The 72,089-nt window shown below is 38.5% G+C and overlaps 2 protein-coding genes across 5 annotated transcripts; both read left to right on the top strand.

Annotated features, from left to right (window-relative positions):
* The first annotated feature begins 14,421 nt into the window (after nt 1-14,421).
* Nucleotides 14,422-18,763, top strand: FABP7 (fatty acid binding protein 7). Its single transcript, XM_029223985.1, has 4 exons — nt 14,422-14,585; nt 15,046-15,218; nt 16,451-16,552; nt 18,392-18,763. Exons 1-4 carry the CDS (start codon nt 14,513-14,515, stop codon nt 18,440-18,442), a joined length of 399 nt encoding a protein of 132 aa, XP_029079818.1. The 5' UTR covers nt 14,422-14,512; the 3' UTR covers nt 18,443-18,763.
* Nucleotides 18,764-22,956: 4,193 nt separating this feature from the next.
* Nucleotides 22,957-41,835, top strand: SMPDL3A (sphingomyelin phosphodiesterase acid like 3A). Of its 4 annotated transcripts, none has more exons than XM_029224362.1 (8): nt 22,957-23,109; nt 27,960-28,173; nt 29,077-29,221; nt 33,742-33,838; nt 34,610-34,779; nt 35,237-35,417; nt 37,194-37,318; nt 39,773-40,402. In XM_029224362.1, the coding sequence occupies exons 1-8, from the start codon at nt 22,998-23,000 to the stop codon at nt 40,088-40,090; spliced, it is 1,362 nt and encodes a 453-aa protein (XP_029080195.1). In that variant the 5' UTR covers nt 22,957-22,997; the 3' UTR covers nt 40,091-40,402. The 4 variants fall into 4 exon arrangements, with proteins under 4 accessions (XP_029080195.1, XP_029080196.1, XP_029080197.1 ...); XM_029224363.1 differs by having other exon boundaries at nt 22,971-23,109; nt 27,965-28,173; XM_029224364.1 differs by lacking the exon at nt 27,960-28,173 and having other exon boundaries at nt 22,972-23,186; nt 39,773-41,835.
* Nucleotides 41,836-72,089: the final 30,254 nt, after the last annotated feature.

Here is a 72,089-nt window from a genome sequence, read left to right on the forward strand (position 1 = left end):
TGTTTGTTTTTTTTCTGTACGCGGGCCTCTCACTGATGTGGCCTCTCCCGTTGAGGAGCAACAGTCTCCGGACGCGCAGGCTCAGCGGCCATGGCTCACGGGGCCAGCCGCTCCGCGGCATGTGGTATCTTCCCGGACCGGGGCACGAACCCGTGTCCCCTGCATCGGCAGGCGGACTCTCAACCACTGCGCCACCAGGGAAGCCCCATAATAGACATCTTAAGCTTATCATTTCCAAATGAAAAATGATTTATCCCTCCAAAACCAGTTTTTCTCTAGGTTTTTTAAATGCTCTGAATGGAATTACAGTTCAATAAGTTGCTCCTGCCAAAATCTTGGAATCTTTCTTGACGCTGCCCTTTCTCTCACGTGGGACAGGAAACCTCAGCATTGTATACACTGCAGGGTGAGCGCGGCCAATGTCCAAAGAAGATGACTGAGGACTAGATATTGTGATGCCACCACAACAAGCACTTCCTTCATGGCCCCTGGCCCCTGGCCCCTTGCCCTTTCATCTCATTCCCTGTCTTTAGACCTTAGATGCAACCTCATGGAGAAGGAGGAGGGAATCCTTGAATCGACTTGGGGAAAACCTAAAATGTCTCAATAATCACAAATTTTACTAAATGTGCAAAAAAGTGACCATATAAAGTTTTCTGCTTTTAGGTAAAAATGGGAAGTGAAGTTAGTAATCAAGTTCAATTACAGAAGAACAAAGATATGTGTTATTATATATAGGCTCTGGGCTGCAAATTCATACCCACTGTCCTTGGGGTTTCTCTCCTCTTTATGTGGCTTGTGGGCCTTCTTTCCTGACGGGCTGCTCAAGGAGGCTACAGGAATCCCTGTGAGTCAGCAAGATGATCTATTAAGAAGCCAGAAGAAAATATTAATGCCCTCATTCATATTTAATTTTATATAAGATTAGATCTAAATCTTTGCTAAGATATATATATATATTGACATTGGTCCTTCACTTGGGCACACATCAGTCACTTGTCCTGCAGGATCCTGAGGGAAGAGTGTATGACAGTCAGTGAGTCCCTCATTTTTCATCCTATTTCAACCCTGAGTGTATTTTGGCCTCGAAATAGTAGTTAACAGTAATATGAAGCCATCTACAATTAGCAAAATAATATATAAAAATTTATGTATTTTGTCTTCATCTCATTCTCTTCAATTTATATTTTATATGTTATAATATGCATACTGTGTTCATTTATATGTATATAAGTTATGAATAAATAAATACACAAATATGAGGTAGATAAATATATTTTATTGATGGGATGCAAAATAAAAAATATTTAGAGATCATTGCTCATTAGGACAGCAATTAGCAAGGCTACTTCTAAATCTTAGAGTGGAAATAGTAGAGCTACACGGTACTTTAAAAAGTTTCTTAAAGAAACAAGTTCCTTTAGGACCAGCATCATATTTTGTTCTCTTCTTGGGTTTTTCTTTTGTGAAGTTATAAAGCAGGGCCACTAGTGTCACAAACTCAGAATGAGTCCCACAACGCCCCATTCATTAATTTATTCAAATATGCTTATTAAGTATCTCCTATGTGTAAAGTGCGACAGGATAGAGCCCAGAGGTTCCTCCTAAGAGTTTCCAAATCAAGTAACAAGAGTTCTTGGCAACAATTCTGAACTGTATTTGGCTGCTGTCTTTCCCCATAGGGTGTGTGCCAGCTATGCAAATCAATTACAGAAAGACCTTTGTCATTGCTCAAGCTGAAAATCTAGACATGCAAGCTAATTCTAGTTAATTGCACATGTATTACTGTATCAATTTTAAGTGAAAGTTTTTGCCAGTGATTAGTATACAGTTCCTCATTAAGTAAATAATCAAAATTTTAATAAAAGTCATGTTGAAGAGAATTTTGTGATATTTCCAGTTAAATTTAGCTTTATTTACTTGGGAAACTCAAACATAGCTATTTAGTTCTTTCTCTTTTCCCCAATTCCATCTTCCTAAAGAGATTACTTTTTTTTTTAATCTCAAAATTTTACATCAATAGAATTGTTTTGTTTGCCTTGATTTAGAATCTTGAGTGCATTTGGGTGATTGTTAAATGCTGAGTGCATCTGGATGAGTGCAGGAAGAATGAAGTATGAGGCTCCTACAAGGTGACTGTTAACATAAATAGGTCAAAGTTCTCTTAACTTCTCTGCCAGAGTTTCCATGAAGTTAAATTTGAAAATGGACCAACATAATGTAAAAGTATGGAAGAATCCTGGGACATTAGAGAAAGAAGAAGACTAATTGATGATCCAAAACAACATCATCATTTCCAGACAATGATACAAATGATAAAGCGTTTAGATAATTTATCTAAGGATAAATATACAGATAAATAGTGGAAGAAACCCTGTGTTTTGAACCTAGACAGTAGTCAAAACAAGAAAATCTTCTCTTAATAGGCTTTTCATATAGGGCATCCAAGGATTATTATATTAATTTATCCAAATGCTGGATTGGCACAGATTTAAGATTAAAAGTGATAACCCCTGGAATATGCAGTTTTGCTTCATTTTGTTTTAAATTATTTTTGCAGCCAAAGGCTATCTTGAAGAGAGTAAAAGGATTGGGAACACAAACTTATACATGGAAGATAAACACATTGCTGAAAGAAGTATCACACTTTTGAATAAGTAGAGCTAAAACCTTATGGTTTCTAAATGGAAAGACTGCATATCATAGTGATTCAATCTTTTCTGAAAAATTTATAAATTTAACTCAATTCTGACCTGTTAAAATTTTGAGAAGATGTTTAAAGAGACAGAATGACTATTCTCTCCTGAAGGATCCCCAAGATCTTGAACTGAAGCATTACTTCAATATTTTATGACCCATCTTCTCTTTGATAAAAACTGTATGCTTTCTCTTGATTTTTAAGTCAAAACAATGGCAATTTTGAACATGGTTTCTTAAAGAGAACACATCCTCTCTTTCCACGCTCAGTATCCTCTCCCTCAGGGAAGGGATGTGTGTGTGTGTATGTGTGTGTATCTCTCCTATGAGTTGAAAGTCATTTCAGGGATGGTTCAATATCCACAAATCAATCAACGTGATATACCACATTAACAATTTGAAGAATAAAAATTGTATGATTATCTTAATAGATGCAGAAAAAGCTTTCAACAAAATCCACAATCCATTTATGATAAAAACCCTCAACAAAGTCAGTACAGAGGGAGCATACCTCAACATAATAAAGGTCATATATTACAAACTCACAGCCAACAACATACTCAAGGGTGAAAAGTTGAAAGCGTTTCCTCTAAGATCAGAAACAGGACAAGGATGCCCACTCTCACCACTTTTATTTAACACAGAATTGAGAGTCCGAGCCACAGAAATCAAACAAGAAAAAAAATTAAAAGGAATACAGATTGGAAAGGAAGAAGTAAAACTGTCATTCTTTGCAGATGACAACTATAGATAGAAAATCTGAAAGATGCTACCAAAAATTATTAGGACTAATAAATGACTTCAGTAAAGTTGCAGGATACAAAGTTACTTACAGAAATGTGTTCATTTCTATACACTAGCAATGAACTGTCAGAAAGAGAAATTTAAAAAACAATCCCATTTACAATTGCATCAAAAAGAATAAAATACATAGAAATAAATCTAACCAAAGAGGTAAAAGACTTGTACTCTGAAAACTATAAGACATTGATGAAAGAAATTGAAGACAATACAAAAAAATGGAAAAATATACCAACTTCATGGACTGGAAGAATTAATATTGTTAAAATGGCCATACTACCCAAGACAATTGACAGATTCAATGAAATCCCTACCAAAGTACCAAGGGGATATTTCTCAGAACTAGAACAAAGAATTCTAAAATGTGTATGGAAACAGAAAAAAATCCATATAGCCAAAACAATCTTGAGAAAGAACAAAGCTGGAGGTATCATGCTCACTTATTTTAAGCTATACTACAATGTTACATTAATCAAAATAATATGGTACTGGCACAAAAACAGACACATCAATGGAACAGAATAGAGAGCCCAGTAAAAAACTCACACTTATATGGTCAATTAATCTACAACAAAGAAGGCAAGACTATACAAAGCTATAGGAAAGACAGCTTCTTCAATAAATGATGTTGGGAAAATTGGATAGATACATGCAAAGGAATCAAACTGGACTACTTTCTCACACCACATACAAAAATAAACTGAAAATGGATTAAAGACTTAAATGTAAGACCTGAAACCATAAAACTCCTAGAAGAAAACATCGGCAGTATGCTCTTTGACATCAGTCTCAGCAACAGTTTTTTGGATCTGTCTCCTCGGTCAAGAGAAATGAAAGCAAAACTAAACAAATAGGACTATGTCAAATTAAAAAGCTTTTGCACAGCAAAGGAAACTACCAACCAAACAAAAAGCCGGCCTATTGAATGAGGGAAGATATTTGCAAATGATATGTCTGATAAGTAGTTATCCAAAATATGCAAACTATTCATACAACTCAAATAAAAAAAATTTTTTAAATGGGCAGAAGACTTAAGCAGACATTTTTCCCAAGGAAGACATACAAATGGCCAAAAGACACATGAAAAGATGCTCTATATCACTGATTATCAGGGAAATGCAAATCAAAACCACAATAAGCTACCAAATCACACCTGTCATAACCACTATCATCAAAAAAACAACAAATAACAAGTGTTGGCGAGGATGTGGGATAAAGGGAATCCTCTTGCACTGTTGATGGAATTGTAAATTGGTGCAGAAACTAGGGAAAACAGTATGAGGTTCCTCAAAAAACTGAAAATAGAATGACCATACAATCCAGCAATTTCACTTCTGGTTATTTACTCAAAAAAAAAAATAAAAACAGTAATTCAAAACGATATCTGCACACCAATGTTTATTGCAGCATTATTTACAACAGCCAAGATATGGAAGCAACCTCAGTGTGCAATGATAGATAAATGTATAAAGAAGCTGTGATATATATATACACACACAGACAATGGAATTTTAGTTATAAAAAAATGAAATCTTGCCATTGTGACAACACGGATGGATCTAGAGGACATTATGCTAAATGAAATGTCAGAGAAAGACAAACACTATTTGATCTCACTTATATGTGAAATCTGAAAAATGAAATAAACAGGCAGACAAAAAGACATGAAAACAGACTCATAAGGTAGTGGGAGGGGAGAAATAGGTGAAGGGGACTAAGAGGTATGAACCTCCGTTCATAAAATAAATATGCCATGAGGATGTAATATACAGCATAAGGAACATGGTCAATAATATTGTAGTAACTTTGTATAAGGACAAAAATAAGTTTTTGTAGACTTATTGTGGTGATCATTTCATAATTTATGCACGTGCAAAATCACTATGTAATACACCTGAAACTAACATAATATTGCACATCAACTATATTTCAACAACAAAAACAGAAAAGTGTTTGTCATTGTTCAGAAACTGGACTTTGATCCTGAGGATCTGGAAACACAATTTGACAGCAAACCTTGATCTTGTCTCAGGGACAGACATGAGTCAACTAGGCTGCCATGACTGATACATGCAATCAGAATTTATTGATTTGCAAGAGAAATATAATTGCAGAGTAAATTGTGTTCTCAAGTCCATTGACTAATATATTCTCTTCCTGCAGACAAGTAGCACATGAAAATGGTATAATGAAAATGACCATCGATTGATTTTCAAAAAGGAAATCTCTTCTACATCCACAATATGATGAAAAAAAATTTGAGCCACCACTTTTTTCAATAACTCTGTAACACTGCTCTATATTTATTTGGTATCTAAATGCTACAATGAAAAGACTATCGTCAGCCACACTTCTTATAACATTTTATGCATCTTTTCCTCTGATTGAATATTTATTGGATTTTTCCTTATATTTATATATACTTATTTGAATTATATTTGATTCAAATATATTACTAGAATTAAAGCTCTTGTGTTCTATTTTCATTAATTATGTCAAATGATGAACATTTTGATCTATATACTGATGCCTGTTTTTAGCTACAGAATGTTTTTCTCAATTATGATTTTCTTTATTACATATCTTATTCCAGTTGTTTAGATGTCTTTCTTAGTAATACCCGTAATTAGGCTGTATTTTCATTCTCTTCGTGTCTATTATTTCCACTTTTACTATTCATAATATCTCCCTGCATTCTAGAAATTCTCTTCAAACAATATAATTCTATTTATTACTGTCTCCTCTTCAGGATATTAACTATTTCCAAACATAGTAAATTAATATGAAGAGCAGAAAATTTATGATATTCTGGCATTTTCTTAACAGCTTCAAAATGGAGGCTCACCCTTCAACAAATCGATGGGTACTAACATTTGTAAAGTTATTCCTATGTGCTTAAAAACAATAACAAAAATAATGCAATCATAATAATGGTTTCAACTTAATAAGTTGCTTTGGAAATAAAAAATAAATTAATTAATACCCTATTTTTATTTTATTTTTATATCACTAGCATTCAAAGATATGCTTATACTCCTGTGCTTTCCAATTAGTGATTGGGTGAAAAATACCATGAATCTCAATGGCCCATTTATAATTTTTAATTATGTTACTGGTCAAACTATATCAAGAGCTGTTCCAATAAATTGTCTTGAAAATTGCATGTTGTAGAGACTTAAATTTTAGATGGAACGTACTATTCAAGGATTCTGTTTCTTCTAGAAAATGAGTTTGAAAATATCTTATTCACAAGAAGGCCCAGGTAGACCAGATGCTCTCTTGGGATAAGACTTCTCAATGTCTTCAGAAATGTCTCCATTTAAATTTATAGAGAGCTCCTTAATTTTATGAATCCTGATAATTTGATTATGATAGATTACACTCTCCATTACAACTCAGAATTTTACTTGTTAACATTGGTTTAATATGTTTCATCCTTAGGATAGTTGGATCATGTTTCTTTCTTGCTGATTATCACATGACACATTATTTTTCATTTTTAAATTTGTTTCCTTCTAGTTTCATTGAGATATAATTGACCTAAAGCGTAGTATAAGTTTATTGTGTAACACACATAATTTTAAATGTGGAGCCATCCTTGGTATAAGTTACACACCATTTCTGAAATGGTCGTGTCAAGAAACTAGTAGCATCACTATCCTAGTCTTACCCTGTATTTTGCATTGAAGAAGTATTACAATCCAAATTTATTAATGTGATTCTGACAGACTGGAGTATACTATTTATTTTATAAATCATAAGGCATTAAATGCATCAGCATACATAGGATTTCAACTTAAAATTTTGTTTTTCAGTACAAAGTTCAGCCCTACCCCAGACCACCTGTATCAAAATCTCTCTGGGTAACTTTAGATTCTGCGTTATTATAAATCTCCCCAGGTGATTCTAATGATTACCCATTTCACTACTCTAAAATATTTCCAGACATATAGGATCTCTATATTTTCTTTATTCTCCCCTTTTAACAAACATTTAAAAAATATATCCAATTATCTCTGAGTTGTGTATAGGGTGTGATAGATTGACTCACCTGACCTTTGCTCCCACTGCCTTCTGTGGTCTTCTCTACTCTGCAGAGGCCCCAGAGAGCAAAACAACATTTCCCAATCTCCTCTCTATCTGCACTTGATTTAGGCCCTGCTTATCATACATGCTTGAGTAGGACTTGAATTCAAAACTCAGGTAAGTGGTGAGAGAGAATGAACCCAAGACAACCATTTTGCTCCTGAGATCTGGCCCATGTGGCATGCCTCTGGAATCACTATTTCTGGGTGACGCTCCCTCATTCCTGGATGACAGCTAAGGCAAGAGATTTCTGGAGTCAGCAGGTAGGAAAGCAGCTTCCTGGTTCCCCAGCGTTCTGATTTTAGTAGAGAAAATGTTTTCCTTAGCAGACCAGTTTCTATGATGCGGTGGTATGTTCTGGAATTATTACTGAAAGCTCAGATCAGCCTAAAACCTTGTCCTCCAACACTTCTAAGAATTTTATAAGTGTGTAATTCCCTGTATTTCATCCTGTTTCTGTTAAAAATAGCTAGAGTGGTTTCTTTAATCTTAAACTGATTAATGCCTTAATACCTTCCTTTTATAGCCACCGGTCTGATAATCATTACTCAAAGCTTACTTCGACATTTCATGTGCAGAATTAGCAATAGAGATCTTCCAGGAGTATATGAACCAGAAAAAAAAACCTTCTAAATTTTTAATTTACACATCAACAACTCACATCAAACAGATCCACCGAAAGAACAAATTCTGTGCATATTAATTGGCACCAGGTTTCCACATATGAGATTGCACAAAACTCTCCTCCTTTTGCATTTAATAAATCCATCATACATTTAGAGGTTCGCTCAGACTAGTCTATGTGCTTTTACTTCAAAGAAAAGAACTCTAGAAAAGTTGAGCCTTAATTTCTTCCCAAATTGACATGACAGGAATGAGGAAGAGGTTTAGGTATCATTCTCTGGAGATTATACAGGTTGCAAAGAGAGGAAAAGTTTGAATAGAAACTTGGAAAAGATCATTTGTACAATAGTTTACAATCTTACTTTTTTGAAGTTCTATGATCCTCTATGTCCATGCTCTATATTTGTTCATGCCTTTAACATTTGTTGAACAAACACTGTGAACTTGATACTGTGATAGACAATGAGGATAGAGCACAATGGAGGATAAAAGACATAGATGCTAAAATAAATGCTTCAGGGAACTCATGTTCTAATGGGAGAGAAAGATATTAAACAATTGACTACAAAAGTTTTAAATTAAATTTATATGTTTAAAAAGACATAAAACCATGGGATGACATAATTGGGGTTCTGATCCAGTCTTCCTTGAGTGAATAATATTTGAGCTAACCTCTAAAAGACAAGAGGAAAGTACCTAGGGGACTGGAGAGTGGAGTTTTCTCAGCAGAGTTGTGGCATATAAATGGCCAGAGAGGGAAGGTCCATAACTCTTTCATAACAAACCTGGAATAAATTTCTCTCCTGAGTAGATTTGTCATATCTAGAAGCAGGTGAAGGACTTCTTCTACATTTTATACCCAAGAAAATGTGAAGAGTGGAATACTCAGGTAATGAGAGGTAAAAGGAGAAAAAAAAACTGCAGAAAATCAAAAAGAATGAGAAGGACATTGGAAAGATAGTCCAAACCTCAACAGCTTGTCTTTATCAGCTTTTCATTCTCCAGTAGAAGAATATAGCCCTTCTTTTCAAGACTGTGCCACACCTGGAGGTGTATCTCATCTCTGGTTTAGTCCACATTTTAAAAAGTATAATAATATAAAAATTTCACAACACCAAGGGACGACGATTCACAGGTCTTTTCCCACACACCTCCTCCCATTGAATTCCATTACCCATAGCACATTAACTCCTGCTTGAATGTTGGAATCTTCATCACTCCTGAAGCCTAGAGCTGGTTTAGCTGTTTAATTGTTTGGGGGGAGAGAGTGTGATTCACATGACAGACAGACCACTGGTTCAGCAAGGGGTGTTGTCTGAAGATATTACCTATCATGGGAGAGATTGTGGGCCAAGAGTGCCTTCATGGTGTAATCACATTTCATTTCCAACTATAGAGATCTTCCATTACTATTTTATTTTGTGCCATTTGGTAACAAAAAGAACCTCAAGCAAGTACTTTGAATGTTACTTAATCTCTTTTGGTGCAGATCCTTGGATATTTTATCGGAAATAGTGTCATGACCCCAGTTGGCTTACTTGGCTCAAGAACAGTGTTAACGTTTTATTAAAACTTTTTATTTTCTTGAGAAGGAAAAATTTCCATAAAGCAGGTGCCAGGAAATTCAGCCCCACGTGGAGATTTTGCCAAGATCTCCCAAAGCAATTTTTCTTTGTTCCTTTTATTTCACTGTTAAAAATAATCTTTATAATGGATTCTTTAGAGTCCAAATTCCCATACATAAAGGTCATAGCCTTGAGAGAGGGGTCAATCTGTCACATTGTTTCCTTTTTTAAGTCTGTGGATGCATTTATATTATAGAAGCCATAGCAAGATCATAAATTGTTCCTATGTTTAGGAGAATTGAAAAAATATCTATTAGTTTTTTAAAATTAATATCTTTTTTTTAAATTAAGTTTTATTAGAGTATGGCTGCCTTACAATGTTGTGTTAGCCTCCACTGCACAACAAAATGAATCAGACATACACATACAGCTATCCTCTCCCTTTTGGACTTCCCTCCCATTTAGGTTACCAAAAATATCCATTAGTTGAATCCTCCTTAGCACAGCACAATCTTTTCTCTGTTCTTTCACTTTCTCTTCTAATAAAGTCCTCAATAAATAGAGCAAATGACTTATTATTACCTATTAGTTGAAAGCAGCTATTCTTGGCTGTAAATCTATTATATCCTGAGCAATTAAAAATAGTAAGATTAAATGTGTCAGTTTAGAGAATTACAAAATAGTCAAGTGGCTTTTCCTGAAATTTCTACTATAGACACCTGGATAACAATATTCTCTCCTGCTTATTACTAAATTAATATACAATTCCAAAAAACCTATCTCTGAATTGCTGAGCTTTTATGTTTTATATAAGGTGTAAAAAAATCTGAATTACAGAAATATATGCTTTAAGTTAAAATAAATATATCATCAGTTCCTTTCCTTATCTAAAGAGTGGAAGAAATAAATGAGACAGATGAATATTTCAGCATCATGATCAGTTAGGAGGTAAGATGAAGATGTCTAATACGTGCACCCTGCTCTCAACAATCCTGATCTTATATTCTTGGACCATGAAAAAGAAATGGTTTATTACATTTTAGAATAATAATTAAACATTCTACCAGTTTAAATATGTTTTATTAAGGGGAACATATAAGAATATTTTGACATAACAAAATAAATTGGTCTGAGAACTTCTACCATAAGGATGGTTTGTGTAAATCGATTAATTAGTTGCCTAGATTTAGCAAAAAAGAGAACGTATAAAAAATTCATAGGTGGGGCTATCTTCAGGGACTGGTTCAAAGGCTCAAATGATGTTGGATGTGTCTGATGTATAAGCTTTGCTTCCTCTGGGCTTGTTTCATTTCAGACTTTTCACTACAGCCTTTGGCAGCTTCAGGCTCACGTCAACACAACAGCAAGTCCATGTTAGTCCGCATTGCAGGTTTAGGGTACTCTAGTCACTGACTGGAAACCCTGAGCTCCAGACAAGATTCCACTTGCCTGCCCCACCAGATCCGTGCCAGTGCCTGTGAGCAGCCATGGGGCAGCCTGTCAGGAAAGGGTGGAAGGGTGGCTATGAGTCCTGACTCGATGCTGGGCCAGGCTGTGGGCATTGTTTGATCCATAACTTTTACTGTTTAGGCATATGGCATGTGAACCTCTGTTTGGATGCTTTTTTTTTTTTTTTTTCGGTACGTGGGCCTCTCCCGTTGCGGAGCACAGGCTCCGGACGTGCAGGCTCAGCGGCCATGGCTCACGGGCCTAGCCGCTCCGCGGCATGTGGGATCCTCCCGGACCGGGGCACGAACCCGTGTCCCCCGAATCGGCAGGTGGACTCTCAACCACTGCGCCACCTGGGAAGCCCTGTTTGGAGTCTTACTCCGAGTCCTTCAAAAGTTAGAGGCAGGTCTGGTACAGGCAATGATAGGAATTTTGGTCTTTAACCTGAGAGCAGGAAAAAGCCATTTGGAGTTTAATCAGGAGAGGGACAAGATAAGATTTAGCTTTTTAAAAATAGTTTTACCAGAGTATATTTGACATAAGATCAATTGCACACATTTAACATGTACAACTGATAAATTTTGACACAGCAATGTATCCATTATCACAATTGAGAAAATGAAAAGCAAAAAACTTAAACATTTTTTCTTCCAGTTTTATTGAGATATAATTAACATACAGCACTGTATAAGTTTAAGGTGTGCAGCATAATGACTTGACCTACATACAAGATTAAATGATTATCACAATAAGTTTAGTGAACATCCATCACCTCATCTGGATACAAAATTAAAGACATAGAAAAAATATTTTTTCCTTGCAATGAGAACTCTTAGGATTTGCCTTCTTAACAACTTTCCTGTATAACACACAGCAGTGTTCATTATAGTCATCATGTTGTACGTCACATCCCTAGTACTTATTCATCTTATAACTGGAAGTTTGTTCACTTTGACCAGCCTTCATCCAATCCCCTCTCCTCCTACCCTCTGCCTCTGGTGACAACAAATCTGACCTCTTTTCCTATGAGTTTGTTTGTTTTTGAAGTACATTTGACCTACAACACTGTGTTAGTTGCTATTATACAACACAGTGATTCGGTATTTCTATACATTTCCAAACAATCACGATGTTAGGTCTAGTTATGATATGTCACATAGAAAGATATTACATAACTATTGAGTGTATTCCCCACACTGTACATTTCATACTTGTGACATTTATTTTGCAATGTTAGTACCTCTTAATCTTCCTCGCCTATTTCTTTCCTCCCTCCAGTCCCCCTCCCCTCTGGCAACCATCTGTTTGTTCTCTGTATCTATAACTGAACAGAACAAAGTTTTGAAGAACACATTCAACTAATGACTTATCTAGACTATATAAAGGACTCTTACAATTCAGTAGAAAGAAACAATCCAGTTGAAAATGGACAATAGATTTGAACAGTTACTTCACCAAAGAAGATAGATTAACAGCAGAGAAGCACATGAAAAGTGTGCTCAGCACCATTAGTCACTAGGAAGATGCAGATTTGTATTTTAAAAGGTCACTGGCTTCAGCCTAGTGAACGGCGGAGATCAGGCATGGCTGCAGGGAGAACAGTTAAGAGGCTGTTGCCATAGGACTAGTAAAAGACAATGGTTACTTGAATTAAGAAGGTGGTTGTGGGGATAGGGGGAAAGTGAGAGGTTAGAGACACATTCAGGAAGGAAAATAGATGGGCTCTGACATTGACTTTGATGTAGAGAGTAAAGGTTAGAGAGGATTTCAAGTTTCCTGGCTTGTGCAGTTGGGCGGATGATGCTGCCATTCACAAACATGGTGAAAACTGGAGGAGGACCAAGTGAGGGGAAAGATTGAGTTTATGTTTTGCGGTACCTTTGAGACACCAAAGTAGAACCACAGAGCTGACAGTTGGAGTAAGATGCATTCTGAGCCTTGTCTCTTGTATTTGGTGTGGACAGAAGCTGAAAGGCAGTGGGCTGAGATTGAAATGGGAGGAGAGAGAGAGAGAAGAGCAGAGACTGCCAAGTCAGAGTCCCCTGATCTGTCCCCATGAAAGGGGGGGAACCTGCTTTTCATCAGCAGTCTGCACTAATAAAGCAGGAAGAAACTCTGGGTAAAGGGGAGTCTGAGTCCCCCTTTAAATATGTTATTACTTAGAACCCTGGAGATAGCTTGCCATCCTTGAGATGCCCTAAGCCAGTACGAACTGAAGCCAAAGTCTTCCGATTCCCCACCTCTGCTCCAATTCTTGCCCCCCCTCCATTGCTAACTCACAACTAGTATACAGATGTAGATGTGGCCTCAGGAAATCAAAAGGTTCTACAGTGCAGGTCATTTAAAATCTTACCAAATGAACTTCTGTCCAGTTTTTCCACTTCGATTCTACAATCTGTTGAAAGAGTGGGGAAAAAGAGTGTGTTCTGCTTTATTTTTGTAGCTCATTAGTGAATCTTAACCATACTCGCCCTTAGGTCCCTTTTCTATCTTAGTCTCGTTCTCATAGCCTTAGAAAGAAAAATGGGATCTTTAAATTCACTCAGTTTGTGCTGGGAAGAGGCCAAAATTAGTGTCCCATTAGTACTCAGCCGGAGTGGTCTTCTAGCAGTACAATCTAGGGAAGGTATTTACACCCCCTCCCCCTCCTCTTTCCCGAGTCTGGCAAATTCTAGCTCATGTTTTGCTCTCCCTATAAATACGAGAGAAAATAAAAGGCACTATTCAGTCTCTTTTGTGTGAAAAGTCTGGCGTTTCAGTGGTTTTCTTTAAGGCGGGGTCCTCATTTGCAACCAGCTTTGCCATTAACGGAAATCAATCTGAATGTCCTACTGTGCGTTTTTTTCTTTCCTCACAGTCTGAAATGGCCTTTGCCAAGTTTTCGGGCTGAACCTGAAAGACCTTCTCTCATTATACGCTCCCTGCCTCCAGCCTCACTGAATCTTTGCAGAGATTTCTCAGGCAGAAGGGCTGCAGTGTGAGGTTTGGGAGGAACTCGACCTACTCCGCTAACCCAGTGGCCTGAGCCAATCACAAAGAGGATTGGAACTTCGCTGAATGCCCCCCTTCCCATCTCCTCCCCCTGCAACAGCCTCCTGGAAAGAGGGACATTGGAGGGATGTGTTTGCAATTCAAATCCTTGGCTTTCTGCCTGCCTCTTTTCTTAATAAGAAGGCAGGAGCTGCTGTGAGGTGCAAAGGGGTCTTCCGAATTGCTGTGGCCCTAAGATCCGAAGATCCTTGCCTCTGCCTCTTTTATCTGATTCTGAAGCTAACGGGAAAAGGGTAAGGATGGTGGAGGCTTTCTGTGCTACGTGGAAGTTGACGGACAGTCAGAATTTTGACGAGTACATGAAGGCTCTAGGTAGGTAAAAATAAGATGTGCTTTCTCATCTTAACCTGCAGCTTCAGATACTTGCAGATTCCTTCTTCACCCATCAGGTTAGCAAGAGACAAAGACAGATCACATTGTCGTAATCAGGGTGCTACACTGTGTGTTTCTCACAGAATGGATATTTAAATGTAGCATTTGCCTGCTTTCTTGCTTAGGGCCAAATAACGGAGCATTTAGTATTCTGGGGAGGACATGAAGCTTCTGCACCTTTTCCGCTTTTTCTTCAGCATCCTTTTACTATTTATGCTTCCAAATAAGCATCCGCTTATTATTACGGCTCAGTAGTTGTCCTGCATAATTGATGGGCTAAACATACTCTAATGAAACTTCCGCTTTAGGACATAGATTCCAGAATAGGAAGGTAGATTCCTGCTTTGTGAGCTATTTTGGAAGTTGCAGCCAACTGTACTGCTTCCTTTTGCTATTTTAGGTGTGGGCTTTGCCACTAGGCAGGTGGGAAATGTGACTAAACCGACAGTGATCATCAGTCAGGAGGGGGAAAAAGTGGTGATCAGGACTCAAAGCACATTCAAGAACACGGAGATTAGTTTCCATCTGGGAGAAGAGTTTGATGAAACCACTCCAGATGACAGAAGCTGTAAGGTGAGGAGCTGCTCCTTCTCTGAGGGTGGGGATGGGAAGGAGAGAATAAAAGAGAGAAAGTCCTAATATTTCTTTTTTTCTAGGTGATGGGAAGTGAAAAATGTTCTCAGTATTTCACTTCAGAGAGAAGGACCAAGAGTTAATTTTGCATCCTAGTGTTCATAGCTTATATTCTGAATAATGGGCACCTACTATAGCTCAAATCTTGAATCTGTTTCTTTCTTTTTTTTTTTTTTTTTTTGCGGTACGCGGGCCTCTCACCATTGTGGCCTCTCCCGTTGCGGAGCACAGGCTCCGGACGCGCAGGCTCAGCGGCCATGGCTCACAGGCCCAGCCGCATCGCGGCATGTGGGATCTTCCCGGACCGGGGCCCGACCCCGTGTCCCCTGCATCGGCAGGCGGACTCTCAACCACTGTGCCACTAGGGAGCCCTGAATCTGTTTCTTTACCATGTGTTTTTCTCATTTTATATTAAACCTGTATTTCAGAAAGTATTTAATAGTGTTCATTTGAAAGACTGCATTTTGTTTAATCTTTCTTTTGCCTCAGGTTGACTCAATCAATAGCTTGCCTCATTCTAAGACTCTGTTTAAAAGAGTAGGATGATTAGTCAGAAAGCACTAGTTCAGGATTTTTATTTCTAATACGTAAATTTTTGCATTTATATGTACACATTTCAATCAAATTATGAATTACTAGAGATTTTATAATAATGACTCTGGAAGCAACAGAGGAAATTGTACTACTTTGATAAGTAGTTGATCACTATTTATTCAATTATCACTCTTTTAAAAATCAACTCAGGGACTTCCCTGGTGGCACAGTGGTTAAGAATCCACCTGCCAATGCAAGGGACATGGGTTCAATCCCTGGTCCGGGAAGATCCCACATGCCACAGAGCAACTAAGCCCGTGTACCACAGCTACTGAGCCCGTGTGCCACAACTACTGAGCCCGTGTGCCACAACTACTGAAGCCCGCACCTGGAGCCCGTGCTCCGCAACAAGAGAAGCCACTACAATGAGAAGGCCACGCACCGCAACGAAGATTAGCCCCTGCTCGCTGCAACTAGAGAAAGCCCACTCTCAGCAACAAAGACCCAATGCAGTCAAAAATAAATAAATAAATGTTTTAAAAATTTTTTAAATAGATAAAAATCAATTCATTTGGCTTCCATATCAGAAATCTGATGTGTACCTACTGATATATTCTGCATTTTGTTGTTGGTTTCAGTCTGTTGTTAGCCTGGATGGAGACAAACTTGTCCATGTACAGAAATGGGATGGCAAAGAGACAAATTTTGTAAGAGAGATTAAGAATGGCAAAATGGTCATGGTAAGTAGGAGCAATTTCCCCTTCCTGCTTCGTTGCCCACCCCTCACCCCCTCACTTCCCATCTCCTTCCCTGTCCCTCCCTCCCTCCTTTTCTCCTGTCTTTCCTTCTTTAACAACATTAAATCACTAGCAAGTTTCTTTAATCATGTGTAAAACAGGAGAAATAAAAATATCTTAGCTAATTGTTTCCTCCACTCTGCTTTTTTAATTATAGAAAAAGAGAAAAGTTCTACTTAAGTGTAGTTTTAAAAAGTTGCCATTGATTTAGCTAAAACTGTGTCAAAAGAACAGTTGTTGGATTACCGTAATGTCTAATCCTCCAATGAAATCTGAATATAAAACCAATCATCATGAAAATATAGAGATGATATTATATTATCATTTGCTGAAACTCAGAAAAATTACCTTATAGCTTCTGTAATAAATGAGAGCTTTAAACATTTTATATTTTAGTTTATAAAGGTTTCACAAGTTCAGTGCAGATAATTTGGAATATAACAGGAAAGTGTAACAAAAATATGAAAATCCTTTTTAATGTCCCCTTAGAACTATTTTGGTATTACTTCCTTCCAGTCTTTCTTTTTAATGCATCAGATAGCTTTAAAAACATGTCTATTCAATACTGGATAGTCATGTAAAAATTATAAAATAAAAAATAATTTAAAAATAATTTCTCTAAAATGGAATTTTGATGACATTGAAGTAGTCAATACATCATTTGTGGGTTTTTTTGGCGGGGGGTTGCTTTACATATTCCTTCTAAGATAATAGCAGGAAGGGTCTTTTGGTTTTGTTATTTAAGACTATTGATTAGTTTTCTTCTCCTTCCCTTGACTACCAGCTAGCTGTTCTAGGTTGAGATAGAGGGCTTACATATTCATTCTTCATTTCCTGGGTGGAAGTGGGTGTGGGGAGCAGAGGGACAGTTTTCCTTTCATGTTGATGAACATTTGCCCACGTTTTCCTGCAGTGACCATCACCATCATCAAACAAACAAAAAAATTCATTTATAAAGGATTCAATCTGAAGTTCTCCTTTATGATTTTTTCTTTATTTTTTTCCTGAATACAGAAAAGTGGATAGCTCAGCTTTGGCATGTATGACGGTGATCAGGCAAGCCTGAGTTCAAACAAGGAAATGAAAGTAATGGATGACAAGGGCACACTATACTCTTGGAAATCACAGGACTACATGAAAATGATGAACACTAAAAAACACTAAATTTTGTAAAGAGGATTTATAGCAATTCTTCAAGTTGGATTAGATACAAGAGCCCATGTTGCACATTATAGCCACATAACCACCAAGGTTCACATAGGCTACAACATGACAGCCAAAGCAACGAGAACGTTTGTACATTTCCCTTTTCCTGCTGATTGTGGAACAAATCATTGCAAATACCATTTGTCCAAATAATTTGGGTTTTCAAAAAACTCTTCAAAATTTATCTAGGTCATGAATTGTAAAGTATTATGAAAACCTACTATAAATTTTATATACTTTTTAAAGCAGATAGCTAATCTGTTCCAATTACCCTGATAATTTAAGGCAAAAGGAATTCTTTTGACCTGAATCTAGATAATCTCAGTTTTTGCCTCATATTTCTTTTAGAGACATGAACTGTGTATACATGTCATTCACGAGATAAATATAAGGGTTTCTTTTCAAAAAATGAAGACTTATGCAACATTTAATGTTTGTAAATGCCATTATTCTTTTGTATAATACTTAAATCATATATATGATAATCTTTAAAATAACATAACATGATAATCTTTAAAATTTCCAGCTACTGATGTACCTGTGTAAAAAGATTTGGTTATCTTTTGAATCTTTCAGACTCTTACTTTTGGCGATGTGGTTGCCATTCGCCACTATGAGAAGGCATAGAAAACATCCTGATCTGAGGCTGGAGAAGTTCTACAATCTTTCTGTTTACCCAAGTCTCAGTGCTCTACTGCTGTTACAGCACGGCCGATCACTAATTAGAAGGTTATCCTTGGTGTGGAGGTGGAAAATGATGACTTCAAAACTTGTTTTAAAGACTTGTTACTGCAAGCAATCAAAGCCATTTTTGATCTGCAGATTTATCACATTTTATAATTCCTATTAAAATTGTAAACTACTTTTTTTAAAAATAAAGAAGGGAATACATTCTATAATTTCCAATGGAATGCAAATCAAATTGGAATAAAAATCTTACACCCATGAGAAATTTGTTGTTGTTAATATCACTAATCTGGCTGGGAACTATATATTAGAGAGTTTTAAATAGCCTTTTTTTATGGCATAAAGTCAGCTGGGGAAGTTAGCACTTTGTTTAAAATACTAATTTAAAAAATAAGCAGAAGCCCAGGGAAACGTGGAAAAATTTGGATTGGTACTTCTGTAGAGAATTTGGGATGTCCAGGATCCAAAGGAGCTTTGTTATGGTGGGCTGGACTGCACGAATGACCTCTTGCTACTAGAAACAGGCAGTCTGAAGAAGCAAGCTGATATACATGAAAATGTCTTATTAAAGAGTAAATATAATCAAAATCTCATATAATCAAAGTGTCATGTAATTCAAGCTTCTTATTGAAAGGTAAATAGGACCAGGGAGTGAATTTTATCCGAGACTATTGTAACCGAGTAGGACCCTATGGGGCCTTCCTGGGACAGGCTTTCCTCCATATCCTCTGCTTTAGCTCCTCTCTGAAGTACCTAGATAACAGTATTTGATGCACATTTCCTGAGTTGTTTTCCAGATGTGAAAACCCCCCACCAAACAGAAGATGTTAACTACTTGATGACCATGAGCACATAGCCCCCAGGCCTCCTGGAGCCTAAGGACTGATAATGTGAACCCTTGTGGCACAACCCTGTTACCTCACCATCAGTCAGTCAGAGAACTGTGCATGAGCTCATCACATACCCTGCAACCCCACCTCCCTCACCTGGCTTTTAAAAATGTTTGGCCAAACACTTCAGGTAGCTCAGGGCTTTTAGGGCAGAAGCCACCTGTCTCCTCGCATGGCCCTGCAATAAACCTTTCTCTGCTCCAGACTCTGACGTTTCAGTTTGTTTGGCCTCATTGTGCATTGGGCACAGAACTTGTGCTAACACTATAAAGATGTATCTCCAGACAAGTACACTGAGCTGAACAAAGTCTATAAGTGCTAAAATGGATAAAATGGAGTGTGCAGAGGGCATTGTGTGTGTGTGTGCCAGTGTGTGTGTGTGGTGGTGGGGAAGCAGGGGTGTGTGAGGTTGATGGAACTGAGTTGACCAAAGGAAGGTAAATATCTGTTTATGACTGGCTAAGATTTGCATTTGTAAAGTACAAATATTATTTCGTATTTCACTGTTTATAAGATGATTTTTGTACATGTTTTCAAACCCACAATGTGAAGCAGGTAAGGCAGATATTATTATTTTTACTTTACCGATGAGGAAACTGAAGATTCGATGAACATGCCCAAGTTCTCTTGACTAGTGAATAATACTGAGAACTGCAAACCTTGCAATCTTCCCGCTTATTTCCTCTCAAAAATTAATATTTCAGCTAAATTTTCTTCTGAAACAAAAATGTAAGATTTTATTTTCCCTGAATTACTCCTTAGGAAAACTTTCCTGTTAGCCTCTGTGAAGGTTGGTGCATGGGGCAGGGAAAGGGTAAATATTTATCAGGACATTCAGTATTCATTTTTAATCAACCCAATATTTTCAGTAAGTTTCTATAAGTTAATTCAAGGTCCAATTAACTTACAGATATAAGTATGAGGAAACTTCCCTTAACTTACACAGTTCAACACAATGATACTATTACCTGACTATTGTATTACTTTTTTTTTTTTTTTTTTGCGGTACGCGCGCCTCTCACTGTTGTGGCCTCTCCCGTTGCGGAGCACAGGCTCCGGACGCGCAGGCTCAGCGGCCATGGCTCACGGGCCCATCCGCTCCGCGGCATGTGGGATCTTCCCGGACCGGGGCACGAGCCCGGGTCCCCCGCATCGGCAGGCGGACTCTCAACCACTGCGCCACCAGGGAAGCCCTTGTATTACTTTTAACTACTGCAGTAAAGAGTAGAAAAAATCTAAAGGGCAGCTATAGGATTTAACCCGTGAATGTACAATTATTACTGAATGTCAGGATATAATGGTCTAGCTCAGGTTACCATTACTAAAACTAGAGTCTACCTTTGTCTTTAAAAGCATGAAACAGAACATAGAGAGGGTGTTTGCTCCAATAGCTCTGAAAACCTTCACCTCTGCTTCTGGAGGAAGACTGCTTTCTCTTGGTGATTTCAGCCTATGCTCTGATAGAAGCACGGCTTCTGGCCTCTCTATTCTTAAAGATACAAGGGCAAGGATAGGGATTTAGCTTCGTCTCATTATAATTAGGTCAAATAACATCCTGGCATTCATTTCCGTAACAACTGTCTGAAAAATGGAAAAGTTTTGGGATGGCCTAGTGGGAAGCAAAGTTACACTGGGTTAAAAGCTCAAGAGTTGCAGTGGTAGATCAAATGCAGTTTTCTAGGAAGACAAATAACACGGATATTTACTTCCTAAATGTTTACAAGGTAGTTACAAATCATTTTCCTTCAAGCTATATTCTATCTCATACAGTAACCTGCCAAGGTACTAACTTTTCTGGTTTGCCTCTTTAAAAAGTTTTCAACACATTTGAAAAGGAGAAACTACTAAGCCCAAAGGCAATTTGACCAACTGGCCCTGGAAGAACATCTCTGAAATTCCAAGATCTCAGATACTGACTATGCTAAAGGTTGTCTTGTGAAATCTAGTCACGAGCCACTTTGTCACTGGTGCAGTCTCTCACCCAGATACACATGCTCACAACAAATTACACCTACACCTGGAACATGGGGACCTACAAATACATGCCCAGGTGTGAGGTATACACCCAGAGATGGTAAGGCACTGTAGCTTTGTGCTCCTCAGAGAGAGGGTATAAAGGAAAACAAAAGAAAGCAGAGGGAGTCAAAGGGAGGATAGTGTTTCTACCCATTAACTCAATATGTTGCCTTTTTAAAACTGCAAGCACTTCTTAGGTTTCAAAATGTGTACGCCATATTTTATGCTTACTTAAGAAGAATTATTTCACAACCAATTTACTTCCAGTAAAGCTGACTGAAAATTGGCAAAAGAAGAGTGAGAATTGCTATTTTTACAATTTTTTAAAATCCTTTTTCTATCTTTCAAAATGCTTGTCCTAGAAACATGAAAGTTATATTGCTGTCCTTAAAGTTGTTCTCTCACATCCATTTTCCTTTTTTTAAAAAAATCTTGCTCCATTTTCCTCCACACTCTTGAGGCTGTTGACTGAGAAACTCCAAGGACAATTTTTTCCACAATAGGAAAGCACTTTGGTTCTCCAAAGGCTTTTGATTCATCCTAAAGCTGAAGCAGAACTTGAACAGCCCTGGCAGCCTATGAAGCATAAAATGGAGGCACCCTAACTCCCATTTCAAAGCCCGTTTCATGAGACACTTTCCCATTAAATTACACAGCATACAAAATAAGGTTTTCTCTGTTGGGAAACAAATACACTTTACAACATCTTTTATGAGGTTAGTAATTCTGGAGGGTTTTTTCTTCTTCAGAGGAATTCCACGCCCTACAAATTTAAACTACATGTTCCCTTATCTTAAAGAGGTCAGCATCCTCATAAATGGTAATAGAAGGACCACAGAACCCAACGAAGTTTGGGGATCTTGGCTCCTTTGTCAGACTGAGTATCTTCAAAAATTCCTTAAAGAGTAAAATCAACCAGTTCTATGATTTTTGTATATCTCTGGAATGCATAGAATATGGTTCTGAGACATTGTTCTCAGTTTCAAAAACAAAGAAAAAAAGCCAAACGAATAAAAAACTGAAACCTAGTGTTTTCTGAGCAGTGGTTCTCAAACATCACCATCACTTTAGCGTCACGTAGAGGACTTGTACACACAAACGACTAGGCTTCACCCTCAGAGTTTGTGGCTCAGTAGGTCCCTGCCTGGCCTGGGAATTTTCCCTTCTAACTAGACTTCCCAGGTAGTGCTGACACTGCTGGTCGAGGGCCCACACTCGGATCCACTGTATCCCAAATCTCTGCTGACCTAGTTCAAATCGAGACACTTCGAGGTTCTCTGCATCACTTCTGCAGAGGAGTCCCATGCGCTCAGGGTCAGGTGGCACTTTGGGAAGATGATCTGCGAGGGGTTGCTCCAAGCACATTCTTTCCCAGGCCAGTTACTGACGTTGAGACACAAACAGAAACGGGAAAAGCCGGATTATAGCTAGACAGCTGTTGAAGGTCAACCGAACCTACTCATTAAGGACTCTGCCCTCTCACGTGACCACTGGGCGTCAACCCCAGCAGAAGTCTTCCTCCTCCCCAGCCCCGGGCCCTACAGTCGTGTGGAGCCCCGGGACTCCCAGGCCCGTGGCCGCGACCCGCGATGGCGCGGCTGGGCGCGCTCGTCTGCTGCCTGCTGGCTGCTTGGCACTGCCGCCCCGGCCTCGGACTGCCTCTGGCTCCCGCTGGCGGCCCGAGTCCCAGTCCGGCGGTGGGTGAGTCGTCTGTACCCTTATCCTGCTGGAAGCTGCCCGGGAACGGCGGCCAGAGCGCCTGCGCAAAGCCGAGAAAAGTGCGTGTGGGCAGCAGTGGCCCCAGCCAAGGCTCTGGGCTAAGACTCCCCCTTCGGGGCGCGGGGAGGGCGAGGGCGACGGAAGGACACGAGCGCCAGCTCGGCTCGGCGGGGAGGCCGGGACTGGCTGCGGACTGTGGGGGCCGCTGCTCCTCCTGTGCAGTTGTTTTCGCTTTGCGTCTCCAGGTGTGTTTTGTGCCCGGAGGAAAGGAAGGAAAACCTGGGTGTCTCAAGGAAAAAAGAAGCTGGGGGCTGGGTGTCCCGCATTTCCAGAGGCCCTGAATCTGCCCAGAGCAGAGGGGGAGCTGCGGGGTTTCAGCTTCTCAGCAGCGTAAATTTCAGTGGGACTGAGTTTCTTCTGTCCTGCGCGTCAAATTTGGTGGCCTTTTCTTCCCACCCCTCCAACCCCAGCGCGGTTGCGGCCCTGGCGCTCCGCGCTGGTTAGTCTACGTTAGAACGCACGGGGACTTCACTTTACCTGGACGCCCCTGGGCTCCCCGCCGGCAGGGCCGATGTTAATTCATTCCCAACGCTTAGCCCAGCGCCTGTACAGAAGTGGTTCTCAAAGTGGGGTCCGGCACCAGTAGCACCAGCATTGCTTAAATGCGTTAAAAATGCAAGTTTTTAGCCCCACCCCAGACCTGCCAAACCCGAAACTCTCGGAGAATTGAGCCCCAACGATCTGTTTAACAAATCGTCCAGGTGATTGTCATAGATGCTAGAGTCTGAGAACCACTGGTCCAGAATGCATAAACGTTGGATGAGAGATTTTGTGATGCCACCTGAGCCTTCAGTGCTAAAGGTCAAGGTGCCCACCCTCACCTCCCTGACTCAACTTTAAACATAATTGCTTTGTTATCTAGAGGGGGCGAAATGGGATGGGTGGAGTTGTGTTCTGTGGTTTGGGCATAGCTGTCTCTGAAACAGCTTAGTACTTGGCTCTGAAACCTCCTCTCTTCTCCATCACTTGACTCTCACATGATTTCGGAAATGTTCTGGGCAAAAAATGCCTCCTGTTTGTTCAGGAGCCAAGTCCTCATGACTCAGCTGTCAGGCAGTTGAAAGCAAGAACTGTCAGTCTTATTTCCCAACTGTCAGTGGTAACAAGAAATTGTCCTCAAATACTTATGCATGCTGCTGGCTTCTGCTTTCATTAAAGCTGTTTTTCTTTAATTATGTGGCTGTTTAGGATTTTGAGATAAAACGTCCTAGGATGCAGGAGGCCAACCCATGGCAAATGCACCTTTTGGTTTTAAGGATCTGATTGCTGAAGGCCTCAATGACAGCTTTCTGGGGTCTAGTGAGTCTCCACTTCACACTGCCCTGTTTCTGCAGGGAAGCTACACCTGGGGAAGAGAGAGGGAGAGGGGGAACCAAGGTTCAAAGACCTGCTGAAGTGTCCATTCAGCAGGTTCACATTGGATATATTAATTCATATGCTTTCCGCTTGATGTGACCTTCCCTCTCCCCCTGTTCCCACCCCAAATGCTAGGACTTCTTTACACTATGGTGTGTGTGTGTGTGTGTGTGTGTGTGTGTGTGTGTGTGTTTGTTTGTGCGCGTGCGCGCCAATTCCCGGTCTCAGCTTTCTGTCCTGTCAAGTCCCAGTGGTCAGAGGACAATAGCCCAGGGAGACTTCACCTGGTTGTGTTTGGCTACAAGTTTTTAAATTTAGTAAGTCAGGACCTGATGGAGTATTTGGTAGGAACTGACATTATAAAGAAATAAACAAAAACACCTATTTTAAACAACAACCATATGTCCAAACATCTGAATTATGATATACTAGCTTCTTTGGGATACATTATCCCAAAGATAAGATAAGATTGTTTTGAGCATTTGTCCAGATATGTTTACAACACACACACATATACACATATACATATGTGGGAATCTTTTTAAAGATTATCTGCAGAACAAGAAAGCAATTGTTGTGTAGTGAAAAGAACATTGGACTGCGAACCAGAGAATCAATTGAAGTGTGGCCTCTGCCACAGGCCAGGTCTCTGGCCTTGGACACACACACACACACACACACACACATACACACAGTATTTTGTATAAATTTCATTAGAGGTGAGAGGTGAGGCCTCCAGAGTTTCATTATTCATAAATCCCAGGTTAAGAACCTGTCAGGGCTCCATTCTTGGCTTCTATTTAAAGACACCCTTCACTGCACCTAAATAATTATTCCTCACTTATCTGTCTAGCAATCCAATGTAGTGGAAAGGGTGCTAGACTGCAAGTCTGGAGACAGGTTCCATTTCAGCTTTCATTACTGAGTCACCAGGTGATATTGAGGAAATTCTGAATCTGCCTGTGCCAGTTAAAGAATGTTTGTAGAGGACCTACTATAGGTCAGACGTATTCTAGATGCTGGGGATATATAAATCCAGGTAATAGGTTACATCAGAGGAATGTGTCCTTAATGTGTTTCCAGTTTTGTTTTACAAAGTTTAATATATTAATAATTTCATGTCCCTTACTTGTCACAGTATCCCCTATAGGTGTAGCTGTTATCTATCTTACACGAGGCAAGTGAGACGGAAGGACTTCTTTTTTCTGGAAGGACATTTGAATGTGAGCACGCACAGAGAGGTACTGTGTGCAGTGGTTAAGAGCCGTGTGGACTCTGGAGTCAGATTTCCTGAATATGACATACGTGACTTGCACTTAATTTCTGAGTGCTGCAGTTCCTTACCTGTAAAATGGAAATAATGGTCAGTCAATACACATAAAGCATAAGAAACAGTATTAAACTTACAGTAAGTACTCAATACATTTCAGCTACTACTTGGAAATGAGGAAATTCAATCTCAGATGCAAGCTTGACATTACAAATTAATAACAATACAACTAATGTTGAGCTTACCAGATGCCAGTCTCTTTCTGCTACTAAGTCACTTAACCCTCATTCAGGAGACAATAATATTATTCCCATTTTACAGATGAAACAGGCCGAGGTCATACAACTAGATTAGGAAGAAGAGCTTGGATTTGAAGTAAGGCGGTCTGATTCCAGAGCCCCCATCCTTAACCATAACACTGTGCTGTTGTGTGTAGTTTACTACATACCTTAACATTCTATGAATAATAATGTACATATTTACGTAAAATAGAGATGCAGTATATATTTATACCCCAAGGAAGGGCAGCCACCAGGATGATTCTGAGCTATCTGCCAAACCACTTTATGTGCTGGGTAAAGTATGTCCAAGCTGGAAAAAGAGTTGCAGTGCTTTCTGCATTATGGAAGAAAATAACTCCTGGCAAATGTTTTCAAATGGGGGCTGAATACCAAGTAATTGACCATAAAGACTATTTAATGACTACTTTGTTCTGGATCTTCTGTCTACCACTTCTTAGCTGTGAACTTAAATGTGTTATAAAATTACAACAACTTTGCAAAGAAATAACATCCTAAATGTAGTACACCTTTTCCACCTTAAGTTAACTGCTTTCAATTTTCTACTTTATTATCCAGCTTTGGGTTTTATCCAAGTGTTTGCTCAGGTGCATACTTAGCTTTTATCATACTTAGCTTTTATCATTTGTATAGATAAAAGTTTGCATTCTGCTTATTTGCTCCATGCTTCTGGTGTAGTACTGCTGCTATGTCACTTCTGATGTTTCCTATTGTAAATTAGTCCTAATCAGAGTGAGCTCTAAATTCGAAGTGTGAAAAAGTCTCAATATTAAAACAGTTTATTGGTTGCATATGAGAAGGCAGCAAAATCACTGAAGATATATGTGAATTAAGTATAAGCAAACTTGAGGGCCCTTCAAAATGAGGGGTCAGATTTTGTCTCTGCCATTTATTAAGCTATATATACTAGAGCAAATTTTCTAACTGACCCAGCATTAATTTCTCAACTCTAAAATGAGAATAGTGATTCCTACTTCAGAGAGTAGTTTTGAGAATGCAATGACACAGTATATTTAAATTGCTTATCACAATGTCTGGTACATAGTAAATACTTAATAAAGAGAGATACTACTATGATTAACCTGTGTTTCCTTCAATGAAAGAATCTTTCTCAAGATGATTTCCAGTCAGGGGTGCTATCAAGTGGGTCTTGGGCTTCTCCCTGAAAACCCAGTGGAAGCATCTTCTCTAACAAATGCTTCCCTTAATATTATGAACATCTTATACAAGTGTATGATAGAAGATGTTCCCTGTTAAATAGCTTTTAAGAACCTCTGGCAGTGGCTATTTTTTGCTGAAAGCTAAACTGAAGACTCTTTTTTTCATTAATGTTGAGAGGCAAGGTTTTACAAGAAATTAGGAGTGAGATTTATTAGTTACAAGTTCTGCAATCTATTCACTGTGTGACCGTAACAAAACACATCATATTTTTTGTCCATTTGTCTATAAGAAAATAAATAAATTCTAAAACCTCAAATTCTACAAGGAAGGAGACATGCTATTAAGATACAATATGGGATTATTATTGACTTCCCAGAAGGATGTCTCCATATGTATCACTATGCAAACTTATGTTTGTCATGTAGTCTTTATTAAGTAGGCATGCTTTGAGGGACTTCATCAGTTCTGATGTGTGTAAATAGTAAATTCTAGTAAAGTCTTCCTATTGTCTTTAGAATCCTTATTTCTGGCAGGGAGTGTATTTAACTTCAGGGCATATGAATATTTAAATGACTAGGGCTTTCCTCTATCACAGGGTGGAGCAACTGTCTCGTCTTACTGTAAATACTGGTATGGGAATTCCAAAAGAGAAGTAGATTTAACAGCATTTATTTTCTCATCACCAGGACAGTTTTGGCACGTGACTGACTTACACTTAGACCCTACTTACCACATCACAGATGACCACACGAAAGTGTGCGCTTCCTCGAAAGGTGCAAATGCCTCCAATCCTGGCCCTTTTGGAGATGTTCTATGTGATTCTCCTTATCACCTCATTTTGTCAGCATTTGATTTTATTAAAAATTCAGGACAGGAAGCATCTTTTATGATATGGACAGGGTGAGTGATTATATAAATACCCTTAGTTACTCAGTATGTATCTACAGTGTCCTAAGCTTCATTAGAATGCCGAATTTCATAAGAATATATATTACATTTTAAGAATTCTTGGGGTTTAAAAAAATACTAGATCAAATTAATCAACATTATTAGGGTTAAGAAAAACTTTAAAAGACCCAGTTTTCTTTCTTTGTTTGTTTGTTTAGAATACAGGCTCTAGAAATATGTCCATGTTAACTAAGAGATGAATCCATAAACAGCATATTTGTGTCAGTGTCTTGAGGTGTTTATTAATGTGATAATAGGTCTTGATTAAATAATCCAAAAACAAAAGGCAACAATGGGAGTTAACCTGTGATAGCGATTTTGCAAACATCATCTTCTGGTGGTATAATTAACAAATTCCATCCATCATGACAGAGTGAAGAGGCCTAATATTTCCTGGACCCGAAGTAATGACTGTGGCACTGTTTTAATTTATACATTGTAACTCATTTAATCTTCACAATGGATATTATTATTCCCATTTTACAGAGAAGGAAATGAAGGCACTGAGTATCTAAGTAACTTGCCCAAGTGCACACAACTAATAAATGGCAAACCTGGCACTTTTGGCCCTGGAATCTGTGCTTTTAATTGCTAAAATTTTTTGCCTCTTATAAATCTTCAGTCAGGCAGTGAAATAGACTGAGATTTCCAGTTTATCTTTTGTATTTCACAAATTTTCTTTTTTATAGGCTTCCCTGTGGGACAAAGGTAAATGAAGAGTAGTTTATCAACTCTTTATCATCTGTTGATTTATAGTGGAATTTGACAATGACAATACAGCAAGGCATTACACGGGAGTCTAGTGACTTTTTATAGAAACTGATTTTGTTCTCTATGATTCTGTCTCCTTTTCAGGGATAGCCCACCTCATGTTCCAGTGCGTGAACTCTCAACAGACACGGTCATAAATGTGATTGCTAATATGACAACCACAGTCCAGAGTCTCTTTCCAGATCTCCAGGTTTTCCCTGCACTGGGTAATCATGACTATTGGCCACAGGTAAATTTGACTACAACTTCTAGAAATGCTTAAAGGATTTTTTCCATCAATAGTGTCAAAAGTATGCTGATAACTAGCCGATGATAGGGCATGGGAGGGGCGCTCATGGAGGTGGAGTTTGCTCTTAATGCTAACCATCGAGGAAGGCAAGACAAGTGCTTTGGGGACTTGAAAGGGACTCCTAATAGTTCATAAAAAGTTTTTTCCAGGGCTTCCCTGGTGGCGCAGTGGTTGAGAGTCCGCTTGCCGATGCAGGGGACACGGGTTCATGCCCCGGTCCGGGAAGATCCCATGTGCCGCGGAGCGGCTGGGTCCGTGAGCCATGGCCGCTGAAACTGCGCGTCCGGAGCCTGTGCTCCGCAACGGGAGAGGCCACAACAGTGAGAGGCCCGCGTACCGCAAAAAAAAAAAAAGTTATATCCATAGTGAGATTTTGGAATCAAATTACCTAGTTTGTGAGCTATTAATTCTTGAGTTCCTTTGTATTCTTCTCAGTTTCTCCTTGCTTTTGAATAATTTTGTTCATTTGCATTTCCATGTTCAGGTTAGCAAAAACGGTTAATGTTGACAAATGTTTACATTTTTCAGAATTTCTCTTAGGCCTACTAAGCTACCCATACTCTGATCTAAGCTGGATTGTGATTAAAAACAAAAGCGTAGCAAATCATCCTAAGAACCCAAAAGGGAGGTCCATGTTCAAGATGTGATTCCAGGTAGAGAGCATGTTCGGAATATTTTTAATGCCTGATACGGCCCAGGCTTCAACCTATTAGGGTGGCTGTTTATTAAACAGCCTATGCATAACAATCGGATAGCAGCGCTGGTTACAGCGATCTGCTCTAGCAGTGTAGAATCTTAGATTTGTTCAGATTCAAGAGATCTTAGAGATTGTTGTTTAGTTCAGGGCTTGGCAAACTAGGGCCTGTGGTCCGAATGCAGTGTGACACTTGTTTTTGTAGATAAGGTTTTGCTGGAACACAGCCATGGCTGTGCTTTCTGTTTTGCCTGTGGCTGCTTGTGTACTGTAACAGCAGAGTAGAATACTTGCCACACTGACTATGTGGCCCAGAAGCCTAAAGTAATATTTATTTTTTGACCCTTCATAGAAAAAGTTTGCTGACCCCTTGTCTAGATCAACTCTTCATTTTACAAAAGAGAAAACTGAGGCCCAGAAATGTTAAGTTGCTTGTTCCGGTGCTCACAGTCACTTAGTGGGAGAGCCCACATCCTGGATCTTTTGTGTTCAGTTAAACAAACATCCTTTCACACATCCTTTACTCTTGCCAGACTAACATATCAATATTTCCTAAACATTATATTTACTTTCATGCCTTTCTTTGTCTACATTTTTCTTTTGGTTTAGCATATCTTTTCCATCTCATGTCCAAAGGCTGCTTAATGAAGGTTTTGATTATAATAGTTAATTAATGTGAATAATGTGACTTTGAAAAGTTGCACTCTATGATGAGCTTAAGTTTCAAGTGACTTCTTGAGCCCAGCCTCCTGTCTTGAGATGAACAATATGTGAGTCTTTGCGAGTTGGCCTTTCAACCAGTGGTCAGCTTTTGTTACTGTTGAGATGTTAGACCACACAGGGCAGAGGCTTGAGAATGGGCAATATCCAGGAATCAGAGGTTACACACATTGTTTTTATATGCTTTAGGTGACAGGTAGACTGTTGTAATGGAAAACATGTGGGGTTTAGAGTCACATTCACTAGAGGCTAAAAGCCTGTTCTGTCCTGCTTCTAATAGCTTGAGCAACTTGGATAATGCATATAATTATCCCTGATCATTTATAAACAAGAGCAATAATACCTACTTTGCAAAGTTTTGGGGAGAATTAGCGACACTATGTGGAAAGGGCATAGTTTCCTACCTGGCACATGATAAGCCCTCAGTAAGTGAAGTGGTGGTTTTGTAGCATGAAGCAGTGACATGGGACACATGTTTCCTAACTCCCCTGAGGATTGGTTTTATTTTACTTTTATCTCTGCCTTCTTTCTGCAAAGCCAAATCTTATAATAATTCAAAGATATAGATGCTATCCAACTTCTAAAATATATCTGATTATATGTACAGCTAGGATAAACTGGCAGCCTTTATACCTTTTTTTCTCTTCCTAGCTTATGACCTTATACCTGAAAACCTTCTATTATTCTACTGCCATCCTTCCATCCCAGTTTCAGGAAGGTCAGATGTAACACGAAAGCCCTACGACAAATTCTCCTAGAGACTTCTCATATCTGAGATCAAATTCCAGTGAATGTTAGTAACAAATAAATCGGATGTGTTATTTCTCCACTAAAAGCCCATAAACATGTATTTAAACATAGCTACATCAACATACAAATACAGACGCAAATTCCCACCCACTACATCAGAAGTAGATATTTGTGTAGACAGCCCAGGGATTTCTTCCCATTGCCACTCAAGGAAGCAGTCTGGGCCAGGGTCCTCTGGTACTCCTACAATGGCAAGGCTGGTGCCCCCAAACTGGTGAGTGGGTCACTTCCCATTGTGCAATAGATAACTGAATGTAAGAGTGATGGTAGAAAGACCTGGGATTTAGACCCAGCTCTGGGACTGACCAGCTCTCCCTGGATAAATCACTTAACTTCTCTGGTGCTCATGTTTTTCATACTTAAAATAGACAGAAAAATCTAGAGCAACGTTTATATAATTTTGATTCTACATGACCATATACCAGTATCTTGGCATCCATCCCAATGTAAACAAACGGCTAAGATATTAGGTTTTTGATGATGATGATAATTACCAATTTTTAATCAGAATTTAGATTGGCCTAAGCCATTGTGTAATTTTCAGACAGATGACTCTGGTCGCCGACACAAATTGCAAATATCCTTTGGAAAATCAATTTCAGTTAAAAGAAGTCATTTGCTTATTACTTGCCCTGAATATATTTGTATTTTCATTATGTATTAGGCACATGTATTAGGAACTAATGTGACTTGGGTGTCATCTTTAAAAAAAAAAATAAACTAAGAATTTTAATTACTGATGACAGGGAAACTCCTTTAAGAAATAGGTCTGCGTCACCAATATAGAGAAGGAAATGAAGAGAGTGAAGAAAATGGCTTCAGTTTTTTACCATAATTTTTTGAAACGAAATATAGGAATAATTACCCAATTTCACAAATGATTTCTGGGTTTTTATTCAGTATGTACTTTCTTGAAGTTTTTTTTCTTCCCCTGCGCTTATGTCACCATAAAGATACTTTATTATAATATGATAAAATAGGATGATAAAAATACGGTATAATATATTATACATATATTATTTAAAAAATCAGAATGATATGATTTAGGCTGACATAAAGAGACTTCAAATCAAAAACATGTTTTTCTCTTTCTAACTTACTTCACTCTGTATGACAGACTCTAGGTCCATCCACCTCACTACAAATAACTCAATTTCATTTCTTTTTATGGCTGAGTAATATTCCGTTGTATATATGTGCCACATCTTCTTTACCCATTCATCTGTCGATGGACACTTAGGTTGCTTCCATGTCCTGGCTATTGTAAATAGGGCTGCAGTGAACATTTTGGTACATGACTCTTTTTGAATTACGGTTTTCTCAGGGTATATGCCCAGTAGTGGGATTGCTGGGTCACATGGTAGTTCTATTGTTAGTTTTTTAAGGAACCTCCATACTGTTTTCCATAGTGGTTGTATCAGTTTACATTCCCACCAACAGTGCAGGAGGGTTCGCTTTTCACCACACCCTTATAGCACGGGGAACTCTACTCAGTGCTCTGTGGTGACCTGAATGAGAAGGAAATCTAAATAAGAGAGGATATATGTATACGTACAACTGATTCACTTTGCTGTACAACAGAAACTAACACAACACTGTAAAGCAACTATATACTCCAATAAAACAAACAAAAAATCAAAAACATGTGGTTATAAGTCTTCATTCAAGAAGTTAAAAAGCTTTATACTAGTATTAACATTCCAGAGGACTTTGTTTAATTCTGAAATCCATCTCCTAGGCATGCTACACCAGGTCCTACATATTCAGGCTAAAACCTGCCTTCGGTGTCTCTATAATAAGCATATTCTCATGTCCATTCTGTACCCCAGTCACGCTGAAACAAGGGCTTGTTTCTGTATATGGCACTGTGTTGGTGTCTGGGCCATTATTTTTGCTTTGACTCCCTTTCTTGTCAACTTGATGAAATCATTATTCAAGTTCTGGTTCAAATGCTCTTTTCACTCTCCCTGCTGACTCTCTGGGCTAGACTTGATTGTTCTTGCTTTTCCACCCCCAGAACCCTTGTGGTGGTACCTAGCACATTGTCTTACAGATGATTGGTTGCATTTTGTCCTCCATCTCCCCAATTAAGTTATAAATCCTTGAAAATCAAGTCTATCTAGTATTCCTGCATCTCCAGATGCCTAACATAGTAGTAACCGCTCAAGTGATATTTACATTAATTCATCCACATATCTTCAGAGTTTCACTGGTGGATTATATTGTCTGTGGCCAGGATCAACTGCCTGGATTCACCAGCAAGGTGTACAATGCAGTAGCAAGCCTCTGGAAGCCATGGCTGGATGAAGAAGCTATTAGTACTCTAAGGAAAGGTAAGTGAAAGATTTACTCATCCCTATTTTATCTCTGTTTTTTATCTCAGTTCATGTTGTTTAGACTTAGATCTTTAATGTTTGCTTGGGTGTGCCAATTCTGCAGAGTCCCTATGCCCAGTTTCTCTGGAGGCCTTATCATGTTTGAAAGCCGGGGAGTGGCATGGATGGTGAGTGGGCCCAGGGCGAAGAAAGCAGGGGCAGGGTCCCAGTGGCTGAAAGTGCCACGGGAGCAGGGTGTTCTGTCACCACTGGTTCACAGGTGTGAGTGGGGTTATACCTTTAAGCCTCATCTCACCTGAGATTGTAGCAGCTCTGGTTTATCTGACATTTCTTCCTCAGTATTCTCTGGCAAGATCCGTGTGTGTTCCCATTCTTTGGATTTTAGATTTCACAATATCTCTTATCTTAATTCCCCAAACATACAAAAGTAGAAGTTGATGTATTAATCTTTCTTTTATAAAATTCAGTACCTCATTGCCTAGTGCCAAAACATTTAGTTATCTTTTCATGTGAATGTTGGATACAACTGTTGTCACCTCAATTTGTGGAAGTGGCAGCATTGGACTTGACACATAGTAGGTTTTCAATAAATGTTTGTTAAATCTGATTCTTATCCAATGACAGCCTATGTATGTGCAAACTAAAGAATAAGAAATAAGTATAACCTGCCTAAATGGATTGAAAACCTTAATTAAGATTTTGCTTTCACAGTGTATATGTATCTGTGTGTGTATTATTCCAGAATGTGTTTCAAATTTGTTTTTATAGGTGGCTTTTATTCACAGAAAGTTTCAACTAATCTGAACTTTAGGATCATCAGTCTCAACACAAACTTATACTATGGCCCAAATATCGTGACCCTAAATAAGACTGACCCAGCAAATCAGTTTGAATGGCTAGAAAATACACTGAACATCTCTCAGCAAAATAAGGAGAAGGTAGATGCCGTAGACCAACGTCATCATGGGATGAACAGAGGGTTAAACTTGTATACTTATTAGACCTGAGTGGGGTCAGGTATTAATAAAAGTATTAAAATTTAAAGATGTTCTTACATGAAACACTTTGTGATTTGCCTCTGCTGTGTTGCTTGTTTTATTTTGCTTTTAATGCTCTGGGGATTGATTGACATCTGTTGATATTTAAAAAAAAATTTTTGAGCAACGTCACAGTTACCTTACATCATAAACCATGTAGTTCCAATAGACAAGTGCAAATATAGGGCCATTAATAGTTTCATAATTTCATCTGTTTTTGGTAAATAAATAGGAGAAATGGTATATTTGCTTTCTAAAATTTAGCTAATATACTTTCAATCTTGGGTATCTAAATCATTTTGCTCTGAAAAATGTGCGAAAAGATTCTCATCAGTCCTCTTTGTGTTTCTTTCTCCAGGTGTACATCATAGCTCATGTTCCAGTGGGGTACCTGCCTTATTCAAGGAGCATCACGGCAATGAGAGAATACTATAATGAGAAATTGATAGATATTTTTAGAAAATACAGTAACATCATTGCAGGACAATTTTATGGACACACTCACAGAGATAGTATTATGGTTCTTTCAGATAAAAAAGGTAATATAACATTCTATTTGCATCTCCTCAGTCCAAGATGCTAGAACAAAATAGTGAATATCCATTAATTTTTACTGATCCAGTAAATTAAAAGTTTTATTAAATCTACCTGCCAGCACCTGCTTTTTCTCAGTTACCTTCTGTGAGTGATGGCAACTGTCCAAATCGTATTTAGTCCTGCCACTGGGTTTCTTCCTTTTAGCTCCACAAGGCCGTCATCATTTGACTGCTGTTGACACAAAAGCCTCTGAAACCCTCAGTTCACTCAAATATTCTTTTAGGTCCTCAAGTTTAGAGAATCACTCCTTTTTATTTACCTGCTAGACTCAAGTTTCCTTTGATATGATTAGATTTACTTCTCAGAATTTAAAGAGCAAAGCACAGTTTACTGTTGGTTTAAAATAAATTAAGCTCCTACTTTTAAGTGCTTATCGACATTGTCATCTACTCAGCATTAAAAGAAAAAAAATAGAAGAAGCTCTAGCATTAAATAAGACAACGATTATCTATTTTTAAAGATAACTTCTGTATAAGGGCAAGAAAACTGAGAGTTAACAAAATAAGAGTTCTGATTTTTTAGTAGTCAGCCAGGAGAAAAATCAGTATGTATTTTTTTTTTTCAGTAATTGGGGAACATTTTTTTTTTTTGCGTTACGTGGGCCTCTCACTGTTGTGGCCTCTCCCGTTGCGGAGCACAGGCTCTGGACGCGCAGGCTCAGCGGCCATGGCTCATGGGCCCAGCCGCTCCGCAGCATGTGGGATCTTCCCAAACCGGGGCACGAACCCGTGTCCCCTGCATCGGCAGGCGGACTCTCAACCACTGCGCCACCAGGGAAGCCCTGGGGAACATTTTTGAAATGCTTTACCTTCTTCATCTAGAATGAGTGGGCTTGGTAAAAATGACAATTTTCAGCATTTGATAGCTTTTTTACTCAGAAATTTAGTTCTATAATACAGGGCTCCCCAACCCCTGGGCTGCGGACCGCTGTCTGCAGCCTGTTAGGAACGGGGCCGCCCAGAGCGAAGCTTCATCTGCTGTTCCCCATCACTCCCCATCGCTCCCATTACCGCCTGAAGCATCACCCACCCCCCCCCCCCACCCATGGGAAAATTGCCTTCCACAAAACTGGTCCCTGGTGCCAAAATGGTTGGGGACTGCTGTTATAGCAGATATGTGTAAAACATGGTGACACTTAAATCAAATTCTTATTATATAATTATTGGAATATTGTTATAGGTAGAGTACAAAAGAAACTAGCTTTGTATATTTTGTGTGTGTGTACTTGTAATAAGTTGGATAGTTTTATTATGAAAATTTTCAAATATATATATAGGTAGAGAGAATTATAAGACAAACCCCCGTGCACCATCACTTATATTCAACATCTGTCAAGATTTTGCCACATTTATTTTATCTATGATTCTTTATTCTTTTTTTTCTGAAGTATTTGAACATAAATCTCATACATCAAATGTATTTCAGCCCTACATGCTTCTGTATTCATTGCTAAGTATATGGATAACTTACATAATAATAATACCATTAACTTACCTAACAAAATCAACAATAATTCTTTTAATCTCTTCATAGTAAAACTTCCCCTATTTTCTCAAAATTGTCTCTTTAGTGTTGTTTCAGATCAGGATCCAACAAGCATCACACATCATTTGGCCGTTACTTCTGTTAACCTCTTAATCTGGAATTTGTTCATATTTTTAATATAGTTAAACTCAATTATTTAAAAATATATGTTTATGTACATATATTTTGTCTAGGAAATCCGATAAATTCTTTGTTTGTGGCTCCTGCTGTTACTCCAGTGAAGAGTGTTTTAGAAAAACAGACCAACAATCCTGGTGTCAGACTATTTCAATATGATCCTCATGATTATAAATTACTGGTAAGTTGGTACAATTTTAGAATTGACCCCATATTTATGCATATCTTTGTAGTTTTCATTAGTTTAGTTGAATGTTTTCAGCACAGCTATTGTGAGTTGTACTTTATGTTGAAATCTCAGGATGTTTTTCTTCTTTTTTATATTTGGAGTGTCAGCACTTTCTAAGTGTGGGTTTACGAGGTTAGCCTTTGGGAAGCTGTTTCTGTCTTCTAAGGTCTTCACATTTACTTAGATAAGGGTTTCATTGGGTAGCACCTTGTTTGTGGACTTACATACATTTGAAACTTTTCACTACTCCATATTTGTTATTAATTACTCTTCTCCAGAACACAGCTATGAAGAAGAATGTAGGCTCTGAAACCATACTGTCTCATGAGTGGTCTTACCCTACTTCTCTGTGTCCTAGTCTATTCCCCTTAAAACTGGGATTAAAATATTACTGACATCACTGAGTTGCTGTGAGGACTATATGAACAACTATTCTTTTTTTAAAAAATTTTATTTATTTATTTATTGCTGTGTTGGGTCTTCGTTTCTGTGCGAGGGCTTTCTCCAGTTGTGGCAAGCGGGGGCCACTCTTCATCGCGGTGCGCGGGCCTCTCACTATTGCGGCCTCTCTTGTTGTGGAGCACAGGCTCCAGACGCGCAGGCTCAATAGCTGTGGCTCACGGGCCTAGTTGCTCCACAGCATGTGAGATCTTCCCAGACCAGGGCTCGAACCTGTGTCCCCTGCATTGGCAGGCAGATTCTCAACCATTGCACCACCAGGGAAGCCCCCCAAACAACTATTCTTAAAGCACGTGGAAAAATGCTTGGCTCACAGTAAGCACTCAATAAATGTTGGCAAAATTTTTTTTGTAAAGAAAATAAATTGAGTTGGAACTTTTGAGACAAAAGCTCTCTGGAGCTGGTACATGACTCTATATATCAATTCAGCCTCAAAAGGCCAGGCATTTAGCTTATGGGTACTGCCCCTTTCAACAAATATAATTTGAAAAGAATTTCTCAGTTAAAGTCTCTATTGATGTGACTGTATTCTTCTCCTAGGTAAATTTAGTAGGAGATAGATTTGTTAATCCCTAGAGCATGTTTTTACAAGAAAAGATAGGGCAGAAAAAATTTGGTTTAATCCATAAACATTAAATTAAATGAGGAGATAAAACAATTGAGAAAATAGTCCAAAGGAATTTTTTAAATTAATTAATTTATTTATTTTTGGCTGCATTGGGTCTTTGTTGCTGCACGTGGGCTTTCTCTAGTTGCGGCAAGTGGGGGCTTCTCATTGCGGTGGCTTCTCTTGTTGTGGAGCACAGTCTCTAGGTGCATGAGTTTTAGTAGTTGTGGCACGTGGGCTCAGTAGTTGTGGCACACAGGCTTAGTTGTTCTACAGCATGTGGGATCTTCCTGGACCAGGGCTTGAACCTGTGTCCTCTGCATTGGCAGGCGGATTCTTAACCACTGCTCCACCAGGGAAGTCCCCAAAGGAATTCTTTTACAACTATTAGTTGCCTATTTTTGGATCTGAATCTCAGACACACACACACATGTGTGTGCATGTGTGTGTGTGTATACTGACATAGAAAGATGTACCTGATATAATACTATATCATTTCTAAAAGTGCAAAACAGTTTGTATAGTTTAATTTCATTTTTTGAAAAAGCCAAAAAGTTAGGAAATAGGTATATATATTCTAAATACTTATATTTCTTTGTACATAAAGTCTAGAACAGCACACTGGAGTGCTGGTAAATGTTTAACAGCTGGTTCACCGGGCAGGGGGAAAAGTGCTTTGATTTGTAGTGTTTGCCAATTTCCATGGAATAAATACTCCCATCATGGCCAATTTCAAGCTGCCAAAGTGATACCAACTAACTTGCAAGATGCCTGAAAATTTGACAGTCAGCATTTGTGGGCTGGTACAAGCCACCTCCTGCATATGACTGATTTATATACAACTGTTAGCCGTGGTTACTTCTGATGTGTGTGAATTGAACGCTTTTTATTTTGTAAGCCCCTCTGTATAGTTGGATTATTTTGTATTATGTTCTTTCTTTTTTTTTTTTTTTTTTTTGCGGCACGTGGGCCTCTCACTGTTGTGGCCTCTCCCGTTGCGGAGCACAGGCTCCAGACACGCAGGCTCAGCGGCCACGGCTCATGGGCCCAGCCGCTCTGCAGCATGTGGGATCTTCCCGGACCGGGGCACGAACCCGGGTCCCCCGCATCGGCAGGCGGACTCTCAACCACTGCCCCACCAGGGAAGCCCTCATTATTTCTTAAATGAAAAAATATATAGATTTTTCTATCAGGACTCTTTTTCTTTAAAAGTAATGCACACTTCTTAAAATGACTATACTTTAAGAATGTCACATAAATCCTAATAAGAACTCTTCTTGATATGCAGTACTTCATATGCCAAAAAACGAACCAGGCTTTGTTACTCTTTTTAACTATAGGATGTGCTACAGTATTACTTGAACCTGACAGATGCTAATCTGAAGGGAAAATCTAATTGGAAGCTGGAGTATACCCTGACCCAGGCCTATGACATTGAAGATTTGCAGCCAAAAAGTTTGTATGAATTAGCTAAACAATTTGCAATCTTAGACAGTAAACAGTTTATAAAATACTACAATTACTTCTTTGTGAGTTATGACAGTAGGGTAATTTGTGATGAGAAATGTAAGGCCTTTCAGATTTGTGCAATTATGAATCTTGATGTTATTTCTTATACAGATTGCCTCAAACAATATTATATAAAGCACAATCCATAGTATTTCACAGTCTGTACTCATAGAAAATGTATCATTGCTCTGTTTCTGAGATCAGTTTGTGGAATTGTTATGCAAAAATTTGTGAGTTACTGAGTGGGCAGGAAGAATTCCTGTCTTTGCTTTTTTATGATGCCCAAAATGTAGATATTTTTAACATCCTATATTTTTATTATATCGAATGTATCTAAATTGCCCATTACTAGAATGATGTTTGGATGTAAATACCCTATCTTCCAGTTTATATAATTACATTTAATTTATACTCTTGTTGAAATTGTCATTTATACAATAAGACAAATTACTTTTCCCTAAGTATGATGAATTATTTTTAATATGATAATTTTCAGTCTTTTAATTCATTCTTCTGGAAACTTCATGTGTAAACTGAGGTTCAGACAGTTTTAAGTATCATGAGGTTGACACTGTTTTTGCACTATCTATACTCTTGGGAAAACACCAAGGTCACATTAGGGCCATCTCTGAGTCTATGAAACATCACAGGACATGACCTCACTAGCTGTCTTCATTCTGTGAGTGAAGAGGAGTCCTCTTTAGAACTAAGTTTTAAGGAAGAGAATGTCACGGGAGAATGGCTAAATATTTTATCAAACTTTAAAAATGCAGAAATAGTATTTATATGTTGCTTACAGATACACGTAATAGATTCCCCCAGAAGAGGTGTGTTGGTAAACATCAAATACAGGAATGTTGGAGGTTAATGAATGGGAAAGTTGATTGGGGAGAGATATATAAGGGGATTTAAATGTGTTGGTAAAGTTTTATTTCCTAGTTCAATCAATTTCCTAGTGGCTATGTTAATGTTAGCTCTATTTTTCTCTATATATTTTTAAATATATTAAGTACTATAGAGATCCAGCCTTTAAAGTTGATGATATTGGCTCTTCTACGGAGAATGATTCATAATGAAAGCATGGAGATGCTTGGAGGGTTTGAAGTAGCCTAGTAGAGAAGGGACTGTGGGGGGTGCTGAGGTGCTGGCAGTGGAGAGAAGTAGCCCTTTTGTGATATATTTGGTAAGTAGAAGCAGCAGGATTTATTGATGGCAAGGATGTAAGAGCTAAAGTACAGAGAGCAATAAAGGATGACTGCTAGATTTTTGGCTGGAGAAACTGGTAGTTGGTTGTGTTATGAGGGAGTTGGGATTACTAGAAGAGGAGAGGGCTGGCGGGGAGTGTGAGGGGCACAGAGCAACAGATTAAGAGTACTATAGTGTATTACAGCTGATACAGGCTACCCAAGAATTCCTCTAGTTCTTTAAACATTTTTCTATTCTAATCATCTCTAAATTGAGAACTTAAGGATTTCTTTTAAAAAATAAATTAGTACCCTAAGAAAGCAGCCAAACAACTCAGACTCTACTACTGTGATTGTTTCTACAATATTTAAAACTTATTAGGAATAAACATGACTTACTTATAGGAATGTATCATCTGCCTGCCTCCCCACTGGTACTGCCTAAATCATTCTAGACAAACATCAAGGACACTTAAGGAAAGGAAAAATAGTATTAATTCAGTTGTTGATGAGCTATCTGTTCTTTTGGTAGAGAATGGATTTTCTCAAGCTACAGCATCCCCTACTTGGGTTGCTTCTCCTTGGAGCAATTATGTGTGTTAAGCATAATTAGGCAACCTTTCCACGAACACAGAAAGAAATAATAAGGTAAGGATCATGTTTATTTTATAATTAGTTTTTCAAAACATACCTGAAGTTCCTGTTTTACAAAATTCTCCTCATTAAAATTTAGTGTGATTCATCATCCTTAACTTTTAGTAAAACAAATTTCTTTCTACAATCTGTTGTTTAATTTTAAACAAATCAGTATAAAACTCCTCTCTTTTATTGTAAAACTTCAGGTCTTTTGCATTCTATGCTATACATAGTACATTCCCTTATGAAAGTTCTATGTCCCCAAACTGGTGGTTTTAGGAAGATGGCTGTGAGTGTCCCCTGACCATTGCCTTGTAGGCTTGGAGGACTGTTCTTTATGCAGGACTAGGGACCCAGTGGTCCTTTTGGTTTCTGTAGCCTTTGTTCCTGCCTCAGTGAAGACTCTTTCCTCCCATCACCACCCCATATTCTAATTAACATAGATTGTCAGTTTCTAAACACACATGTAATTATACATTTCAAAAGATTTTCAATATGTATGTTTGATAACTTACTTGAATTCAAAATACGTAACTTGAAACGCAACAGTAAGAAAACAACCCAATTTTTTAAAATGTCAAAAGATCCAAATACTTCACCAATGAAGAAATACGAATGGCAAACAAGCATGTAAAAAGATACTCTACAACATTAGTCATTTAAAAAAATGTAAACTAAAAAGTAAAAAAAAATTTTTAAGTAAATAAATTACTCCTACACACCGATTGAATTGTATTTTGAAAAATTGACAGTCGAGAACTGGTGAAGACAGAACTGAAACTCTTACATATTGTTCTTTTCTCCCCTTTTTAAAGTGGTACACTTTATTGGATTAATTTCTATTCTTTTATTAGCTTCAGATGTAGCATATATTTCAATTTCCTAATTTATTATAAGGTTGGGATTTATTTATTTTTCATATTTAATGACATTGTTTTCTTTCTAATTTTACAAGTGATACATGTTCATTGCATTCAACTAGAAATACATAAAAGGATAAAGTAAAAAGTAACAATCACCCATAATCCACACCTCTCATAGGTAATGACCATGAGCAGTTTGATGCATTTACTCTGTGTCTATATATGCATATATTTTTAATAATTAAAGAATAATTGACCTACAACACTATGTTAGTTTCAGGTGCATGACATAGTGACTGGATATTTCTTTACATTATAAAATCATCACGATGAAAAGTCTAGTTACCATGTGTCACCGTACACAGATATTACAGTATAATTGACTATATTCCTCATGTTGTACATTTCATCTCCGGACTCATTTATTTTATAATTGGAAGTTTGTACCTCTTAATCTCCCTCTTTTATTTCACCCATACCCCCATCCACCTTCCCTCTGGCAACCACCTGTTTGTTCTCAGTATCTATAACTCTGTTTCTGTTGAATTATGTTAGTTCATTTGTTTTCTTTTTTAGATTGCACATATAAGTGAAATCATACAGTATTTGTCTTTCTCTGTCTGACTTATTTCACTTAGCATAATACCCTCTAGGTCCATCCATGCAATTACCCATTTCTTCACCTTTGCTCACATTGTTCCTTTTCCCAATCTAAAGCCCCCCATTTCTTGCTCTCTCTAATATTGTTTTTCTTAAGACCTCACATAAAAACTACCTTTGTTGTCAAAACTTACCTAACCTCTTCAGGCACACTTAATCTTCTCTCCTTGGGGCCACCATCGTTACCTTATTTAAAACCATCAATGCCATTTTTCTCTCGTTCCCTCTCTTCCTTTAGTTCTGAGAGGACAGGGCTCTGCTTTACCCAACTTTGTATCCCCATCACCTAACACAATGCTTGACAAATAGGTAAGTAAGCTTTATAATGAACAGTATCAAATTAATGAAATTATATCTATGTTGGGAGATATTTTTCTCCATTTCTTGCTGATGGCCAAATTCCTTAATGACTAGATAAAACCATCTATTATTATCATTAAGCAGCAGAGATTAAAGGTTGAAGATAGAAATGTTTGGCTTAGGCAATCCATTGATGGAAACTTATTTACACTAATGGGTAACGAGTTTAGTCAGCCATCCTACGTGCCTGAGAGCATACTGATTCCAGTTGAGACAGAGAGGATGGATTCTGGCATTGGCATTGGCGGGTTGGGGAAAGGGAACTGAGAAGGGAAGTGGGAATTTTGAGACATAAGAAAAGAAGGGTAGCCTGTCCTCTCACATGCTGGTAAGGAAAAGGGCTTAGTGAGTAGAAGATCATCGGGAGGCCATATGATAAGTTGATGAGGTCAGGGATTCTAGTTTGTGTAGTTCAAGGTACTTACCTCTCTGTAATTCAGTTTGTCTCGTCAATTAAATGAGAGTTATAGCATCACCTGATTTATAACATTATTGTGGGAATTAAGTGAAAATGTAAAGTGCATAGCTCAGTTTCTGGACATTGTAAGCATTATGTAAAAGTTATAAATATTAATATGATTTTTGACATTGTTAGATGCCCAGAGAGAACAGAGTAGATTTGACAGGGACTTGGAAGTACAGAAGATGGAAGATGAAGTTAAGGAAAACAGAACCTCATACTTTTCAATGTTGTTCTGGGGAACATTCAGTTTATACACACATAAAGCCACAACCACTGTGTTTTGTATGGCACAATTCTCTCCACAAATATATGTAGGGTTCCTGTAGTGTTCCAGGCACTGTTCTATGTGCTAGGTAAACATCAGTGAACAAAATAGATGAAGATTCCTTCCTTTATGGAGCTCATTCTAGCATGTGCATTACCGTGATGAGTGTGTGTGTGTGCGTGCGCACGCGTGTGGGCGCAGCTTATGGGGAACACTGATTGCCTTTGAACCACATTGCACGTAACTAAAACTGATTTAACAATTTAAATATTTTTAACAGTATCACCTTCGTTACAATGGACTTCATTCCCAGAAACTATTGAGTAGGGGTTGTGACTGTCATGTCACAAAACAAGAGGGTCAGAAATACTGACAACTGTATTACAAAGATGTCCACTTGAGTCTTTGCTATTTGGGAAGAATGATAAAAAGTTTCTAAAATGATTGTTTTGTCTAAAACCATATAATTGCAAAAACATGGAAATGGCTGTCACAACATAGAAGAAAAACCTATGTTCTGATCAGTCTGTCAGGCAGGTTTTGTTATTTTGCAGATTAATACTGAGGTTCCTGCCGGATACTACTTACAAAATCCCTTTTTATGTGTGTGTCTTGAAAGCATTTATTCTCAGATCACCCAGACAGCAATGGGATTGTGCTTGGAACAAGGACTGGAGTTACAGGGAATGTTGTGATATAGTCTTCACTTGTCTTCTTTCCTGTTAGGCCTGCAAATGACTGCCAAGTGATATCAAAGCACCATAGCAGCAGCCTGAGGCAGTTTTTATTCACTTGAAAATTCATTAACCACCAGTCCCCTTAAAATCTAGCTGGAATCTTTAGCTGAAATATCCGTAGTTCCTTTTAACCCTTCATTTTTTTGCCAAGAGTTGGTAGCATTGATTTTAGATATATAAAGATATTAAAATCCTTTGAAAATAAAAGAAGTCACTTAAAAATTTTAAATACCGTCTACTCATCATTATATTTTAATGGATATGTTTGCTACAGAAGAAAGAACCAAAATCTTTCATTTGGAATCTTTATGCTTTAGAGGCAAAACAAGATCTTTTCAATAAGAGTACATTTAAGATGTTATTTTTTATCTTCTACATTTGAGCATGATAGACCACAGAATATCAAATTGGGGGCTCCCTTGTTTAGAAGCCATACTGGGTTTATTTAAGTTACTCATATGTTCAGTAATTATTTTTATGGAAAAGGGAGGAGTAGATTCATACATTTATTCATCAAACATTTTCTTAATGCCTGTTACGTGCAGGGCCTGTAATTGAAACCTGAAACAAAAAAGAAGACATATACATAAATGGACAATTAAAAATTATTATACTCACCACAGAAAGTTATTGTAATTATGTGACATGATGGAGGTGTTAACTAATGCTAAGGCACTAACTCTATTGCAATATATAAGTATATGAAATCAATGTGTTGTACACAAACTTACACAGTGTTATATGTCAATTATATCTCAGTAAAGCTCGGGGGGAAAAGCGCTATCAGGATACGAGGATCTAAGTCCAGAAATTATATCCACCCTTCAAATTCATACCACAAACTCTTAGAATGGACATAATTAAACGTTAGTCTTTAGAGACATTTCTCTGAACCACAGATAATTTTGTGCCAATCAGTGCTGCAATTTTTAAGTAGATTTGAGCCAAGAGTGGGACAGAAGCATTCTAACAAAGTCTTTAAGAGGATTTACATTAACTTGATAATAAAACTTTCTCCCCCTCCAAAAAAATTACTGTAGTAGATTAAATCTTACTGATTTGCTCTCTTATTTTGCCTGAGCCTTTATAGTTATGAGTTCTTGGGTTTTTGCATTTGATTGAGGATTTTAACAAATTTTCTAAACGTATTTTGGTTCTTGAGATGACTTATTTTAAAGACACAGTCCCGGGCTTCCCTGGTGGCGCAGTGGTTGAGAGTCTGCCTGCCGATGCAGGGGACGCGGGTTCGTGCCCCGGTCCGGGAAGATCCCACATGCCGCGGAGCGGCTAGGGCTCGTGAGCCATGGCCACTGAGCCTGCGCGTCCGGAGCCTGTGCGCCGCAACGGGAGAAACCACAACAGTGAGAGGCCCGCGTACCGAAAAAAAAAAAAAAAAAAAAAATACAGTCCCTCTCTGGGTCTAAAGGCTCAATGTTTTCTTTCCTTTTGCTACATTAGTTTTGTATGATATCTATGGTGGACTTTTTCTGTCATGCAGTTTCAAACGAGGTACACCTAGTTCTGGATTTTCCCAAGTGAAAGAAGAGAGTTTTCTCATTTGTAAAATAGAGATAATAGTATTTCACAAAGACGATTGTTATGAATCAAATTTTGTAAAGCATATAAAACAATCTTCGACACATAGTGTGACAAAAATGTAGTTAAATGAGATAAAATATACATTACGCTTGATCCCATTCATTGTCTCCTTGAGTGTTGTGAATTAACTTATTCTCAGCTTCTCTTTTGGCAGATAATGGTAGCCATTCCCAAATTCTGGCCTGTTAGATAATAATGAAAACAAGTTTCATCCAGATTATACCACATATATAGATATTAACTAAATATTTAATAGTAAAATAACATATAAAACCAAACAACAGACATTTCATTTGCAATTCTCATTTTATAGTCTCTAGAAGATCCCATTCTCCATCCATTGGGGTTCTTTGAACACTACCTCGGATTAGAGGTTTGCTAGAGTCAAACACTAAAATTCTAGAGATACAATATTTCAGTCTTGTAGCCTCCTCAGATGCTCAAAATCAGGGCAGTTGAGGTGTTAGCCTCTGGTGCAAAATTTAAAGAGGTGCCAAAACACTTAGTGATCAAGAGAAATAATATTTTAAAAATGCAAAATGAATGCAAAATAATTTGTCATGAACAAAATGTCAAAAATTTAAATAAGACAGTCATTGTTTTATGTTCCTGCATTGCTGTGCAACAAGAAGTCATTTCCAAGTAACCAGTGGTTACCGAACTGCCAGAAGAGGTCGTGAAGGTTTACCGTGGCACCTGATCCCATTGGGCAGCATGGAGCTTTATGGTCATGTTTTTGATTGTAGAGATTTTATTAACTTTTACATTTGGTTCAAAATGTGGGAGGATATTTTGGTAAGAGTATGTAAGGGCACACTTTTTTTTTTCTTTGCTGAGCTCAGGCTTCAATGTGCCTTCACGGGGCACTGCTCAAAACCCTCAGGAGTTCACCTTCAGAGGCAGAATGGGTGAGGATTGTCTAAGATATCATCCTTAGAGGTGAGGCTGCTGGCCTCCTGGCTCTTCTACCTTGCTTATGTATGATAGGAGGAGTGAGTGTCTCTTAAAAAAAAAATACATGCGTATATTTTTATGTCTGCCTATCCATCTATCATCTATCTATCCATGCCATTTTAGCTTACCTACATACTTTGCATATCTTTAATTTCTCCTTTGAGAGTCCATTTTCAACATTCATCATGCTAGTCCACAGACTATTATTTTCACCAATAAAAATGCATTTCTGTGCTGAAGAGAGTGTGGAGAAAAGGCAACCCTTCTACCCTGTTGGTGGGAATGTAAATTGGTCCAGTCATTATGGAGAACAGTATGGAGGGTCCTTAAAAAACCAAAAACAGAGTTACCATATGATCCTGCAATCCCACTCCTAAGCATATATCTAGAAACGATGAAACTCTAATTTGAAAAGACACATGCACCCCAGTGTTCACTGCAGCACTATTTACAACAGCCAAGACATGGAAGCAACCTTAGTGTCCATTGACAGATGAATGGATAAAGACGTGGCACATATATACAATGGACTATTACTCAGCCATCAAAAAGAATGAAATAATGCCATTTGCAGCAACATGGATGGACCTAGAGATTATCATACTAAGTGAAGTAAGTCATTCAGAGAAAGACAAATATCATATATTGTCACTTATATGTGGAACCTAAAATATGATACAAATGGACTTATTTACAAAATAGAAATAGACTCACAGACAGAAAACAAACTTATGGTTACCAAAGGGGAAAGGGGAGAGAGGGGGATAAATTGGGAGTTTGGGATTAACAGATAACACACTATTATATATGTGTAACAGATAAACAACAAGAACCTACTGTATAGCATGGAGAACTATATTCAATATCTTGTAATAATCTATAATGGAAAAGAATCTGAAGAAAAGAATATATATATCCCACTACTGGCCATATACCAAGAGAAAACCATAATTCAAAAAGACACATGCACCCCAACATTCATTGCAGCACTATTTAAAATAGCCAGGTCATGGAAGCAACCTAAATGCCCATCGACATATGAATGGATAAAGAAAATGTGGTACATATATACAGTGGAATATTACTCAGCCATAAAAAGGAATGAAATTGAGTCATTTGTAGAGATGTAGATGGACCTAGAGACCATTGTATGGAGTGAAGTAAGTCAGAAAGAGAAAAATATCGTATATTAATGCATATATGTGGAATCTAGAAAAATAGTACAGATGCATCAGTTTGCAAGGCAGAAATAGAGACACAGATGTAGAGAACAAATGTATGGACACCAAGGGGGGAAAGTGGGGTGGTGGTGGTGGTGGTGGTGGTATGAATTGGGAGATTGGGATTGACATATATACACTAATATGTGTAAAATAGATAACTAATAAGAAGCTGCTGTATAAAAAAATAAAATTCAAAAGAAAATAAAACCTTAAAAAAAAGAATATAAATATATATCTCTGAATCATTTTGCTGTACACTTGAAACTAACACAACCTTGTAAATCAACTATACTTCAATTAAAAAAAAACAACCTTGGCTAGATTAAAACATAAAAAAAATTCTGAAATCCAGTATTCTAATTAGCAAAGAGTAACAGCTTCCTGATTAGAAATTGCATTGACCACTCTCAGGCCTTTCATTCTCGATAGTAAGTGAGTTGAACACCAAGCACATGAACTTTTAAGTATAACAATGGACTGGCCAGGGAGCTGAAGCTTACACTCACTTGCACATACATAAAACAGTTATCTCTGACAGAGTATTTTTAAGTAAGTCACAGACAGTGAAACACTGAGTTTTAGTCAGTATGTTCTTAGATCTCAAGTTGGATGTGTATTGCTGTTTACCTCATAGGCTAATGTAAGTAAATGCCAGACACACAATAAATGAGGGGGTCTGCTTGACTTGAGCTGATATCTTATTTTGTCTCTACTGTTTGGTACTCCGAGATGCTAAAACATCAGAATCACGGCAAAACCCGTATTTTCCCACATGCAGTAGTAGTTGGGTTCATCTTACCTCCATTCTTACATAAAATTTTATCTATGAAGACTGCGTCTCCCAGAGTTCTACAAACATTTCTCCTTATTTCTCGCCTATTTATATTCTGGGGTCTTAGTCTAACTTTTTATAGAATGAGATAGACTGATTAAAAAGGAGGGAAACCAAGGCTCAGGTTGCTGCACTCTGGCTGGAGAGAGGTATATATCTCGATTTCCAGTTGCTTGAATGTCTTGTTCTTCTGAGCAAGAGGCAGATGTGGGGTAAAGGCAAAGGTTTCTCTTCTTTCAGACCAGCAGGCTTGCAGTGCTTGATTATATATTATGCAGAGGTCAGTAATTGTTATTCCCATCAAGTTATCAGTTCAAATTCTTTCTGGATTCTGACGACAAGATGACTCCTGGTCCTGGTTAATTAATTTATTCTTTCATGAAATATTTATGGAATTCCTCCTACATGCTAGGTGCTCTTTAGGCACTGGGGACACAGGATAAAATATCCATGACTTTATAGAGCTTAATTTATTGTTGTGCCTTTTGATCTTATTCTATGAATTCATAGAGTGGCAATATGATGAGCTGCTAGACAGATGTCATTTGACACCGAAGTTCAACCAAAGGCACGTAAGGCATATCTAGTGAACTTTAATTTTTAAAGTCATTTTCAGTTCAACCTATTTTAATATCCATAAATTGCTCATTAAAGAAATTAAAAATTTTAAATAAAAATGTATACCTTTGTGTATATTTCCTACATAAACTTGCAAAATAATAATTCCTTCAGCTCTTTAGTCTTTCAAAAGTGTTTTAGCCCATCTACCAAATTATTCATGGGCACAGTTGACTCAGAAAGATTAAGTAATCTGCTCAAGGAATATACCCGAGTAAGTAAAGAAGCTGAAACTCAACTCACGCCTTCGGACGCCAAGCTCAGTATTCCTTCCATTATACTAGTCAAATTTGCAGTTTCCAGCACTTTCTACATTGAGTTATAATTCATCAGGATCATAAAGCACAGATAATAAACTCTTCTACTAAAACAATTTCAATTACGTGCTTCACAATTGAGTTAGGCAATGGATTGTTTCCAAGATTGCCTGTCAGTATTTCAAAATGTGTTTATTCAGTAAACTCTTGCCTCTTTTCCTGTTAGAATCTGCCTGTTCTGAGATCTCAGAATCAATATTCTTTTGATGCTACATACCTCCTTATGAGGAAACACTCACTTGATTGTTATTGATAAGTTGAAAACGCAACGAAGGCTGCGTGATGTTGTCTTGACCTGCTTTTATTAAATTAAAACTTCTGTTTTATAATTTGGTTTCTTTTTTCTCCTGACAGACACAATTTAGGAATCATGTAAGAAAGAGTTTATCCTTTTTCTTTTACTTCAGAGTAGGTAAAATGTAACTTTTCAAGTATAAGAGATTTTTTTTTCAATCTTGATTTTTACATATTAAATGCATCATTACTTTCAATATGTTGCTAGAAAACTTTCTGTTAATTCTAATAGCTCATTATTTATTTAATGGGGCTCAGTCAGTTATCTATTTAACATGATCTACTGAGCACCCATTTTAAACAAGGTACAAAATTAGTTCCTATATACCTGATTACTCCAGTTTATGGAATGTTTTTCAAGTTTCTGCACTGGTTCTGGACCCGCAGAGCATCTAATATTAAAAGATGAACTATCCCTTGGACATGCATCCATCAATCCCTTTGTTCACAAGGGAGATATCCTACAATTGCATTTGAAAAAACACATCAATATATAGCAAACTTAATTCAAGAAAAACTTTCAAGCTAAAAACCGAAACAAAACAAAGCAAAAGAAAGTGAAAGTTATTGAAGCAACAATGGTTGTTTTTCCTGCTGTTTGTGGCTTGAAAAATAATGGAATATTTGAATCAAGTCATAAAGATTAGGGACAAAATTGTGAGGTTTGTTTTATTTACATACTTCTTACTCTCTAAAATATCCATTTTTTTGCTTTAGTGTCATAAACTATTTCTTAATTATTTTAGGTAACAAACTTTTATATTAAATGTGACTTACATGTTTTCTTGAACATTTTTTCTCTCTCTTGCTATACTCACCTTTTAGCAGACTACTTTGTTCCTATAAAACAAGGAACCATTTGATTTCATAATGCACCATCCCTGGTACTGTTATGTAATCTCCATTCACACTGCATGGTTAGTATTGCTTGTAATGAGGCTGCCTGAACCATGGTAACTTCTTGTAACTCAGTAAACAATGGAAAATAGATGGATCATTCATTCTAGTGTTACATTATGGCATAATCAGCTTTCATTACTGGTTTTCTTGTGGAGGTGATTGGGATTAGATGCTGTAAACACACGGTAGAATATATCTGTTCTCTCAAAAGGCCAAGTTCAAGAGCTGTGTGAATCATTCTTACTTTCTCACAGCCATCTTTAGTTTCTTTCTGAGCCTTTAAAAAGGTTAACCTCTTCTTTCTTTCTTTCATTGGATGTGTGGATGACAGGCTCTTGGTGCTCCAGCCAGGCATCAGGGCTGAGCCACTGAGGTGGGAGAGCCAACTTCAGGACACTGGTCCACAAGAGACCTCCCAGCTCCATGTAATATCAAATGGTGAAAATCCCCCAGAGATCTCCATCTCAACGCCAAGACCCAGCTCCACTCAACGACCTGCAACCTACAGTGCTGGACACCCTATGCCAAACAACTAGCAAGACAGGAACATAACCCCATCTATTAGCAGAGGCTGCCTAAAATCATAATAAAACCACAGACACCCCAAAACAAAACACCACCAGACATGGACCTGCCCACCAGAAAGAAAAGATCCAGCCTCATCCACCAGAACACAGGCACTAGTCTCCTCCACCAGGAAGCCTACACAACCCACTGAACCAACCTTAGCCACTGGGGACAGACACCAAAAACAACGGGAACTACGGACCTGCAGCCTGTGAAAAGGAGGCCCCAAACACATTAAGTTAAGCAAAATGAGAAGACAGAGAAACACACAGCAGATGAAGGAGCAAGGCGAAAACCCACCAGACCAAACAAATGAAGAGGAAATAGGCAGGCTTCCTGAAAAACAATTCAGAAAAATGATAGTAAAGATGATCCAAAATCTTGGAAATAGAATGGAGAAAATACAAGAAACATTTAACAAGGACCTAGAAGAACTAAAGAGGAAACAAACAATGATGAAAAACACAAGAAATGAAATTAAACCTTCTCTAGAAGGGATCAATAGCAGAATAACTGAGGCAGAAGAACGGATAAGTGACCTGGAAGATAAAATAATGGAAGTAACTACTGCAGAGCACAATAAAGAAAAAAGAATGAAAAGAATTGAGGACAGTCTCAGAGACCTCTGGGACAACATTAAACACACCAACATTCGAATTATAGGGGTACCAGAAGAAGAAGAGAAAAAGAGAGAAACTGAGAAAATATTGGAAGAGATTATAGTTGCAAACTTCCCTAATATGGGAAAAGAGATAGTTAAGTCCAGGAATCACAGAGAGTCCCATAAGGATAAATCCAAGGAGAAACATGCCAACACACATATTAATCAAACTATCAAAAATTAAATACAAAGAAAAAATATTAAAAGCAGCAAGGGAAAAACAACAAATAACACACAAGGGAATCCCCATAAGGTTAACAGCTGATCTTTCAGCAGAAACTCTGCAAGCCAGAAGGGAGTAGAAGAACATATTTAAAGTGATGAAGGAGAAAAATCTGCAACCAAGATTACTCTACCCAGCAAGGATCTCATTCAGATTTGATGGAAAAATTAAAACCTTTACAGAGAAGCAAAAGTTAAGAGAATTCAGTACCACCAAACCAGCTTTACAACAAAAGTTAAAGGAGCTTCTCTAGGCAGGAAACACAAGAGAAGGAAAAGACCTACAGTAATAAACTCAAAACAATTAAGAAAATGGTAATAGGAACATACATATGTATAATTACCTTAAATGTAAATGGATTAAGTGCTCCAACCAAAAGACAGACTGGCTGAATGGATACAAAAACAAGACCCATATATGCTGTCTACAAGAGACCCACTTCAGACCTAGGGACACCTACAGACTGAAAGTGAGGGGATGGAAAAAGATATTCCATGCAAATGGAAATTAAAAGAAAGCTGGAGTAGCAATTCTCATATCAGACAAAATAGACTTTAAAGCAAAGACTATTACAAGAGACAAAGAAGGACACTACATAATGATAAAAGGATCAGTCCAAGAAGAAGATATAACAATTGTAAATATTTATGCACCCAACATAGGAGCACCTCAATACATAAGGCAAATACTAACATCCATAAAAGGGATAATTGACAGTAACACAATCATAATAGGGGACTTTAACACCCCACTTTCACCAATGGACAGATCATCCAAAATGAAAATAAATAAGGAAACACAAGCTTTAAGTGATACATTAAACAAGATGGACTTAATTGATATTTATAGGACATTCCATCCAAAAACAACAGAATACACATTCTTCTCAAGTGCTCATGGAACATTCTCCACGATAGATCATATCTTGGGTCACAAATCAAGCCTTGGTAAATTTAAGAAAATTGAAATTGTATCAAGTATCTTTTCCGACCACAATGCTATGAGACTAGATATCGATTACAGGAAGAAATCTGTAAAAAATACAAACACATGGAGGCTAAACAATATACTATTAAATAACCAAGAGATCACTAAAGAAATCAAAGAGGAAATCAAAAAATACTTAGAAACAAATGACAATGAAAACACAAGAACCAAAAACCTATGGGATGCAGCAAAAGCAGTTCTAAGAGGGAAGTTAATAGCAATAAAATCCTACCTCAAGAAACAAGAAAAATCTCAAATAAACAACCTAAACTTACACCTAAAGCAATTAGAGAAAGAAGAACAAATAAACCCCAAAGTTAGCAGAAGGAAAGAAATCATAAAGATCAGATCAGAAATAAATGAAAAAGAAATGAAGGAAATGATAGCAAAGATCAATAAAACTAAAAGCTGGTTCCTTGAGAAGATAAACAAAATTGATAAACCATTAGCCAGACTCATCAAGAAAAAAATGGAGGACTCAAATCAATAGAATTAGAAACGAAAAAGGAGAAGTAACAACTGACACTGCAGAAATACAAAGGATCATGAGAGATTACTACAAGCAACTATATGCCAATAAAATGGACAACCTGGTAGAAATGGACAAATTCTTAGAAAACCACAATCTTCTGAGACTGAACTAGGAAGAAATAGAAAATATAAACAGACCAATCACAAGCACTGAAATTGAGACTGTGATTTAAAATCTTCCAACTAATAAAAGCCCACCACAAGATGACTTCGCAGGCAGATTCTATCAAACATTTAGAGAAGAGCTAACACTTGGCCTATGTTTTCTCTTAGGTTTCCATCATAGCCATGGGAAAGAAGTGGCCTGGCCTGGCAGTTCGTCCATGGAGAGGATGAGAGGCACATTGGGCAGAATAATCCCAGGTAATCTGCCCCCAGCAATAGCAACCTGGAAAAAGGTAGATTCCTAATCACAGACGCATGAGCAAGAAAAATAAATTGTTGATTTAATCACTGAGTTTTGGAGTGTCAGCAGCAATTGCTAACTAAAATAAATGTCTAGTAGTTAATAAAGTATTTTTGTAATGTTGATCAATAGCTTACTATTAATAATGGAATAAGAATAAAATCCATAAGACATGTTTTAATACTTTGAGCATCATGGCCACAGGAAATAAAAAAAAAAATAACTTGTGAATTTATTTTAGTTGAAGAGAAGTGTGATTGAGTGATCAATATTTGAGTAAAATGTAAAAGTAGTACATTTGCATTAAAATGGGATGGAAATATGAATTCAAGGAATGAAATAAATGAAGTAACATTCTGACTGTTCAAGAAGAGATGGATCAAGTTTTTTTTTTTTTTTTCGGTACGCGGGCCTCTCACTATTGTGGCCTCTCCCGTTGCGGGGCACAGGCTCCGGACGCGCAGGCTCAGCGGCCATGGCTCACGGGCCTAGCTGCTCCGCGGCATGTGGGATCTTCCTGGACTGGGGCACAAACCCGTGTCCCCTGCATCAGCAGGCGGACTCTCAATCACTGCACCACCAGGGAAGCCCGATCATATATTTTTTAAATGAATAATAATGGGGATCAAATCACTATGGTGTTTCGTGTATTTAGGGTTCAATCAGAACCATTGAGGAGTCTGTTTATCCATCTACCTACCTATCTCTTTATATCGATTTCTCTGTTTTTATGGAATAAGAGATTTGCCACAAGGATTTGATCTAATACAATTTTGGGAACTGACTTAACAGTCTCTGTAAACTGGCCGACTTTGCCTCTGACACTGGAGCTTGAAATCAACAAGGCAAACCATTGGGAAGCGGAAATAGATGTGAAGTTGGGAAGAACAAGAACAAGCATCTCTTCAGCATGAACTCAAGCAAGAAGAGACTGGAATCCATGTCAGTTCTCACTGCCTCCAATCTTGACATTGGGAGGCTTGTAGGAGAGGGTGGTGCCTTGACCACACAGCTAAATACACACTTGTCCCAGGAACTGGAGGAGCTGAAGGAGCAGATAGAACAGTTGCAGATCCTCTCCAACAAGGTGAGCCGGCAGGGAAGCAAAGATTCACGTGAACCACAAAATGGCTGCTGCTTCACTGTTCTCCAATTTCCCACAAGACTCCTTCCTGTGGCCCACCCTTACCAGAAACACACAGGAAAGAGAATTCTGGGGAAAATAGTGTAGCCTAACCTAGCCAACATATTATGGAGCCATAACACTTTGGATACTTTTCCAAGAGTTTTTAACAGATTTATTTTAAAATGTCAAATTTGGAATACATCAGAATTTATATTCTTTGCAATTATTTAAACTTAAGATGAGTAGTATTCCCTGTGAACTTAAAAATGTGTGTGAGGTGGGCTTCCCTGGTGGCGCAGTGGTTGAGAGTCCGCCTGCCGATGCAGGGGACACGGATTCGTGCCCCGGTCCGGGAAGATCCCACATGCCGCGGAGCGGCTGGGCCCGTGAGCCATGGCCGCTGAGGCTGTGCGTCAGGAGCCTGTGCTCCGCAACGGGAGAGGCCACAACAGTGAGAGGCCCGCGTACCAAAAAAAAAAAAAAAATGTGTGTGAGAGTACATCGTTTTATAAATTACTTTAGAAAATATGTAAGTAAAAATGTCTGAAGATCCCCGAGATAGGGTTTAGTTTACAGAAATTGCTAAGGAGGGAGAAACAAGTTGGGATCTGATGGAATCATTCCCTAAGGTGAGATGTTGGCTGCAGATGCAGGAGCAGATGGGGAATTTTATGGCTAACCCAAAAAGCCAGCCCAAGGAAGCACATCTCCCATTGCCTGAGGGGTCACTCTGCAGATGTAAGCATGATGTTACTAACTGGTGCCCGCTTCTCCCTAATCTTCTGTGCCTATTTTCTGCAGACCCCTAAGGCTGGACAGTTCCTACATGTGGGCTCAGACCCTGATCAAACAGAGCTCCAAGCAGTTCTTTGCATTCCTCTGGACCCAGCCCCGTTCCTCAGCTCCTTGGTGAGGTTTCTGCTCCAGGCAGACAGATTTCCCAGGAAGTGACCACCTGTTGTATGCCTGGCTCTGTAATAGCCAAATACTGCATGGATTCCTAATGACATACCCCTTCTTAATTGGGTCCCTGAGGACCAATAACTTACAGATTCACTACTGAGAAATGTGCTACTTTGCTCCTTCCTGAGGAGTGTGGAGGAGGGGACGACAGCTGAGAGGTTAGGGATTGGAGCCAGATTGTGCAGCTTGATGCTTTGAGGAGTGAGATGCAGATCTGAGTCACTGTGGAAAACTAAAGAGGAAAGCGATGAGGCAGCAACCTGAGAGACAGCGTCGAGGATGGAGCCAGATGAGTCCAGCTCGCTCAGCACGGAGCTGGGGGAGAATAATTGACACACTCTCTTGAGGGAATTCAGTAGTGAATGTCCTCTGAAACCTGGGTAATCATTGACCCGGCAGTTAAAGTGAATAATATAACCAATAATGTAACCATTCACTTGATAGCAGAAATCTAGGTCCAGTGTTTTATCATTATAAATGTTATGAGGGATATTCTTATATATCAATCTTTAAGTAGATTTTAATTTTCCTAGCATTCATTTCTGAAACAATAATTACTGGATCAAATGATATGAAAAATTATAAGGCTGCTGATGCCATTTTTTCTTCATATGAGATGGTATATTCCAATTTATACTCTTGCTAGCAAAACAGAGAACACACTCTTTACCAAACAATGATTACAACCTTTTTTTAAGACTTTCAACTCCAATAAAGATGTTAAAAAAAAAAGTTGAAAAAAAAAAAGACTTTCAACCATGTGATTAGTGATATCTTATTACTCATTTCTTTGAATAAACCACTTTTGATACAGAGTAGTATCAAAAAGTCTAAAAAACAAGGTAAGAGGCAAGACTACTCTGGACTGAACTAGTATGTTTTGCAAAGTGTCTCTCCATCTCAATTTCACACACAAACTAGAAGATGGGCTGTACCTGGTGACTGTATTAGACTGTGTGATAGGATTATAGATTTTAAGTCCTGAGCCACCCTCTTCCCCCACCCTCCATTCCTCAAATGCACAGAAAATATCTAATCCATTTGTAACACATTCAGTTGACTGTATTATAGGTACGACTTTATGAAACAGAGTTGATCACAATCTAGATTCGACTCCTACTTCTCAGGAATAACATTATTATGATCATTGTGATTTTTGTTGAGTTTCAATGATAACCACAGGCTTTTAAAGTAATTTAAATCAGTCTCAATTAAAACATAAACAATTTTGAGATTATTGTGATATTTTCACAGCATTTAAAATTGTAGCCCATACTGCTTGAAACTGTTCTCTGGTATGTTCTTAATTTGCCCTCAAGATCCTCTTTGTGGTCACTCTTGACCTGAATATATATCCTGCCTTCTTTGGTTGTATGGTGATCTCCAAATGAAAAGTTCATACACTTGATGCTAAGTACGGTTATCTTTAAAAAGGCTAGTATGTGAAATATCTCTATCCAAAAGCAGAGGATAAGTTTGATTCCTCTAGGCCAGCTCTTGAAAGGCTCTTGAATCAGATCAGCACAAAGCTTGATTCCACCTTTGGTGGAGATGGATGCAGCAGGACATCAGGACCTGATGCTGCTCTACGTTTGTATCACATAGTGTTACAGACAATGTTCGCGTCCCTGCAAAATCCATATGTTGAAATCCTAATCCCCAATGTGATGGTACTAAGAAGTGGGGACTCTGAGAAGTAATTAGGTCATGAAGGTGGAGCCCTAATGAATAGGGTTAGTGCCCCTTATAAGAAGAAACAGGAGAGTTTGCTCTCTCTGTTCTCCAGTATGTGAGGATATAAGGAGAGGATGGCCATCTGCAAACAAGAAGTGTCACCACCAGACACTGGATCTGCTGGCACCTTTTTCGGGGACTTCCCAGCTCCATAACTGAGAGAAATAAATGTTTGCTGTTTAAGCCCAGTCTATAGTATTTTTGTGATTGCAGCCCCAACTGACGAAGGCTTGTAGTGAATTCCTTTTTTTTTTTTAACATCTTTATTGGAATAAAATTGCTTTACAATGGTGTGTTAGTTTCTGCTTTATAACAAAGTGAATCAGTTATATATAAACATATGTTCCCATATCTCTTCCCTCTTGCGTCTCCCTCCCTCCCACCCTCCCTATCCCACCCCTCTAGGTGGTCACAAAGCAACGAGCTGATCTCCCTGTGCTATGCGGCTACTTCCCACTAGCTATCTATTTTACCTTTGGTAGCGTATATGTGTCCATGCCTCTCTCTCGCTTTGTCACAGCTTACCCTTCCCCCTCCCCATATCCTCAAGTCCATTCTCTAGTAGGTCTGTGTCTTTATTCCTGTCTTACCCCTAGGTTCTTCATGACATTTTTTTTTCTTAGATTCCATATATGTGTGTTAGCATACCGTATTTGTCTTTCTCTTTCTGACTTACTTCACTCTGTATGACAGACTCTAGGTCCATCCACCTCACTACAAATAACTCAATTTCATTTCTTTTTATGGCTGAGTAATATTCCATTGTATATATGTGCCACATCTTCTTTATCCATTCATCCGATGATGGACACTTAGGTTGCTTCCATGTCCTGGCTATTGTAAATAGAGCTGCAATGAACATTTTGTTCTAATCCCTTCCTTATCAAGCATTCTTCTCATGTTTTGACTTCCCAGGTAGCAGGAATTGCGTGCTGGCTAAGCTGATATAAGAGTTTGATCTGCTTAATGAGCTGCTCATATTTATTTTTGCAAGTTAATAAAATGACATTTATTTTTCATTTAGAAAATTATGTGTCAAAATTCCTTAAAAGGAGCTGATTTAAAAAATCATAAATATGCTTTAACATGAAGGCTGTGTAGCAAAGAGGTTAAGAGCTCAGCTTCTGGATCAGGACTGCTGGGGTTCAAATTTCATCTCCATTACTTATTAGCTGTATGACCTTGGCAAGTTTCTGGACCTTAGTTTCCTGATCTATAAAATATGATGAATATAGGATTTATATGACAAAATTATGGTATGCATTAAAGGAATTAATACTTTTAAGTGCTTAGAATAGCATCTGGCAAAAAACCCCCCACTATATAACTATAAGTTAATATCATTAAATAAATGGGGTAAGCTACGCATACCTGTGAACTAATCTCTTAGTTTTCTTTTTCTTTCCATATCTAGTTCTAAACCTTGTATATCTCCTATTCAATTTTTTTTCACAATCAATTTTTAGTAGGCTCAATGTTTTGATTATTTTGCTTAGCTCGGTTAAAAGGAAATTGACATTTGCATGTTAATAACCTGGAATTAAACATTTTTCATATACAGATCTTATCAAATGTCTCTGTGAAAGAGTCTACAAAAAAAAAAAGTCTATCAAAAAAGGATCATATACGGATCTTATCAAATGTCTCTTTGAAAAAGTCTATCAAAAAAGGATGTACAGGGCTTCCCTGGTGGCGCAGCGGTTGAGAGTCTGCCTGCTGTTGCAGGGGACACGGGTTCATGCCCTGGTCTGGGAAGATCCCACATGCCGCGAAGTGGCTGGGCCCGTGAGCCATGGCCGCTGAGCCTGCGCGTCCGGAGCCTGTACTCCGCAACGGGAGAGGCCACAACAGTGAGAGACCCGTGTACCGCAAAAAAAAAAAAAAAAAAAGGATGTACATACGAACCTTCAAATTGCGAATTTTCCAAGATGTGAATGTGCGTTCATATGTGCAATCACGTAAGTTAGTTCACGTGTCTGACATACATTGTCACCTGCGTGCATCCTCTACAAGTGGTTGTGCTTTTGTGTACTTTACTGTATAGCACTGTATAGAGGGCAGGAGTACAGTATCTTTATTTCAAGCCCAAGATGTCCAGAAGCAAGAGTAAAAACAGTGGTGATGTAGCTGGTACGACTGTACTTTTCAAGGTACTGTACTGTAAGATTTTAAATGTTTTCTTTATCTTTTGTGTTTTTTTTCTATGTATTCTTTGTGTGAAAAGTATTATAAATCTATTATAGTACAGTACTATATAGCCAATTGTGTTAGTTGGGTACCTAGGCTAACTTTGTTGGACTTACAAACAAACTAGGCTTACAAACGTGCTCTCAGAATGGAGCTTGTTCTTATGTAGGGGACTTACGGGGGACTTCCTTGGCAGTGTGATGTGGCCAAAAAAAAAAAGGATGTAACTTGTTACTGTGGAAGTCTCTTTAGAAGAGGAGAGCGATGATATGACAAAGATGTAAATACAGCCACAAGCAATATGTGAGCTGCTTGGTAAGTGTTGGATGCATGAAAGTATGCATAGGTAGGGATAGGCAGACAAATGTGTAGGTAACGTAGATAGATAAGTAGATGACGTATCCCGTAAGCAGAAGTAGTGCAGATCTCAGGACCAGAGTAAGTGAGAGCTGGTGCATTTCTTCTGGTTCAACTCATTTCTAAGCTCACCAGTACCATGATTGTAAATAATTTATAGAGTATTAACTAACAGTCTCTGCTCAGGAAGAACAGACTTACTATATTTAGACTGTGTTTTAGATGTCATTTGTTGATCTTTGGTCAGTGTTATGATTTTTCAAAGTGTTTCTTGCAAAAAACATTTGCACTTTCAAGAAATGACTCTCTTCTCAGTGTTTACATTAGAAAGTAAATGACATGCAAAGTGTATGCGATTCACAAAATGTCCGCTTATGAATAATTAATGGAGTTCACTGGAAGCTTAAGACGCAACAGTCATCATCAGCTCTGGGTGTCACCACACAACACTGCATTCCCTTCCTATTCTTTTCTCCCCCTCTTCTTATTTATTTGTTTATCCTATATCTTGACACTTTCCCCTCACTCCTGATGTTGAACTTGTGGCTTTTTCCAAGTGTGAACTTCAGATGGTATTCCATCGGTCAAGCTCCCTCTGGAGTGCGCACAATGCCTGACAGGGTGGGGATTAATGTTGGAAGCCTCTTCCTCCAGCAGCCTCAGGGTCTCCTTTACTTTCACGCTTTAGGGATGTTTTGTCAGCCTTTGAATGCTGCCTCTTTGGCTGCCTTTGTGGAGACAGCTTGTGCTCAGAGGTGATTTACTTGTAAGCTGATTGCCGCTCCATGTGTGAAGAAAGCATGACCAGTTCTCAGTCAGCCCGTCAGGGCGCCCCCAGCTCGTTACATCAGCATCGCATGATGGGGAACTGGGCAGCACCAAACAGTCTCCTTGTTGCCTCTTTTTTTTTTTTTCTTTCAAGGAAAGAGAAGAAAGCCTGGGAAAAGAGAAATAGATGCCTGTTTTTCCTTGAGAATCACTGAATGCTCTTCACTGTAACACCAAGGAAAAAAAATTTTAATTGATGTTCTATAACAGGAGGGGGGGAGCAAAGGGACACAGAAGACTGAGGGAAAACAATTACAGTTTAGCGAGACTTGGGTCCAGTATATCAGCTTTATCTGTTTTGGCACTTTATTGAACCTTCCCCTATAACTCCCTCCCCATTTTTCTAGTGGTTATATTAATGTTTATCTAGAAACTTGTATGTGCATTAGCAGAGCAGAGGCAAAGAAAATAACACTTCTGTTTGTTTTGGTTTTGATCAAATTAAGTAGATTGTTTCTTCCTGTTTCGTACTGTTCTGGATTGTATTACATTGCTTACAGCGGACTGTATGCTTTAAATAAAAAGTGAGCTGGTCCCCATTCCCTCACCTGTGTCATTTCTCGTCAATGTCAAGTACTGGTCAGGGGAGGCACGGCACATGAAAGTCCTGTGACGCACTGGTTACCGATCCTGTCATCCGAGGACTGTAACATTCATGGTAGTTCCTCCTTCCCAGATACGTGCAGCAAGAATATGCCTTACGTCCTGCTGAATTGTAGTCAATGTTGATGACTCATGTCCACAGTTGGTTTTGTGGCAATCAACAACGTTTTCAACCTGAGTTTGAACATTTGACCAAGAAGGTTTTTTAAAAAAAAAAGCTTGGTTCTGCTGAGGTTTACTAACGTCTCCATAATATGTGAACCAAACTCCCGAAAAGTGCTTCTTGCTCCTTATCTACGATAAAATCACAGAATTATCTCTAGGATCACATGGAACTAACTGGTATCCCTGCTGATAGCACTCTTCATAAGTTAAAGAAGGAAGCGTTTGTGTTAAAAATAGTGAAGTATGCTGTCTTATACTTCTGGAAATAGAGATTACTGTTTCCGAGAAAACTTGTTCCAGTTATGCAGCAGAGGCACCAAACACGGACCTTTTAATAAAGTCACTTTTAATAAAGTTCATTTCTGTCACTTTTAATAAAGTTCATTTATAATATTACTTTATGCCTGTCTCCTTCCCCTTGGCAAAGGAAACTCCTAATTTTATCTTTAGCAGCTGAAACTTTAATGAGAATGTTTTTATGTATTATTTAATAAATTTTGTCAATTTGATTATGTAAATCAAATAACATCCTCATTGCAAAAAATTAGATAATGTAGAAAACATAAAGGAGAAAACCATTTCATCATTCCACGACTTAAAGGAAACCTCTCCTAATGTTTGCTATACTCGTTGGCTGACATGATTTGTGAAGGGGACCTGGGAAGACATCTGACCACCCAAGTTGATCCTGGCACTTTTCCTTTATTGCACTTGTCACAGCTGAAATGATCTTGTCTTTGTGTAATTTTTAGTTTTTGGCTATCTCCCCCTCAATAATATAGATGAACTCCATGAAGACAGGTGCTTTTTCTGTTTTGTTCACGGTTGTATCCCCACCACCAAGAATGATGCCTGACATTCGAGGCACTCACTTATTATTTGTTAAATAATGCCTTCATGAATGAACACGAATATTGTCTTATTCCCTTGAATAGTCCTTGCTTAGTTGAATTTATCCTGTCTAAGCAATTTGGAATCTTGATATTTAAATTAACGTTATATACATAGTATCTCCCCAAGCTTTTATGAGGGAATCTTCTCATAATGCTGCAAAATTGGATACTGAGTGTTGAACACCAAGACTTTGAGTGAGTAGGACAGGATTTCTTTGTATCCATTCTTAGATGGTTGTTCTGTTACTGAAACCAAGCACAGAAGACTTTCAACCAGTTGCTAAACAGGGAAGGAAGGGGATGCAGAGACAAGGGAGAAGCCACCAAGAAACAATAGTGCAGCCTCGGGGCAGGGTCCTGGGTCCACCTCAAGGGATACACATAATAATATCTTTAAGGACTTCTGCAGAATTAAAAGCCCCGCCAAATGGAAGATGTTCCAGAGAGAAGGTAACAGTTTGATAACCTCGAAGCTCATCAGGAAACCACCTGAGGCCAGATTAAAGGAGTGCAGGCCCTACATACACCCTGATCCTTATCAGAACCCTGCCCTTGAACCATCCTATAAAACTCCTCATCAAATCTCCCCTGGTTGAGGCACACAGTTTTTGAGGCATGACCCTGCTGTGTCTCCCTTTGCCTGGCAAAGCAATAAAGCTATTCTTTTCTATTTCACCAAAAACTCTGTCTCTGAGATTCAATTCGGCACTGGTGCATGGAGGCCGAATTTTCAGCATCATTACTGCATTCCTTGTGTCACTCTTTTCAAGCTGCTTTTCTTCAGTCTCCAGCGCAGAGAATGGTATAGGTGGATTGGCTATGCCTTCCTTCTGCAACTCCTGGCCTCACTGACCTTTTGAACCTACCAAATTCCTGTGCAGGGTCTTTGCAAAAGCGATTCCCTTGCCTAGGAGACTCTTCTGTGCTTTTCAGAGGACAGCCAGCACTTTTGGCTCTGCATTTGGCTGTCAGTGACTTTCTTGTGGTGCTACAGGAGTCTACCTACACTGATCACTGTCTGATATTTGAATTATTCATGCATATGTATCTGTTACCTCTGTTGTCCCACCTCCTACCAGAATGTTTCCATGAGGGCATGAAACTTGTTTTGTTCACTATGGTACCTGGTAAAGAGAATATATACATTAGACAACACTTTATCTAAGAAATATTTACTAAATTTACATGCTCTACCATGCTATGGGCTAAATACTAGGAACCTGAAGCTGACTATGAGACCATCCTTGTCCTTGGGGCTTATAATCTAGAAGAATTTATAGAGCCCCTGCCATATGAACAGGCCTATGCACGTTGCCAGGAATACAACCCTGAATGAAGAGAGATTTGCTGGGGTGAGGTTGGGGAGTGGTACCGGTCTAGGTGGTGAAGATAGAAAATAAAAACCACTAGATAATTACAAGCCATTAGATAATTACATTTTTGATAAATGCTACATAGGAAAGTAGAGACATAGCCAGGATTTAGCTTGGATTGTTTGATTCTTTCCAGATAACCTTATTAACCATTCTGTCAGAAAATTAGACAGAAAATCAGATGTGTTTATTAGCACTCTTGTGGCATGGATTTTTTTTTTTTCTCCTCATTTCTTTAGCAGCCCAGTATATTTCCAACCAAAACCACCCACGTAAGTCAATGGAGTTAGGCCAAAGAAATCAAGCTCTATATTGATTTTGCTTTAACATAATCACCGGCACTAAGAAGTCCAACCTGTGTGTCTCTTTATGTCCTCTTATTTTTTGGATGAGAAAATAAACTTCTGTGAAGCAGAAATGTAGATTAGACATTCTGAAATAAGTCAAATGCCAGGACTAAGAGAACAATTACGCTAAAATAGAATTTAATGCATTTAATCCCATAAAAGGGATGGCTTTCATTAAAGCCACTTAAATACCAGATCATGAAAAGATGATTTCTCCTGCCTGTGGTAGTGGGCTCCATATTCAATGGTAACATGCAATTCAGGGAGTTTTTTTTTCTGAGGTGCTATGCTAACTCAGTGACCGAACTCATCTCCACAAATCCTTTGATGACACTTTAAGTTCTTCAAACCAAGAAAATGGTGAGTGAATTTTATTAGGGGCCAGTAAAACTTAAAAATAAATTAGTTTAAAATATGATTCTTCTTTTGTATAAATACTTTGTTGACTAGCAGCCGTATGTAACTCTTTACTGCCCTCCCCTGATCAGTTTTAGAAATGTTGATTCTTTGAAAGAAAATTAAACTCTTCCATCATTAAGAAAATAAATTTAGTCATTTCCTCCAATGGATAAGTTTAAATGGCCTCTTTTCAGGAGACAATATCTTCCAGTCTCAAATTTCTCTACATTAGCATATTCCCAAAAGTAATAACCAGGAAAGAAACCATAGCTTTTAATTGACACTATCTCAAAGCCCTGGCATCTCCAGAGTGGTGCTAACTTCTTTCATTTCAGTATTACTCCCTCTCATTCGAAAATTAGAGGTGGGAATAAAGAAACTGAGTCAAGCTCACTCTTTGATATAGTTTTTCTATTGAACTTGTGGGTAATTACTGAATCCCAGTAGCTTGAATACAACTTTAAGGAAAATGCATTGCACTACATTCTAGCCTGAATGTGAAATTTAAAAAGGTGAGGTGGACACATGGGGGCTTGTTTGATTTCGAATGGTGGACCGCTAGGGCCAGAAGTGAATCAGAGTTAAACAAATCTAGTGAATTGAAGTATGAGGAAACTGAGGCCCAGAGAGTGAAGTGATTCTCAAAGTCACACATAAAAAAAACAGAGGTTTATTCAACTACCCCTGATTTCCTCTTCTATGCAGCCTCCACCACGGGATCGGGTTTGGAAAAACCTCTCCTCACCTCCCAGGTGTGAACCTAGGTTTTAGTGTCTCTTCAGCTTCCATCATTAAAACCTTAATGCTCTTGTGCTGCCCTCTGGTGACAAAGGATATGTACTACAGCTGCCGGGCTTGGTCAAGCACACCCCTCTTTACTCATTCATTCAACAAATATTTATGGAGGTCTACTAAATGCCTGCCATTTCTCTAGACACTGGACTTTCAGCAGTAAAAATGAACGACAATATTCCCGCCTTCGTGGAACTTATGTTCTAGTGGAGACACGACAGTGAACACATTATATAAAACAGGAGGACTATAGAAATCAAGATATCAGGGAAGGGGGTAGCTCTCTGTGGGCAGGAAGTTGCAATTTTAAATAGTGTGTTCAGGGAAGGCCGCAGTGAATAGATGACATTTTAGAAAAGACTTGAAGGAAGTGAGAGAGAATAAACCACGTCAGTATATGGTGGAAGGCCAGAGAGGCGCAAAGATGGTTTTTTTTTTTTGTACGCGGGCCTCTCACTGTTGTGGCCTCTCTCGTTGTGGAGCACAGGCTCCGGACGCGCAGGCTCAGCGGCCACGGCTCACGGGCGCAGCCGCTCCGCGGCATGTGGGATCTTCCCGGACCGGGGCACGAACCACGTCCCCTGCATAGGCAGGCGGACTCTCAACCACTGCGCCACCAGGGAAGCCTAGTATTTCATTTTTGAAAGACGTTTTCAATGCATATAGAATTCTAGGTTGACAGTCTTCACCTTTCTTCCCAATACACTCACTTGCTTCATTGTCTTCTGGCTTTCATAGTTTCTGACAATTTTGGTGTCTGTCCTGGTCTTTGTCCTCTGAATTTATTACACTTTTTCTGCTAACTGCTCTTAAATCTTTTTCTTTATCACCAGTTTTCAGCAATTTGATTTTGATGTGTGTTGGTGTGGTTTACTTTATGTTTCTTTTCTTTGGGGTTCTTTAAGCTTCTTGGATATGTGGGTTTATAGTTTTTGTCACATTTAGAACATTTTTAGTCATTATTTCTTCAAGTACTTTTTCTATCACTTCCCCTTTCTGAGTTTCCAGTTACACTGTTAGATTGCTTGATGGTGCCTCACAGGTCACTGATGCATTGTTCATTTTTTTAAAAATCTTTTTCTCTGTGTGCTTCATTTTGGGTATTTTCTGCCGCTTTAAGTTCACTGATCTTTTTTTTTGTGGAGGGTCTAATCTGTGGTTAATCTTTTCCATATTTTTCATTTCTGATATTATATCTCTACACATCAAGTCGATTCTTTTTATATCTCTCACTTCTTCCCTCATAATGTTCATGCTTTCTTCCATCTCCCTGAGTATATGGAGTATATACATAATAGTGTTTGAAATTCATTGTTTGCTCATTTCACCATCTCTGTAAATTCTGGTTCTGTTGCTACTGATTGACTTTCCTTCTGGTGATGGGTCATGTATCCTGCTTATTTGATGCCTGTTTTTTTATCTGAAGACAGACATTATGAATTTTATGATGTTGGGTGCTAGATTTTGTTGTAACCACTTAAATAATGCTGGGCATTGTTCTGGCACGCAGTTAACTTACTTAGGATCAGTTTGTTCCTTTTGGGGTCTACCTTAAGCTTTGTCAGGGTGAATCCAGAGCACCCTTTAGTCCAGGTCTAATTTGTCCCCAGTACTAAGATGATACTCTTCTGCGGATTTTACCCTATGCTCCAATGTCTCACAAGGTCTTTCTCCTTTGGCTGGTGGAAATATTAATTATTCCCAATGCTGTGTGTCCTTTTCTATTAGGATTGTTCTCCTGTTGCTTTTGGAAGGTTCTTTCCCTAGTCTCAAGGAGTTTCCTTTCACCTGTACTCATATCAGTACTCAGACAAAAACTCAAATTCTCTCTGTGTGGCTTCCTCCTCTTTGGAATCTGCCTCACACATTCTAGCTGCCTTGGACTCTCTGAACTCAGATCTCTGTCTTCCAACTCAATGAGATACCTGGGCTCCGTTTAGGTTCTTTCTCCTCACTCTGCAGCCTGGAAACTCTCTCCAGGTAGTATGCGGGGGCGAGGCTGGGGCCCCCCCTTGTTTGTTTTCCTTCCCTCGGGGATCACTGTCCGCACTCCCTGTTGTTCAATCTCTGAAAACTGTCGTTTCATAGATTTTGTCTGTTTTGCTAGTTGTATAATGTTGGGCTGCTGGTGATGGTGGTGGTTAAATCCAATCCCTGTTATTCCATCCGGGCAGGAAGCCGAAGTCTTTAGGGCATTTTAATTCTGAGATGTGTCCGTTGAACATGCAAGTGAAGATGTCAAGTAGGCAATTAGGTATATGAATTTGGAGTTCAGGAAAGAGATTTGGATTGGAAATACACATTTGTAATATAAATTTATCAACTATTGCCTTGGAAAATTTCTCCCCACCTTAGGCTCCAGCCGTCTTATCAGAACGGAATTGTTCCTTCTATCCTATCAGGTCTCTACTAAGGAAGAGACAGACTAAATAAAATGATATAGTGTCATTGAGTTACTCTTTCCAGGTACATATTCATATGTTAACTAGACTTACCCAGGGTCAATATCTTCGCCAAGCAAGCACAAGTAGATTTTACTTGAAGTGCCAATTCCTGTCTGTTAATAGTAGCTTCTTGAAGTGTTATATACAGAAGGCATCTGAGGCCATGCCCAGGCTCAGGGGGAAAGAGTGCCATGATTGATTACTCATTTCTGTTGTGGGAGCAGGAGAGAGAACAGAGGAAACTGTACCATGTGTTTAACCCATCTGTCTTAGCATAAAATAATAAATGGGTATATTTGGGGCAAGTGACACACAAATGACATAGACTATCAACTATTCTGCTTTCATTGAGAAAGATATTAGTTAATTATTTCTGAAGAATAACTCATAAGCATATGCCTCTCAAATTAGTCAAGAACACAAATGGCTGTTCCATTTTCTCTAGTACCATGTGGTTGGCAAATAGAGCATTTCCTTATGTACACCATATGTGGTTTCACTTGACATAATGGAGGGTGGTGCCAATAGGCTTAGGAACTCTCTCCTCTCCCCTCTCTATCTTATAGAACTCATCACTGGGACCTCACTGTCTCTCCTGGATAAGGGGCAATCTACAAGAACAAATCTCATTCTCTAACCTAAACTTTGAGAAAAGATTTACCTATAACACCAGAGCTCAACCATCTTTAGATTATGTTGGGTTATATCTTCAAACTTGTTTTGCATAGCGTTTGAAAAATAGTAAGCCCTCAATGAATGTTTCGTAAATGCATTAATGTGATGTTTCCATTTTCCACCTTGAATGGATACCTCAGTCTATACTTGAGAATTTTCCTTGGAGCAAAATATTGACACATTGGGCTCACAAAGCATCTCAGGAAAGCTGGGAACCTTCAGCCACATAAAACCCTACCTACTGGGGCAGATCAACCCTCTTCAAAAAAGTGAACTTAAACTAGGTATAAGAGCCCAAAAAGGAGATGGAGGTTCCATCATTCCATACGGATTGCCTACCATGATTCCTCTTCAGTTGACTCAAACAGAGTTAGTTGCACTAGGGAATTGTGCTGCAGTTCAGGTTTAGTTCAGTTTGACAAATATTTAGTGAGAACTTACTCTGCAGCAGGATTTCTCAACCTTAGCACAATTGACATTGTCTAATTCTTTGTTGTACAATGCTGTCTTATGTATTGTAGGATGTTTAGCAGCATCCCTGGCCTCTACCCACCAGATGCTTGTATTTCCCAATCTCCCCCACCCTCCATCTATTCTCCATGATGTTTACAGACATTGCCCAATGTCCTCAGGAGTAAAACTGCTGCTGCTTGAGAATCATTGAGGACCACTCTCACCTTTGCAGATAACCCCCTCTTGAGTTACCCTATTTTGAGCACAACATCCTGTTGGAATTGACTGATTCACAGTCTGTGCAAAGCTACATGAACTCAATGCTCATTTTGTAAGGTGCAGGGAGAGATAATAAGTATTTGGTCTTAGAATATTTGGTTAACTTATAATTTTTAAAAAATCACTTTGGCTAGTAGGACATGTGTTCGAAGTGCTAAATATGGAATTAGGTAGAATTCCTAGACAGCTACAAAAATATTCAAGACATGTGATCATGAGGGCCTAAAATAAGGTTTCCCTACTGAATGAATGGGGAAGAGCTATGTAGGGAGATGGATTCCCTCATTCCTGGAGATTGTTGAAGGAATCCCCGGGCCTGTTGTGTCCAGCAACCTACAATTATTATAGATCTGTTTACCTCTACAGGCTGATGGATATAGTTGCTTTTTATATGTAAATTATGGGAAAAGTATGAGAACACTGGCCTAAACTAATTCATTGACAATGAGGATGATAAAGAAGGTTAGATTTCCAAACTACTGAAAGGGCAAAACTGATTAGACTTGGCGGTTAATTAATGTCGGGGTGAGAGACAGTGATGAGTCAAGGATGACCCATGTGTTTGCTCAGATGCCTGGATGTATAAAGTAGTGATTTTGCCAACTGAGGTTGGAACACAGAGGGAAGGGAATGTTCTTGGAGCAGTGGTTCTCAACGTGTGGTTCCAGATCCAACCTCATCAGTGTCACCTGGGAACTTGTTAGAGATGCAAACTTTCAGGCCCTAACCCAGTCTATTGAATCAGGATCTCTGGGGATGGGACCCAGCGACCTGTTTTAACAAGCCCTCTGGGTGATTCTGACGTTTTAAAGAATTTGAGAGGCTCTGTTTTGGAGGGAAGGTGGTCATAATTTCCATCTGAGACTTGTGGAATGTTCCAGTAGGACATCCGGGTGGAGAGGTTCAAGAGGCACGTCTGCTATTAATCTTATTGTGGTCAGTCACATGGATGTGTGTTTTTTGAGTGAATGAAGATGTCAGGCTCCTTTTTTTTTTTTTTTTATTCTGTGTCTTGAGGACAGCAGATAGGATCACAGGGAACATTTCCTTTAGGAAAATGATGCAAAACCTTGGATGATGATAGTTATGAAGTTTATGTTTCAGTCCTAAGGTTATCCTTTCTTTCTTTGTCCTGGAATTCTACCGACTGACTCATTGGCTGATTTACGTCCATCTCTTTCTACTGCTCTGCTTTCTGTGCCTCACTGGTAATTACTAAATGGCTTGAGTATGTCCTGTACACAACACTC

This window comes from Monodon monoceros, unplaced genomic scaffold (assembly GCF_005190385.1).
Source record: "Monodon monoceros isolate NGI ecotype Baffin Bay Population unplaced genomic scaffold, NGI_Narwhal_1 Super_Scaffold_15, whole genome shotgun sequence".
Taxonomy (NCBI): Eukaryota; Metazoa; Chordata; class Mammalia; order Artiodactyla; family Monodontidae; genus Monodon; species Monodon monoceros.

What these genes read in the sequence shown, in the direction of transcription:
- SMPDL3A (XM_029224362.1), top strand. Translation starts at nt 22,998, where the DNA reads ATGGCGCGGCTGGGCGCGCTCGTCTGCTGCCTGCTGGCTGCTTGGCAC. An exon ending in TCTTTTATGATATGGACAGG is followed by an intron (nt 28,174 to 29,076) that starts GTGAGTGATTAT and finishes TCTCCTTTTCAG; the next exon opens with GGATAGCCCACCTCATGTTC. An exon ending in TATTAGTACTCTAAGGAAAG is followed by an intron (nt 33,839 to 34,609) that starts GTAAGTGAAAGA and finishes TTGTTTTTATAG; the next exon opens with GTGGCTTTTATTCACAGAAA.
- FABP7 (XM_029223985.1), top strand. Translation starts at nt 14,513, where the DNA reads ATGGTGGAGGCTTTCTGTGCTACGTGGAAGTTGACGGACAGTCAGAAT. An exon ending in CGAGTACATGAAGGCTCTAG is followed by an intron (nt 14,586 to 15,045) that starts GTAGGTAAAAAT and finishes TTGCTATTTTAG; the next exon opens with GTGTGGGCTTTGCCACTAGG. An exon ending in CAGATGACAGAAGCTGTAAG is followed by an intron (nt 15,219 to 16,450) that starts GTGAGGAGCTGC and finishes TGTTGGTTTCAG; the next exon opens with TCTGTTGTTAGCCTGGATGG.